The following is a 70,331-nucleotide window of genomic DNA, read 5'->3' as shown; positions in this document are numbered from 1 at the left end:
TTGTCCATTTTTGAATCCTTTTCATCCTGCCTGTATACACCACTTAACATGTTTAAATGCCATGTTGTTGGGTTTTTTTCAGCACAACCTCACCTATATGACCTAATACTAATTGATTTTTTATTCTGACTTACTGATCAACATTTTGAACCAAAAAGAAACAAAGAAAAACCAACATAAATGTGATCTTGTTATTGTGTGTGATCCTGTCATCCAACTCTGTAATACATTTTGGTCATTTTGTGTCTTTGTAAGTCATTTTGTGTCTTTTTTGGTCATTTTGTGGGGTTTTTTTTTAGTCATTTTGTGTCTTTTTTTGGTCATTTTGTGTATTTTTTTAGTCATTTTGTGTCTTTGTAAGTCATTTTGTGTCTTGTTTGGTCATTTTGTGTCTTTTTTTAGTCATTTTGTGTCTTTTTTTTGGTAATTTTGTGTCTTTTTTTGGTCATTTTGTGTCTTTTTTTAGTCATTTTGTGTCTTTGTAAGTCATTTTGTGTCTGTTTTGGTCATTTTGTGTCTTTTTTTAGTCATTTTGTGTCTTTTTTTGGTCATTTTGTGTCTTTTTTGGTCATGTTGTGTCTTTTGTTGTGTCTTTTTTGGTCATTTTGTGTCTTTTGTTGTGTCTTTTTTAGTCGTTTTGTGTCCAACATAAAATGTGATTTTGAAACTTTTTTTTTAACTTTCAAAACATTATCATGCTCAAAAAAGAATTCGAAATGTTGCAAATGTGAACAAAGGTTGCAAATACAACAAATAAGATGGTTACATCCAGTTCTATAATTTTATACAAAATATATTTGACCTTGTCTACAGTTTCACTTGGTATATCATCATGATTTCTAGTCTGGATGTGATGAAGAAGTCTGGATTTGGAGCTTTTGGAGACTCCAGAGGGTTAAAAAGTCCCACTATATTGTGACATTATAAAATAGAAGAGGCTGCATCACCATAACAACCTGTGTAGAATGATTATTAATTAACATAAACATGTATATGCCAATATGATGTGGGCGTACTGTTCTGCAGAGAACATTTTAGACCTATCAACTGGCTCCAACTGCTTTCTGCAGTCAGAAAGACACCACAACATTGAAAACATGCAATCAACTCGAAAATATAAAAAGGAAAAGCTTTCTTGGTTCAGCAAAAGTATAAAGCAAGCTGACCTAACATTAGCAAAGAGAAATGCCTCCACAAGTTGGCAACAGTCACACAGTTCAGGTTTTGTAGTCCCGTTTCTGCTCAGAAAGCCTCAATACTTCAAAACAAGATAACGTTTATTTTTGGCCCGGTTCCATTTCCGCCACACTAAACCACATCATAATTACGTTTTTATCAAAACATGAATTAAACGGTTGTGTCATAGATTGTAAATCATAATTTAATTTCTAATTTGCTCCGGAAAACACTGATTTTCACTGATTGGCTGATACGAGAGCTTGTCAAATCAAGTTCCTTGTGGGCGGGACTACTGTCACATTATAGTCGTACTAATATTTTTGATTACTGCAACAGAAATAATTTAGAACAATTAGGGTGTGAAAGAGTTTGTGCCTTATGTGTTTCATTGAGCACAAGTTTGTGACATTACTATAGAAGTTACTATTATTATCATACATTTTTTATACTAGTTAAGTAGACCTTTATTTGTCATTTGCAGCAGTAAAAAAAAAAAAAACAGTAACACAATTCTACTACAATTCTACAAAAGAGCTATGAAACTCCTGACTCTGAGTAGAAACTAAACAAAGAAAAGTCGCTCCAAAGGAGGAAAAACACTCAGAACTGTAGAATCTATCTACACTAAAAACTAAATATATAAATCCTAATCTAAACACCACCTCACAAAAACAATGTGCGAAAACGACGTACAAATGAGACTTAATACAACACAAGTAAGGATGAAGTCAAGAAAAACATAGCAACAGTGAGAGCCGTGGGTTCAAAGGTCAATTAAATACATCCATCCATTTTCACCCGCTTATCTGGGGCCGGGTCGCGGGAGCAGCTGGCTAAGCAAAGTATTCCAGGCATCCCAAATACAACCTGGTCTCACAGAAATCCGTGGAATAGCCACGGATTTCACTTAACTCAAAATCCGTGGAATAGCCACGGAATCGCTCAAATTTCCGTGAAACTGACACGGATTTGGCTACAATGCAAGTTAATGACAGTCATATCCCGTGGCTATTCAAACATACAAAGTGATTATGTACATTCACTGAGTGAAGATTTAGAAAATAAAACAAATATTTCTCGCTAGAAATGTGATCAAAATCCATTTTTATGCAGAAACTAAGTCAAAATATTGATTTTTCACTTAAAATGAGAGAACTGTCCGCCATGTTTTTTGTTCTGACCGCTGGGACCTTGAAAGTCACGTGACTTGGAACAAACCAATAGGAACAAATATCCATGGAATAGCCACGGGATATGACTGTCATTAACTTGCATTGTAGCCAAATCCGTGTCAGTTTCACGGAAATTTGAGTGATTCCGTGGCTATTCCACGGATTTCTGTGAGACCAGGTTGCCCAAATATGCAAAATAATAAAAGAGTAAAAACCTTGGGTGCATAAAATAAATACATTTAATCTGGTGCATTTGTCCTGCAGTATATTCTTGTGATAAAAATCAATACTGGTGATGGCCTTAACAGCTATGACCTCACCATGGCCTTGGATACCTTTTTCACAGCACACATTTTAACATGTCAGAGCATCAATAACATCAATACCAGCTGCATTCCTTTTAGATCAGCCCCTCCCCTCAGGGCTCTGCTATTGTGCATGCTGGTGCACTGGCTTACTGGTGAACTTAAAGGAACACTCCACCGTTTTTTCATATTAAAACATGTTATTCGGGTAAGTAAGACGAGTTGATACAGACCTCTTGCGTCTCAATGCGTGCACTCAATCGCCCTGGCGCGCGGAGCTACTTGGCTAGCACTTAGCTTAGCCCAGTTCATTCATTACGGTCCAAACAGATGGACAGTTAGAAGCGACCAAACTCCTCCACGTTTTCCCTATTTAAATACAGCTACACGAGTAGTTAAACGACCAAGTATGGCGACACAAAATAAAACGTGACGCTTTTCTAAGCGGATAAAAAGGAGAACTATAATGTATGGCGGAATAGCACTTGGGAGCACTTCGACTCGGCGCAGTAATATCATCACTCCTGAAAAATCTTCTCCCCCTCCCTCACGTTTTATTTTGTGTCGCCATACTTGGTCGTTTAACTACTCGTGTAGCTGTATTTAAATAGGGAAAACGTGGAGGAGTTTGGTCGCTTCTAACTGTCCATCTGTTTGGGTCCTAATGAATGAACTGGGCTAAGCTAAGTGCTAGCCAAGTAGCTCCGCGCGCCAGGGCGATTGAGTGCACGCATTGAGACGCAAGAGGTCTGTATCAACTCGTCTTATTTACCCGAATAACATGTTTTAATATGAAAAAACGGTGGAGTGTTCCTTTAATGGAACTGAGCCATGGTTACTGTTGTTAGCCACACAGGTGTGGGTGCATGCAATTACAAGTTTTTGGGGCCCTTAAATTGGCTCCTCTTCCAACTTTACTTACACTATGTATCTTAAATGAAATCTACTTCACTCTCTGGATCCATAATTTTTAATTAGTTTTCGTTTAAGATAGCACTACAATTTCAGACAAGAATGAACAAAGTACCAATGAAGGATTAGGTTTCACAGTTCTAAAAGACCCACATCTATTCGCAAAAAAAAAAAAAAAAACCTTCAAAATAAAAGCCATCAGACTGGGTATCCATCATTTATGAATGATGACCCTTCTTGCCTCCATTATAGCATATATGTAGATTTTTTTTAAATGGTACTGCAAAGGAATATTACATCAATGCCTGACATTTTGAAACGGAAACATAAGTTTTTATAGCAGTAGTCAGTTTGGATTCACAACATTTCACACTGGTTTGTAAAGCTGACCCAGTTTTCTGGTGTAAAAAAAGTCAGAATGTCCACACAAACTTCTCAAACTTCTCCAGTAGCATAATCCACTCCTGTCTGTCCTGTCATCACCCAACCACTCATTTATTATAGATTCTTTTTTGTTTTTCATCTTATTTATGGTTCTCAAAATAGTTATGTCAATGTCAACAGCATTATTCATAAGAGAAATATACCGTGCTGAGATTTTTTAATAAAAAACCCTCCTAAACATAGCACACAAATAGGTCTAAATAAATAAATATCCTCCTTTTTTTTTCTTTATTTTGTATGAGCTGTTTACATCTTTGTTTTTGTCAGGAAAATAAATGCTTTCTGTTCTTTGTGGTTTCAGATCTTAGAGGAAATATCATACATATTCACAGACCCACAACAACGCACACATACACACACACACACACACACACACAGCAGAGAGCCAGGCTGATTGGATGGTGGACGGCTGGAGTTGTTATTACAGAGCATCCAGCAGAGTCTGGTTTGCAGGATAAGGACGTCCTTACAGGGCATTTCTCAGTGTGAATGATGAGGAAACAGCCCAGTGTGTGTGTGTGTGTGTGTGTGTGTGTGTGTGCATGTGCTGGCATGTGTGTATATAAGAGAGAGAGAGAGAGAGAGAGAGAGAGAGAGAGACTGATAGAGACCCCAGAGAGAAAGTTTGAAAGAGAGAAATAGAGAGAATGTGGACAGATGCATCTGTCTGCCTACATATTTTGGCCATCAAATAGAAATCTTGGCAATGCTTGCAAAAAGTGACTTTCCCCATCGGACTTGCCGGTGCCAAGGGTTTGTCTGCAGAGAAAAAGACTGGAGAATAAGAAAGGAACTCACAGGGCTTTACAATCTGATACAGAAAAGCCAATAAACTTTCCTTCCTGTAAAGACATCTCCATCTTTGGCGTCCATGAACAAGAGGAAAGTGAAGGCATAGACGAGTAAATAAAGCCAGGACATGCACGGTTGGTTTTCATACATCTGGGGCTTTGTTAATGGGCTCTCTTGGTGCCTATTAGTAACTCATTAGGGCTTAATCTAATTCTCACCATTATACAGACCACTGACAACAGCGACATGGAAACAACTTGTTAATGTGAATGCCACCAACACAATAACAGACAAATGGGACTCAAGTAAATTGGCCCAAGTCTCAAGAAAGTCCCAAGTTATTTTTCCTTGGGCGAGTCAAGTCCTTAGTCACAATATAAAACATCATTATTCATAACGACAATTGAATATGACATTAGATGACGCATGAACATATTATAGCAGGGGTGTCAAACTCAAATACACAATGGGCCAAAATGTAAAACTTGAATAAAATCGCGGGCCAACATTGAACAAATAAACCTTTTAATATATACCAAACATGTTTTGCTTTAACATTAAATCTGGAACCAGCAACGCTTATAAACATACAATATATAACTAAATAGTGCAGACATGCAAAATCAAATTTCAAATAAAAAACATATCAATGTCATTAATTTATTGAATAAAAAATAAATAAAAATCGTATGCCTCTTTTCTATTTGCATCCTTCTGCAAACTTTTTCAACAGGTTAATAAATTCTGCCTTTCTTTTCTCCATTTTTGGGAAGGGGTAGCTGGGAGACAGCTCTAGCTTGAGGTTGCTATGACGACTGTCACAGAGGAGTGTTTCTGGGTCCTGTCCTGATTGACGCGCCAAAACAACAGCAGGGCATTGTGGGATTTGTAGTATTAGCTGTAAATGCGCCGTATAATACCGGCGGGTCAGCTTTTATAGTACAGTAATTATATAATAATTTGGTATTGCCTCGCGGGCCAAATAAAATTACACTGCGGGCCAAATTTGGCCCGCGGGCCAGAGTTAGACACCCCTGTATTATAGGGAACCAATAGCAATGCTTTAATTTGTCACATGACCTCCAGGAGGCCATGTTGAAACCCTATTTTGCAGACTTTTCCAAAGGAAACAGCTTTAGCATTTTGCTCAAAACGTCATTTCCTGGCCCTTTTCCATCTGGAAAAAAATATATTCCTACTGATAGGTGAGTAAACTTCATTTTTTTTGATAGTTTCATACACTTAGACTGAAGACATTCATTTCAATGGGTCGTTGGTTCAATGGTACAATGTTTCCTACAGGCAACATTCAGACAAGAAACCAGTTAAAAAGTTTCTTTTATAATGTTTTTAAATTTAAAATGTTATATATTGTACCCTTTTGAAGCTACTGAGTCTTTTACACATGTTTATTAAATAAATGATGTTCAAATTAATTTGAAAAACTTTCTTTTTCACTTGTGCACCGTTATGGTACAATGTTGCCTACGGGCAACAAACCGCAAAAAAAAAAAAAAAAAAAAATTATAAAATGTTTTCAGATTACCGTATTTCCTCAATTTAAAGCCGGGCCCCTATTAATGACCGGCCTCATTTAGTAACCGGGTGTAAAAACAATTTTTAGTAAATAAAAGCCTCTTCTATAAGCCGGGTGTCTTACCGGTGTTATGTCAAACTCTCCCGCTGTCCTAGTCATTCTCTGTAAAGTCGAGCCGTTTATGCAGGTTCTTCTGGGCTTTTTAGTAGTTTAGACATTTTAAATCCTGTTTAAAATGATCATTCAGCGAGCTGTTCATTGTTTGTTTACATCCGGGTAACTGGCTACAATGCGCTGTGTAAAACACTCTAAAAAGTGCCGGTCAGACCTTTTTTTCCCACTTTTTTCTTGTAAATCTGTGACTTTTTTCCACGCAGATTTGCCACTTTAAATCACTTAAATCTGCAAATTTTTTCCTTGTAGATTTGCCACTTTAATCTAGTAAATTTGCAACTTGTTTCTCAAAATATTTTTATTTTTTATTTTGGATACCAAATATGGTTCTTCGCCCGATAAAGGACATTTTCACTATAATTTAATAGTTTTTTTTTTAAAAACTCTCATTTTTATTTTCATTTCAGTTAAAGAAAATGTTTTTTCGATTCTAGTTTTTGTTATTTTGTTAGTTTTCATTAACTATAATAACCTTGGTGAACTATACAACTAAAACTTTGTTGACACAGAGGAATCGATGCATGGAAACAGTTACACACCTCAAAAGTCTTCTCAGGGACGGGTTTTAGCACACAACCCTGAACTTTTTTAGTCTTCCATCTCAGTCATGCTATTCTCTCTGTTTCCACAAAGATCCAGGGATCAACTGTTGCAGCGGGGGGATGAGAGGGCCCAGCAGTCGCCTCGAACATCCAGGATCAGAAACTCCAAACAGGGATAACACCCTCTCAGCATTCAATGTTTTCAATCAAGGGATCAGCTACTGTGACTGGAAACAAAATGTCCCAGACAGCTATCACGCAGGAGTTGCCGGCAGGCAAAAGCTGGCACGACTAATATGGCTTGTCAGAGTGAAAATAGCCTGGTATTGTTCTCACCTTCCGGAAAGGTACAGGCATAACGCTTTTGTCTTGTTCATCTCTCAGGAGTCATGCTCTAATAGCTTTTCAGGCTCATATTGCTTTGGTAAGAGGGATTTAAAGTTGCTGTTTCACTACCCACAGAGTGAAGTGATGGAGGTAGAGCTATTCATTTACACATAATTCAGCATGAATCAAATTTATGCCGTCATAAATGTGATAAATTTCTGTCTTTAGATTAAATGGCATTTGACGCATGGATTTGAGAATTATCAAACTGCCTGGTTAGGGATTTATTAAAAATAACTCAAGGTACATGGACTGTGCCTTCTACAGCTCAAGTGTTTTCATGAGTTGCCAAGACTGCAGTGGTACAAAAATATATTGGACAGATAAACAGAAATACTAAATAGTGTGACAAATCTGTCAAGCACCGGTTGTTAGGTGGCGGCAAAGAACTGTGGGAGATTAAGGGCATATGAGATGTGTTGAGACGCAATACATTTAGCGACTTTCAGTCCCAAACTTGTAGTGACAGAAAGACAGACATCTCTTTAGCTCATGCAAACAATCGCATTCATTGCATAAATGCTTGCATAAACTCTCAGTGCAGAATTCAAAACATCCCACTCACAATTATATGCAGACACCTGCTTTTTCTGGCAGACAAAATGGTAATTTTAATGTATTCAAGTCTCAAGCTTCTGAATTACTTTCAGTGGTTTCTCTCCCTTGCACAAATCCTTCGGGTGGTTTTAATAGACAAATACTTGTTACAAAGGTCCTCAGCATCTACAGTAAGCCCTGCACAAAATCCACCCCGCAGTAAAATGTTGCCACCTAAGCCTGTGTAAAACCTAGGGGGGAAAAAAAAAAAATCTGGATGGAGACCAGCAGATAGAGGCTCAGTGTGGAAGCATAAAGAAGGGTTTGATCTCATTTATGCCCTCACTGTTCTGGAGGTGATGAAATGAGGCCGGTCTTGAGCTGGGCGAGGTCACTCCTCTCCTCTCCTCTCTCTTTTACCATCTCTCCTCCTTCCCTCTTTACCCATTAATCACGTCTGTACACATGAAAATGAGCTTAACCCTTTTTCCCTCGCAGTGCTCCACTTCCACTCAAGGACACCTTGCAACAGCAGGTTTAAGTCTCTATGCATATTTGGTAACACTTTCTATGAAGACTACATCTATGGTGAATTATGAGCACATTCATAGTGAATTATAATGCTCATTATAATCAGTCATAATGCATTATGACTGCATTCATAAACACATATAAAGCTTCATGATGCACTATATCAACAGTTATAAATATAGCTTCTAATGACTTATAAATCCAAGTGTCTTATGAGTGCTCTTGACTGGTTATAAACTACAGGCTGACTGATGAGGCTTATAATACATTACAACTACTCATAACCCTCTATACACACACCTCAACAATCAATTGTTATAAGGACTCATAGGATGACATAAGTATAAATAAATGATCAATGTATGCTTTAAGTAAAGTGAGGTTCATATACTTATACTTATGGCATCCTATGAGTCCTTATAACAATTGATTGTTGAGGTGTGTGTATAGAGGGGTATGAGTAGTTGTAATGTATTATAAGCCTCATCAGTCAGCCTGTAGTTTATAACCAGTCAAGAGCACTCATAAGACACTTGGATTTATAAGTCATTATAAGCTATATTTATAACTGTTGATATAGTGCATCATGAAGCTTTATATGTGTTTATGAGTGCAGTCATAATGCATTATGATTGATTATAATGAGCATTATAATTCACTATGAATGCGCTCATAATGCACTATAGATGTAGTCTTCATAGAAAGTGTTACCGCATATTTTCCTCCGGCATGTCCAACTAATGGACACCCTTCAGTCCTGATGCAGCTTGACTTAGTGATGCTTTATCCTCTCTTGTTAAGGCTGTCACTCTTCCTTGTGTTGCCTCATAACAATTAACACTTCCGTAAACCCTTTGTCGGTTGCTTAATAGGAAAAAAATTGAAGGACTTATCCATACCCCCTCGAGTCAAACATAATTTCACTGGCGGCTAAAGTGTGAAAGACGCCTGGTGTATATTCTACTGTATATGCTGGTGGAAAAGAGGACGGAGAGAAAAAGCAAGGAGATAGTGAGGAAGAAGATAAAGTCGCAGGGGGAGGGGAAGAAAAAGAAGTAGGTAGAGAAAGAGTAAGGAAGAGAGAGGACGAGGAAAAGAAAATGAGCTTGGTTCCCCGTGTGGCACAGTGCTTCACCACTTAATCATCCCCTAGTCTATAAATAGGCCTTCACAGCCATGGAATATTGTGAGATTAATGGAAGAGAATGGGACGCCATAATGCTCTGAAGCTTCAACTCTTCTGTTGCACTTCAGTTCAGTGCAGATTTCATTTTACTTCCTCGGTTTTATCATAAAAAGTTAAGCGGGGAAGTTCTCCAGATTGCATCCAGTTCCTCTTTTCCTCAGTCAGACATGGACAGCTTTTCAATCCATGTGTTTAAAATATGTATTTCAGTATTGTTTAACCCTCTGGAGTCCACACTGTAAAAAAAAAAATCTGTTTAATTTACGGTAAAATACCGGCAGCTGTGGTTGCCAGAACATCACTGTAAAAAATACAGTGAGCGTATGTAAATGTAAATATCAGCAAAAATTGTAATTTATACTGAATAATCCCATTACTTTTAGGATAATTGTGTCATCGTGGTATTTCTCCATTCATTTTACATCAAAATTAGATATTTTTACACTAAAACTGTGTGTTTTCTGCAGTTTATGGCAGTTGAATTTAAAGTTTTATGATATTCTTTGATTTACAGTAATTAAAAGTATTCACTACGGTGATGTACAATGTTTAATTTGACAACCTATTTCTGATGCAATTTGACAGTGTTTTATTGTAATTTCTACAAAGGTTTTTTACAGTGCACGAAAGCGACTTCTTCATGACATCACAACGTTAAAAACGAAGCATCATGGAGCTCTGCTGTCAGCTTTTCTCTAAAGTTTTGGCTTTTCCAGAAGTTTCCATGTTCAATTTAATGCATCAACCCTTTTTTAGCAAAGGTTAAAAAACACAGTGTATTAACATGATTTTACTTTTTTTGCAGATATTTTTCTAATTTAGTTTTGTGAATTTAGCATTTGTAATGCAATCTTTTGTGTTTACTGTTAACTTTACTTGTTTTTTGTAATTTCTTTGTGTTTTTATCTGTTTTTTTGTAATTTCTTTGTGTTTTTATCTGTGTTTTTTGTAATTTCTTTGTGTTTTTTATGTGTGTTTTTTGTAATTTCTTTGTGTTTTTATATGTGTTTTTTGTAATTTCTTTGTGTTTTTATGTGTGTTTTTTGTAATTTTTCAGTTTTTTGTATTTTTATTATGTTTTTGGTGTGTTTTAAGTGTGTTTGTACGTGTTTTTTTGTAATTTTTTTGTTGTGTGTGTTTTTGGTTTGTTTTTCATGTTTTATGTGTTTTATGTGTGTTTTTTGTCATTTTTTTTTGTGTTTTTGTGTGTTTTTTTTGTTCAAAAATGTTGATCCAGTAAGTCAAAATGAAAAAATAATCAGGTCATATAGGTGAGGTTGTGCTGAAAACAATGATACCAACACATCATGGTAAAGATTTTTAAGTAATTTATACAGTCAGAATGAAAAGGAGTCCAAAACCAACAAAATAGCCCAAAACTCTAATGGGTTAAGTAATGTGAATGCTTAGACTTCTAAGGATTAATTTGTATTTTCCCTGGACAGAAAAAACAATTTGGAATAAAAGGCTGCAGACAGACGCCGAGGCTGTCGGGGCAGTGAGTAATACTATCTGGCTTGCTGTGCCTTGTGTTGTTGCACTTGCTTGATGTTTGGCTGTGTAGGCAATGCAGCCAAAATTAGTCCTAGTTTTCTATCTTCTATCTTTGCTATCTTGCATTTCACAGTCGGGGCAGACTGTGCTGTGAAGAATCCAGGAAGACACTGATGTAATGCACATTAACATGGACTTTTTATTCCTCCTCCGTGGCAGCGAACACATCACACTGCCCTTCAGTGACTGTTATGCTGCAACCTGAGCTTACCCCGACACTTTATGGCTGAATAAAGTAACTTAACCACCTCTAATAGCATGCACTTTCCTGTGGCTGCGGCACTGTGTGGGTACTTCTCACTCACACTGATCCAAGAGAGAGACACTCACTTCCTATAGCAAACCTGCTCGACGACTAAAATGTGATAATATCGGTTTGTATAGAGTTTTAGAATTATCTCATACCACTATATAGCATTAATGTATTTGTCATTTGTAGCAAGATGTTTTTTGATGCACAGTAGTGTTCAAACTAATAGCAGTCCAATGTGACTAACCAGATTAATCCAGGTTTTTAGAAAAAAAATGACAAACTTTTTTTTTTTTACCTTTTAAGGCAACTCATGACCAAACTATTGTCATTATTATTGGTCAATTTTAGTCAAATATACAAAATTAGGCCTCATTTCAAGAGAAAAAAAGTAATAAAACCTGATTTTTTTCCCATAGTTATAGTGAAATAGCTTTTAGTGAAACTTATGTTTTGAAAGCATTGTTCATTTTTGAATGTCAGCAAGAATAAGAAAAAAAAGTATAACACTCACCCATTCTCCTCGGGGGTCAAAAAAGACAAAAGTAGAAAAAAATAATTTCCATCTTTTTTTCACCTTTTGAGGCAACTCATGACCAAAAAATTGTCATTATTATTGGTCAGTTTTAGTCAAATATACAAAATTAGGCCTCATTTCAAGAGAAAAAAAGTTATTAAACCTGATTTTTTTTTCAATAGTTATAGTGAAATAGCTTTTAGTGAATATAGAATTAATGTATTTGTCATTTGTAGCAAGATGTTTTTTGATGTACAGTAGTGTTCAAAATAATAGCATTCTAATGTGACTAACCAGTCTAATCCAGGTTTTTAGTATATTTTTTATTGCTACATGGCAAACAAGGTACCAGTAGGTGCAGTAGATTCTCAGAAAACCAACAAGAGCCAGCATTTGTGATATGCACGCTCTTAAGGCTGTGCAATTGGGCAATTAGTTGAAAGGGCTGTGTTCAATCATGCATATCACAAATGCTGGGTCTTGTTGGTTTTCTGAGAATCTACTGCACCTACTGGTACCTTGTTTGCATTGTAGCAATAAAAAATATAGGTAACACTTTCTATGAAGACTACATCTATGGTGCATTATGAGCGCATTCATAGTGAATTATAATGCTCATTATAATCAATCATAATGCATTATGACTGCACTCATAAACACATATAAAGCTTCATGATGCACTATATCAACAGTTATAAATATAGCTTATAATGACTTATAAATCCAAGTGTCTTATGAGTGCTCTTGACTGGTTATAAACTACAGGCTGACTGATGAGGCTTATAATACATTACAACTACTCATACCCCTCTATACACACACCTCAACAATCAATTGTTATAAGGACTCATAGGATGCCATAAGTGTAATTCTCTATATTTGGTATCTGACGAAATGACTTATGATGCAGCATAGCTTCTTTTAAATGCATGAAAATGTGTTACACTTTACTTAACGCCAACAATGAAACATCATGATTAGCTATACTGCATTATAGATGCGTCTATATGAACCTCACTTTACTTAAAGCATACATTGATCATTTATTTATACTTATGGCATCCTATGAGTCCTTATAACAATTGATTGTTGAGGTGTGTGTATAGAGGGGTATGAGTAGTTGTAATGTATTATAAGCCTCATCAGTCAGCCTGTAGTTTATAACCAGTCAAGAGCACTCATAAGACACTTGGATTTATAAGTCATTATAAGCTATATTTATAACTGTTGATATAGTGCATCATGAAGCTTTATATGTGTTTATGAGTGCAGTCATAATGCATTATGATTGATTATAATGAGCATTATAATTCACTATGAATGCGCTCATAATGCACTATAGATGTAGTCTTCATAGAAAGTGTTACCAAAATATACTAAAAACCTGGATTAAACTGGTTAGTCACATTGGAATGCTATTACTTTGAACACTACTATATATATATGTATATATATATATATATATATATAAGGGCAGAATTATTAATGCCGTGCAAGAATGCAAGCATTAGCAAAACACCCAAAGAACACAGCAGACAGTGGAAAAGTTTTCTCCCCTCATTTTACATTCTGTATGATTCACTGCAAGAGTTTCTTTTCAGCACCTATCACAAGTGCTTATCTCCTGAGGAAATGTTGACGGTGTTGAAGTAGCAGGAATCACCTTGTATCTCCCTGCTCCCCTCACTGCCTGTGTGTGTGTGTGTGTGTGTGTGTGTGTCTGTGTGTGTGTGTGTGTGGTGCATTGTGTGTGTACATTCAAGGGAACTTTTGTGGGTGGAGGCTCACATCAGGAGCATTTGACTTTGAGGGGAACATGACAGAAGGTGTGATTTAGTTCGGGCAGGAAAGAAAAAGGTTGTGAGGACAGTAAAGCTGCAGTAAAACACAAACTATAGACCACAGCTTAACCCTTGTGTACTCATAAAAAAGTATAACACCCATGGTCCTCAGGGGTCAAAAAGGACCCCATGACATTAGACTGGTTTTAGGACATGTAGAAAAAAAATGACAAACTTTTTCTTTACCTTTTAACCCTTTGATGCACAACATATTGACACCCCTTCTAATGAACATGGGTCAAAAATGACCCGCATTAATTCCCCATGTTATTTAATGCTTGCTGTGTGTTTCTGTGCTCTATCTTTAGATTTCAACTTATTTTCTGAAATTCCAAGTATTCTTTAAATATCTTGTTTTTGATAACAACAGATCATTATTTCCATTTTGCCTCTCATACTTTATGAAGAAAAAAAGGTTTTGTACAATTACATAGCTAACTTCGTGGCTAAGTAGCTTGCTAAGCTAACTACTTAGCCAAGAAGTTAGCTAAGTAGTTAGCTTAGCAAGCTACTTAGCCACGAAGTTAGCTATGTAATTAGCTTAACAAGCTAGAAAGCTAAAAATGCATATGGATAATTTCTGACCCATGTTGTGCATTCAAAGAGTAGTGACACAAAAAGGGATTTTATTAAAAAATGAATAAAGGAAAACATAAAATTAGGATGTATGATGATCAAAAACAAACTAATTGAGGAAAACCTGGAATACTGAATGATGAAAATAATTTATTGCAAAGATATAGAACATAAAAACTCTGTCGGGTCACTTTAGACCCATGTTGTGCATCAAAAGGTTAAGGCAACTCATGACCAAACTATTGTCATTATTATTGGTCAATTTTAGTCAAATATACAAAATTAAGCCTCATTTCAAGAGAAAAAAAGTTATTAAACCTGATTTTTTTTCCATAGTTATAGTGAAATAGCTTTTAGTGAAACGTATGTTTTGAAAGCATTGTTCATTTTTGAATGTCTGCAAAAATAAGAAAAAAACTGTAACACCCACCCATTCTCCTCAGGGGTCAAAAAAGACAAAAGTAGAAAAAAATAATTTCCACCTTTTTTTTTTTTCACCTTTTATGGCAACTCATGACCAAAAAAAATTGTCATTATTATTGGTCAATTTTAGTCAAATATACAAAATTAGGCCTCATTTCAAGAGAAAAGAAGTAATAAAACCTGATTTTTCCCCCCCCCATAGTTATAGTGAAATAACTTATGTTTTGAAAGCATTGTTCATTTTTGAATGTCAGCAAAAATAAAAATAAAAATAAAACACCCACCCATGCTCCTCAGGGGTCAAAAAGGGCCCATGACATTAGACTGGTTTTAGGACACGTAGAAAAAAATTATTACCATCTTTTTTTTTCACCTTTTGAGGCAACTCATGACCAAAAAATTGTCATTATTATTGGTCAATTTTAGTCAAATATACAAAATTAGGCCTGATTTCAGGAGAAAAAAAGTAATAAAACCTGTTTTTTTTTCAATAGTTATAGTGAAATAATAATTTCTTGATGGGAATGCACAGAGTAGGTTATGTCAAGTTTTAGTGAAACTTATGTTTTGAAAGCATTGTTTATTTCTGGATGTCAGCAAAAATAAAAAAAGTATAACACCCATCCTCCTCAGGGGTCAAAAAGACCCCATGACATTAGACTGGTTTTAGGACATGTAGAAAAAAAATATTACCAACTTTTTTTCACCTTTAAAGGTAACTCATGACCAACAAATTGATGTATAATTTTCATATTTTTTTCATTATTATGGGTCAATTTAATTTATATATTCAAGCAATTCTATGAAAGTGAACCTATATTAATCCTATGTTGAAAATGATTTGGACCCCAAGAGTACAGGAGGGTTAAGAAAGAAAAAGATTGATTAAATCCACTGTGTTTACATAACATTTCTAGATTGACTGACATACTTCTCCACATTCCCACGTTGCTGTTTAATTGATACTAACACCTCCTACAATCTATATATCATATCAGTCTGCACCATCTGTTAAAAACACATGTTAGCATCAGTCTGGTAAGCATCATGATGAAGTATGATCCTAATAAGCTGTGGAGAGTCGTCATGAGTGAAATATAATGACAACAGGGATGTGCTGTTTATGAGCATTTTTATTGCCGTTTATTGTTGATTCATTTCCTACAGTAGAAGATAATGATTTCATGATCACTAGAAAGAAAAGATAGACTGATAAAGCACATAATAGGCCCTTTTTCCACACATTTTAGCATGACAAAATGCACAGCCGTAAACAATTACTTATGGCTGAATTCCATTAAGCTGCATAGGCTTCGTTCCTCGCGTCACACATGCTGAATCACTGAATATAACAGAGCCACCATTATTGCCACTGGTAACACCTCTATGTCAAAATGTCTGCTGTGAAAAAGGGCTGGTATAATTCCTCCTTTCCCCACACTAAGGGAAGAAAAATCAGACAAAAATTTAGGTAATAAAAATATGAACAGTGTTCTCTTCTCAGTCGTTGCTCTGGAACCGGAGCTAATCGCAGCACGGGCATCCAAACCGAACTCGGTAGTCGCGACACTTGCCAGACTTCTGGTCAATCATGCGGCAAACAAGTCCTTCAGTTGGATTTAAGCTAAAAAAAACAACATTAAAAGCAATAAGAGAATGATTCTGAATGATATTTAAAGCAGGGAGATGATTTCAAAAAGCAAACAAGAATTTAGAAATAGAGATAGAAATAGAGATATAGAGATACAAAGATATAGATAGAAATAGAGTTATAATAGACGTAGAGATATAAATGAAAATAGAGATATAGAGATACAGAAATATAGAAAGAAATAGAGTTATAGAGATACAGAAATATAGATAGAAATAGACTTATGGTAATAGAGCTATAGATAGAAATAGAGATATAGAGATACACACACACACACAAACACACACACACACATATATATATAGAGAGAGAGTTATAGACATAAAGATATAGATAGAAATAGAGTTATAGACATAGAGTTATAGATAGAAATAGAGATATAGAGATACAGAGATATAGATAGCGATGGATGGATGGATGGATGGATGGATGGATGGATGGATGGATGGATGGATGGATGGATAGATGGATGGATGGATGGATAGATAGATAGACTTTATTTATCCCAAGCTGGGAAATTACAGTGTAGCAGCAGCATTACACACAGAGACAATAACAACACAGTTAAATAAAAAGAACAACCTAGGCATACTTCAAGCAGTAAAATATAATAAAAAATAAAGTGTCTAAAGAAGGAGTATGTATTAAGGAGTAGAATAGAATTACAGTGCAGAATAAATATGAATATACAGTATAAACATGTTGGTGCTATGAAACAAATAAGGTGCAATGAACAGTGTGCATAAAAAACACATAAAGCGCATAGACAGTATGTAATGAACCAGGCTATTATTTGTTATTGTACAGTGTGATGGCATGTGGAAGGAAAGATTTTTTATATCTATCCCTTTGACAGCGGATGACTATTTAACTGTGATGAAAACATGATCCAGTTTATAAAAAATACTGTTGCTAGGTCAAATAAAAATTCAATCTGGTGTTGAATATCTCAGACATTAAGATTCCCTTATTAGTCCCACAATGGGGAATTTCATATTGGCTTAAATTTGTCTCAATACCTGTAAATGCACAGAGGGTGATCTACAAATAGTCCTTGATTTGCACACATGTTTTACTATCCACAAAAGGAATATTTGTATGCAACAACACAGGTTGAGAAGGGCGGCCATTTGCCAATCACGAGCTATTTGTTTGTGAATCTGTGTGTGCATCTGTGTGTGTGTGTGTGTGTGTGTGTGTGTGTGTGTGTGTGTGTGTGTGTGAGATTGATGATTCACAAATGCAGAGTCACACTTTACAAACAGAATTTTCAATTTTACAAAATATCTTTTTTGTTTTTACAAATGGAAAATTGTGTATTTAGTAATACACAATATATTTACAAATTCACACATATTTGTAAAAAACAAAATTCAAGTTACAAATTAGAAATTTGTATTTGTGGATAGCAAAACATCTGTGCAAATCAAGGATTATTTGTAGATCACCCTCTCTGTGTTTACCGGTATTAATGAGAAACATTTAAGCCCATAAATTCAAAGTCTGCATTTAACTCAGACCAGTGAACACACCATGCTTCGGAGCAGTGGGCTGCACAATCCTGCACGGGGAGCTGTGTGGGGGGTTAGGTGCCTTGCTCAAGGGCACTTCAGACCTTGACCTGTCAGTCCTTGGATTTTAACTGGCAACCCTCCGGTTACAAGGCCTACTCCTAACCTCTGGGTCACAGACTGCCCATATCCATTGAAATAAAAGAAAAATAATCATTAAAAAAAAAAACGAAAAACATTAAATTCCTGTTTCTTTCTCTTTAGACCACAGAGACTTTTCCCGAATAAAGCTGTTAGCAAAAGAATAAAGTAAAGCTCAGCTTTAACTTCCTGACATTATGTGCCTATTACCCAGTTTCCTCATGGGGCTCATTAAAATTTCATCTAATCTAATGTAAATGTGCATCCACAAAGTTCCTGTTCGCTGTTTAAGCAGTAGCTGCAGGCAAAACATTGTTGTGATATGAAAACTTTGCAAAAGAGGTTTTAATGTTGAGAAGGATTGATTTATTGTTGGGTGGTTGGTGGTAAAATTAATGAATGTAAAGCTGTAAATGATATCCCTACGAGGCAACTTACGTATGGAAGACGTCCCCTGTGGAGAGGGCCGGGGTCAGTGTGTCAGTGGTGGTAGCCTCGATGTACAGAGGGTTGTCACAGATTTGTCCTGGGTTTTCCTTCCTCAGGTGAGTCAAAAGCTCCCAGTCCCCTGATCCACTGGGATCGTCCCGGTCGTACCACTTGGTCCAGCAAACTGCGAGGAGCAAAAGAAGAGACACCTGGATGACTGTTGGGAAAAACTGTGGCCCCATTCCAACATGGTCTCACAGAAATTCAGAGATTCACAGATTCACAGATTTCGCTACAATGCAAGTTAATGACTCCATGGACTCCATTCCATGGATATTTGTTCCTATTGGTTTGTTCCAAGTCACGTGACTTTCAAGGTTCCGGCGGTCAGAACAAAAAACATGGCGGACAGTTCTCTCATTTTTAGTAAAAAAAAAATCAATATTTTGACTTAGTTTCTGCATAAAAATGGATTTTGATCACATTTCTAGCGAGAAATATATGTTTTATTTTCTAAATATTCACTCAGTGAATGTACATAATCACTTTGTATGTTGGAATATCCACGGGATATGACTGATCCCCAAACAGAAGAGTTTTGTGCGGTGCAATTTTGATTAAACAAAGCACAAAAAAAAAAAAGATGAGAAACTGTATTTTTCTGTTTCTTCATGTTGCATGCAGCTGGAAAATTAAGCGTGGTTATTCCAACATACAAAGTGATTATGTACATTCACTGAGTGAATATTTAGAAAATAAAACATATATTTCTCGCTAGAAATGTGATCAAAATCCATTTTTATGCAGAAACTAAGTCAAAATATTGATTTTTTTCACTAAAAATGAGAGAACTGTCCGCCATGTTTTTTGTCTTGAAAGTCACGTGACTTGGAACAAACCAATAGGAACAAATATCCATGGAATAGCCACGGGATATGACTGTCATTAACTTGCATTGTAGCAAAATCCGTGTCAGTTTCACGGAAATTTGAGCGATTCCGTGGCTATTCCACGGATTTTGAGTTAAGCGAAATCTGTGGCTATTTCACGGATTTCTGTGAGACCAGGTTGCCTCATTCTGAATCAGAGAATAATGACCGAGGTTGGGAAATCTGCTTTCTAACTGCAACTTAACAATGAATGTGCTTATACAGTACCGCCGAGGCCACAGAAAGGAGGGTGGCAGCTGAAACGGACACGATAGTCACTGCACATCTTCTTATCTTTTTGATCTTGGTTTTTGCAGATGAATCCTGTTGATGTGTCACTTCTAAAAAAAAATAAAAACAGAGTGGTGCTTACTAAAAATCAATAAAAGTCTCTTTTTTTTAAAGACATGCAAATAGAAATTGCCCTCAATGTTTTCTTGATTGCTCTACTGATTATACCGATAACGTCTGTCCAGGTCTAATTGATCACAATCATTGGATTTTTATATTTTTTATTTCTCATGATTATCTTCTAATAGATTTTAACATTTATTACATGAATATAATGTAACTACGCAGACAGCTTCGCTATATTCTGGCTACCAAACCGACCCAGTATATGTACAATGTAACTTCTTTTTGCAACCAGTAGAGTCGCCCCCTGCTGGCCATTGGAAAGAATGCAGCTTTAAGGCACTTTAGACCCAGAGGTTGCAGATTGTTCTCCAACCTAAACGGCAGAAGAGGTCGTGTGTCAGTACCACCCATTACGACACGTGGCTACGTAAAAAGGCTTCGGTTTTTGTGGATTTATGTTGTAAAACCACTCACCTAGATTTGGGGCAAAAAACTTCCTGGTAAAGCATTATAAAAAACAGTTTAAACAGTAAATAAATGTATGTACGTGCCGGAAGTGAAGTAGCTACAAGGGTCACGTGATTACCGCTAAGTTTAAAAACAAAAAAAGTTACGTTGAAAAATGTGATTCACGTAACTTACATAAACAACGTAACTTAAGGTAAAAATGGTTTTCTTTTGGACGCGCAAATTTGGGACAGGAATATTGACATTTTTTATTAATTATACCGTTTAAATTAGCATGTTACTGTTTTTTTGTCCAGCGGAACAAGCTTTAAATTCAACACTGATATATTATCACCAGGCGGCAACCTCCTGGTCTGAGCATGGAGGCAAACCAGGAAGTGCCTTAAGCTGCATTCTACCGAAAATTCCAGCAGGGGGCGCTAAGTTTGGCTTCAAAAACACTATAGTCTCAATTGCTAGTAAAAAATCTTCTTCAAGACAATTTGGTGTTAATAGTTCAAATAATGGCCCCATTTAGAAGAAAATAGAAGATAAAGAATCATATGATTTGGGGCGTGGCTACCTTTGATTGACAGGTCACTAACAAGGCGAGCCGTCATCAGGAGAGAAGCAGAACAGTGCGTATCCACGGCAACGTGTCAATAAAATTATATATAACGTTATATATATGTTATTTTCACTTAATGACAGTTTATTTGAACGTTTTGTTCAGTAAAAATTGTCTTGTTCAGCGTTTGGTTGGACTAACAGCTGATTTTTCTTAGGTAAGTAACAGACATTTTGCTTTTTGCTAGTCAAAACTAACATCCCAGTTAATGCTCCAGTAAATCCTAACATGAATTAGCAGCGACTTCTCTCAGTCAGGTCGCTCCTCCACAGTCCAGATATGGTCTGCTCCCCGTATCGGAAACAAGATGGCGACGCAAGATGGCGACGAGTGTAATGCTGAGCTCGATGCTTCTAACGGGCCACAAACCAATGGGTGACGTTGTCGTAGAATTAATTTGAAGATGTATTAAAAATATCTGACATATAGCACTTTAAATATGCATCAAATATGTTTTGATAAACACACAGAAATCTGACCAAAAGTCACAGTCTCTTTACAGGAAACTTCTGCTTGATTGAGATATGAACAGCTCGGATTTGGGAAATCCCAAGTGTGCTCTTATATCAAGGGTACGGTCGAATAGTCAAAAAAATCAGCTCCTAAGTCCTTTCCTAACCACTTTTCCTTAACCTCAATGGAAAACGTCACGAGGTCAAGGAAAGATGAGAAGGAGAATTCATGAGGAGTTAGGAGAAGACGATGGCGGTGTTTAGAGAATCCGACTGCACTTACACTCAGTCTACGTCATCACGCCACGGCCAATGTTGATGACGTCGAATGTCGTGGTGAAACTACAATTTTCCGAAGATGGACTACAAAAATCAGCGTTCTCACGAATATTAGGCAATTACCATGATTGGAAATGAAATGTAACAAAAAAGAATAATAGACCACGCCAGTCACAAAAGTGAAACAAAATGGTGATCACATTGAGAAAGGTTGATCATGCACCTGTCCATTCATATTTATAGACAAAATACCAATAGGTATGATTGAATGAAAACTGATAAATCATGGCACATTTCGGTGTTGAGTGCTACAAAGCCACTACTGTACATGTTATTATTATGCTTTTAAAGCATACCTTTATTCTTATGTGTCAGATCTGCGGGATTTGTCAGTCATTTTGTTCGTTTCTTCTCGTGACCGGTCGGCCTTATATGCTGCTACCGCAAGGAATTGTGGGACGGCATTACCTCCTTTCCTTTCGTAAAGGATGGTCCGGTGTATCCTATGCTAAAGGAGATACTAAAGGAAGCATTGAAGCTCCTTTCCTTAACAGTTAGAGAATTCGAACAGCTCTTATCATGGCGGCTACGATAATACTTCCGGGTCATTTCACTCAGTTAGGAAGGTTCCTAAGCAAATTTGACTATTCGACCGCAGCCCAAGTGTTTTTCTTAACAGGAAATTACAGGACGTTGACCCTTAGTTACACAGAACCAATGACACGCCAACCTGCAAAGTAAAAAGAGAGAAACTGGGTGTTGTCTCTCAGAGTTGTTCTGACCGTTGGATGCATTGTATCATCTGTTTTTAATGTCTTGCTAAATAAATCCCGCACAAGTCTATCTGTTCGTCAAGTGTTTTCTTTAAAGATTTTCTACAACATAGTGGCGAGCCAGATCGGTAACTACACCCATTACTTATATACAGTCTATGATGATAACCTAACAAAGTTTAGGGGTCAAGGAAATGACACCAAGAGAGCTGTGAGAGTGAACCAAAACAGTAAACCCGCCAGCCGTAAAACCAAAGAAAAGCTGCTTATTGGTCCCAAGAACACGACTGAACAACAGAACAGAATAAAATGTGTTTGGCCTCACCAGCTACACAAACACATACAGCAGCAACATCAATGCAGCACATTTAGTAAAATATAATATGAATCATTGCATAAAATGCATGGAGATTATTCATACTCATTCAGCACTTACTTGTAAATCACATCCCCTGCTGCAGCTGGAGTGAGTCCAGATAGAGTTCTGGCCTCAATATCTACTGGGTTAGGGCAGATCTTTCCTGGGTTCTGGGCTCGAAGAAGGGAGAGTAATTCCCAGTCTCCAGATCCAGTGGGGTCATCCCTGTCAAACCAGTCTGTCCAGCATTCTGCACCAAGGTATTCATATCATAATGAATTAAAAACAAGACACTTGAATTTATCTGTAGTTACAATGGTGTGATTGTCAAATGTCAAAGAATATTTAAAGACTAGGGCCGGGACTCGATAAAAAAAAAAAAAATCTAAATAATTAGAGGCTTTATAATGAATTAATCGAAATTAATCGCATTTTAATCGCATATAAATATTTGACCTGAGAACAGTGAGAAGTAATTTTTTTCACATGGATTTTTAGTATACCATTGAATAATGACTGAATACATAAGCTTAAGCAAGAAAAATATTGTTTATTTTGGTTCAAGTCCAACAGACCAGTGCAATTTTTGCCATTAAGTGTAGCAATAGCATATTTATAAATATAGTGCATTTGATAAATGCAGGTAGCCTATAGGTAGGTAGACCTTCTGTAAACTAGAATACTTTGGTTTTTTAAGTAAAACACAATCCACGCTAGCTAGCACACTAGCCGCTAGCTGCTATATGTTTAGCATTGAGGTGATACTTGAGGCTGGATGTGCTGCGGTGATATGTGAATTCCTTGTTGCCTAGCAACACAACCATGCTCTTATCGATCAGTGTTGTGTCTTTTTTTGGTTATTTTGTGTCTTTTTTAAGTCATTTTGTGTCTTTTTTGGTCATTTTGTTTCTTTTTTTGGTCATTTTGTGTCTTTTTTGGTCATTTTATGTATTTTTTTTAGTCATTTTGTGTCTTTTTTTTGTTATTTTTTTGTGTCTTTTTTGAGTCATTTTGTGTCTTTTTTAGTCATTTTGTGTCTTTTTTAGTTATTTTGTGCCCTTTTTGGGTCTTTTGGGGTCTTTTTAGCAATTTTGTGTCTTTTTGTGTCTTTTTTTTAGTTATTTTGTGTCTTTTTTTTGGTAATTTCCATCCCAACCCATGGTTTTTAGTAACTAAATGTCCCATCATCCACGGGGCCAACCAAAGGTCTCATCAGCTTCTTCCTTCATGTTCACTGTGGTTTGTTGTTGTCTCAACTCATCAACGCTAGTTGGTGCTCCAGTATAATCGGTCCGCCTGAAACTCATCCAGTGAGAAACGTTCCGCGGTGCAAAAATAAGTGCGATTAAAATGCGTCAATTTTTTGTGTGTTTTTTGTGTAATTAATTTATCTTAATTAACGCGTTAAAGTCCCGGCCCTAATAAAGACACATCAAATGTGAATGTAAAAACAAATCTGCTTACGGATATGGGTGGGATAGTAGCAGGGCTTAAATAGGCTGAATCCTAAATAAAAAAGAAACAAGGTGTGATCTTGGTTTATTGAACGGTTTAGGTTTACTTTAAATGTCAGGGTTGCCACTGAAAAGACTCTCACCTGGTAGCTTAGGTGGCGCAAACTGCTGATTGCTTACTGGTAAAGGTAATAACAAAAATGTTATACACTGCAACTGTTCATATTTCTGATTATAGAATAGTCAAAAATGTATATATGATCATGCAGTTATTGAGATGAACCCACCAAAGAGCAATCCTGCAAAAACACTTAACTATTGGAGACAGTAGAAAATAAAACAGTTAAAGCATCCATGTACATGATTTGTAAATCTATATATATATTAAAAAAAAGGAATAAAAGTCATACTTTACCAGCAAGAACATTTTTGCAGATAATGAGAAAGCTGTGAGGGAATTTGTTTGCATTTAGGAATATGAATACAATACAATTAAATTCTTCAGGGCAGCATTATAAATATGAACATTCAGACAGATGTACGAGTAGAATTAGCAAAAAAAAAAAAAAAAACTCAACACATCTCAATTTTGAATACATTGTACTCTAAAACATAAATTCATATTAAGACACTTTATAATAATGAATAGCTAAAAGCCATAATTACTAATAATATCGGTAACACTTTACAATAACCAACTAAATAATGTTTATAGATGGTTTATAAACCAATAATTAACATTTACAAAGTGCTATACATATTTAATCTTAAAAAAATGTTCAACCAATTTTTCAAAGGCATACAAATCATTTAAAAAAATCATTAACATACTTAATCGTTTGTTAATGGTAAAGTAACTATAAACTTACATTAATATTCTATCTATTTGCCATTTATAAATGATTTAGTTAGTTAAACATTAATAAATGATGTATTTACCATTCTAAATGGCCTATATACGGTTTATAAATGATGATTAAACATTAATAAACTATCTGTTTACCATTTATAAATGATGGTTATTGTAAAGTGTTACCATAATATCTTAATTAAGAAGACTTAAAATAAATAAATAAATAAAAAGAGAGACTCTTACCTCTCAGTTGGACAGGTTGACTGATCCTCTGGTGGTCTACTGGTTTTCTCTCCTGTCTCTCCACTTATATACAGTTCTGGAAGATATTTTGATACGGACACAGTTCCTAGAATTCTTTCGACCTCACCCAAAGAAAACAATGGCCCCATACAAAACATAGAACAAGATATGTTCACGTCATAATTCTCATATTCTAAAGGGTTGAATGAGCAAATGCTCCTCCATTCTTCTGTGGTCACCTTCTCTCTCAAATGCAAACAAAAGGGATGCATGTATGAAAGTAGACAATAGTCCAGGGATTATGTCCCACTCCTGTATTGAATGTAAAGGGTAAAACCTCAGTTTGGTTTTATGTTACGTGTTTTTCATATGACCTTGTTTCATATGTTAGTTTCGACATTGTTTACTGAGTTCACCTGAAAACTTATAGGAATTGGTCTGATTACTGTAAGGGAATTCCGTATAAACCAACCTGGTCTCACAGAAATCCGTGAAATAGCCACGGATTTCGCTTAACTCAAAAGCGAAAATTCAAAAGTTAAACTAAGTGATTTTCTACTACATTTCTTCCTGCAAAAACTTTGTCACAGCAATAAGACATGATGTCTTTGAATCAGGAAGAAGCACAAGTATTTTTAGGGTTAGTGCATGCAGATTATGGATGATGCATAGTCAACAGTTATTGACTGCTTTGGTGTGAAGGACGTATAATGCTTTAAAAATGGTCCATGGATTAGCTAGAGTAATGTCAGGCATCTTGAGGATGTGTGAGAATGAACCAAATCAGTAAAGTGGCCATCTGTAAAACCAAATCAATGATGCTAAAAGATATTAAGATAAGATCCGATCAGACTTTATTTATCCCGCAGTGGGGAAATGTAGTTGTCACAGCAGCTCAAGATACAGATACATAGATATAGCAAACAGAAGAATATAAAAAATAAGACATATACATACATTTTATATACATTATATATAAGACCATTTTTAAAATGTGAATTTTCTTTCTACAATGAAAACTAATACTATTTTTAATTTACATGCAAAAAAACTGTTTTGTTATTGTGTTATTAATTATTTTTTCTGCTGTTTTTGTGTGTATTAATTGTTTAAAAAATGCTACATTTCCATAGACACTTTAGTTTGTATTTTCGGTTCCTGGCAGCTTTATACTTGAAACCTGAAAAAAATGAAAAATCTGACTGATAGCCAAGTTTGTGTGGAGAGAAAGGAGCCATGCATGTGATATACACTGTAAAAAATGTCTGTAGATTTTACGGTGAAAAACTGCAAAACCATGACAGTAAAAGACCATAAAATGATAAATGGGTTAATTCAGTTTCAGTAACAATTAAACACTGTAAATGTATATATCAGCCAGAACAGTATTTTTACAGGTTTTAAATAAAAAAAAAAACAACAACATTACTCTATTACTGTAAAATACACTGGCACCGTGTTTGTAACAAAAAGCATCACTGTAATTTTTGCATTTATTTTTTGTAAAAATACTTTTTCTTACTGTTAAATGTACTAAACACCATATCTCTAACAGAAATATACTGTAATATTTTATGGTAAAATCTTTAATTTATGCGGCATTTATAAAGTATTTTCTTGTCAATTATATGTCAAATCTTTTGATGGAAAAACCTTTTATTTTTACGGTAAAAAATGGAATAAATGCAATCTTAAACGTGAAATCATATCTTTTTACCGTAATATTAGAAAAAAGTTGCACCGTATTTATTACGGTAACATTCTGGCAACCACAGCTGCCAGTTTTTTACCGTAAAAACTGGCAGCTTTTTTTACAGTGTAAGGACAGACTGAAAGATGCTAAACAGAGACAGAAATGAATGCATAGGAAGTTGACAAATTTGAACCAAAATCTCCTGGACTTGAGAGGTTTAAACAGTCTGACTGCAGCCAGTATGAACGACCTATGGAGGCGTTCTCTTCTGTTTAAAAGCTCTGTGGTGCTGAGGGAACCTGTCATGTGATAATTCTCTGTGGGTTTCTAACAATGAGTGACCCCTTTAAACCTAAACGTGAGGAGCAGATTCAAAAGGTTCAGAAACATATCCTGTTTCAAATTTATCTGATTGCAGCATTCCAGCCTCGCCTGTAAAACGAGCCCAGGAACACAAGACACGAAAAACATGCTGTGAAGAATCACACTCTCATAGATAGATATAAGGCGGACAGACTTTGGCTGTACCGGCCTAACTGAAACTCTGGCGATGATTAGCGTTTACGACTGGAGCAGTTACCTTCTTGTCCTTTACAGCAGCTATTCTCAACCTTGGGGTCGGGACCCCAAATGGGGTCGCAAGATGATTTCTGGGGGTCGCTAAAATCATTTTGGAAGTCAGCTCTGTCTCCACTGTGTTAAAGTGTTCATGTGTTTTAGTCTTTTTGGTCATTTAATGTCCTTTTTTTGGTAATTTTGTGTCTTTTTTTGATAATTTTGTGTCTTTTTTGTGTCTTTTTTTGATAATTTTGTGTCTTTTTTAGTCATTTTGTTTCTTTTTGGGTAATTTTGTGTGTGTTTTTCACAAAATTATCTTTTTTTGATCATTTTGTGGTCATTTTGTGTCTTTTTTAGTCATTGTTTCTTTTTTGGTAATTTTGTTTCTTTTTTTGGTCATTTTGTGTCTTTTTTGGTCATTTTGTGTGTGTTTTTTTGTCATTTTATGGGGCCTGTTTCAAAACAGGAAACAGACAAATGAAAAACTAAAGCCTGGCAGAAGTTGTGACAATTTTGTGTGTTTTTTGGTCATTTTGTGTCTTTTTTGTGTCTTTTTTGTGTCTTTTTTTGATCATTTTGTGGTCATTTTGTGTCTTTTTTAGTCATTTTGTTTCTTTTTTGGTAATTTTGTTTCTTTTTTTGGTCATTTTGTGTCTTTTTTGGTCATTTTGTGTGTGTTTTTCACAAAATGATCTTTTTTTGATCATTTTGTGGTCATTTTGTGTCTTTTTTAGTCATTTTGTTTCTTTTTTGGTAATTTTGTTTCTTTTTTTGGTCATTTTGTGTGTGTCTTTTTTGGTCATTTTGTGTCTTTTTTTGTGTCTTTTTTTGATCATTTTGTGGTCAATTTGTGTCTTTTTGGGTCATTTTGTTTCCTTTTATTGGTAATTTTGTTTCTTTTTTTGGTCATTTTGTGTGTGTCTTTTTTGGTCATTTTGTGTCTTATTTGTGTCTTTTTTTGATCATTTTGTGGTCAATTTGTGTCTTTTTGGGTCATTTTGTTTCCTTTTATTGGTCATTTTGTGTCTTTTTTTCGTCATTTTGTTTCTTTTTTGGTAATTTTGTTTCTTTTTTTGGTCATTTTGTGTCTTTTCTGGTCATTTTGTGTCTTTTTTGGTCATTATGTTTCTTTTTTGTATGATCTGAACTGTGTGTGTGAGATTCTGTTCAGTGAGACAACATGCATGTTGAATTGTGGGTCGCGACTCAAAAAGGTTGAGAACTACTGCTTTACAGAACGATGTTTGACAGCTGAAACTGCACAGCTGCTGCAGCAAATGCCATAATCCAGACAGAAATTTGGCTGCCTCTTGCAGTTAAAGGCAGCTGTCATGCCATCTCTGCAATTATAAAGGGATGATTCAGGTGCAAGAGGCTGATAGGAATTAGTGCACAGCACCTGTACCAGTATTGCGGTTATTTTAGAAAATGTTTAGGTGTTGTGGTTATATAAGGTGCATCATTTGTCTAATAGTAATAGAACATCTTGACGCCCGGGGTCTCACTTTTTATTCACCACTTTTTTTTATTCCTTGGAACTATCCTTCCCTACAAAGTCTAACTGCAGTAAAGGATAAAACTGAGAAAAACTGCTTTAAAGTTTAACGTTTTTTAACTGGCCAGCCAAATGAGTTATACACTGAAAAAAGAACCAACTTAATTGAATTGTTTCATTTGGTAACACCTAAATTAATTAAGTTCTTTCAAATTAATTTAAAACCAATTGTGTTAATCTAACTTATGAAATTAATTCATTTAGGTGCTAACAAATGAAACAATTCAATTAAGTTGGTTCAACTATTTTCTTTTTTCAGTGTTGGTAGGTAAGTTATATGACATTTATTTCTACATGTATTGATGATGTCATTTTTATGTTAAAAAATCGTGATGATTTATTTGACCTTTAACCCAAAAAATGTAGTAGTAGTAATGCAGAAACAGAGTGCAGTAACCACAATGTTATTTTCTTTCAGCTTTTACATTTTGTTTTCAGTGTATAAATATTCTAATTAATTTTCTTATAAGTGTATTTAAGTGTTTAACAACTCTATTCAAATATTTGTGTATTGTAGACTCGATAATATAATGTAATGTTATATTTTCGTGTTAATATAATTATATATTACTTTTTTAATTTAATCACTATCTAGATAATAATTTCCCTGTCAAATAAACTCATAATTTATATTATTATTGTCTTCACTATTCAACACAATGAATAAATACAAGGCTATACTGTATCAGACAGTCTGCTTTGGTTTTATGTTTAAATTCGTATATATATATTCAAATCAGACTGTGATAAGTGAACTTATTGCGGTCTGCTTTGGTTTTGAGTTGGATTTTGTAGTTACTGCACATTTTAATGTCATTATTTCTTTGTAATAAAGCAAAACTGAAACCTTAAACTTCACAAGATAAAACAAGGAGTTCATTTTTAGTTATAAGTCAATTTAAACCAAAATTGTAGTTACTGCAGTTAGGCTTTGTAGGGCAGTATACTGTATAAAGAATGGACAACTTCCTCCCACTGCACTGTAAAAAAAGGTTTGTAGAAATAACAGTAAAACTCTGTCAAATACATCAGAAATAGGGCATAAAATGAAAAATTGTATATCCCTGTATTAGACACTTTTAATTACCGTAAATCAAAGAATAGCGCAAAACTTTTTTTTCTGTCATAAACTGGAAGAAACACACAGTTTTGCTGTAAAATATAACATTTTCATGCAAAATTTATGGAGAAATACCATGATGTGTGAATGAATGACATAATTACCCTAAAAATAACGGGATTATTCAGACTAAATTACAGTTTTTGCTGATATTTACATTTAAATTTAGAATAGAAAATCCTCTCACTGTAATTTTTACGGTGAAGTTCTGGCAACCAGAGCTGCCGGTATTTTACCGTAAATTAAACAGATTATTTTTTACAGTGTGTACAAAAGTGAAGGCAAATTATCCTGTGTCCAGCTGCTGCCATCTTGCTCCGGTGATGTCATTGGACATCATTAGACTGTAGTGACAAGAGTGGAGCTGCAGTATCAAGTTCCCATCCAAAACAGCCAGCCAGAGTGTAACATAGTTAATCAGGTCATTAGTAATGTGATTCCACTTGCCATCTCTAAATAACCATGGGTATTGAACGCAGCACCCCTGGGGTTTAGTGTCGTGCACCCCGGGGGCAGCTGCATTCTGACCTTGTGGCTTAATGGTAAGGTTACGGGCTATGAGCTCCGTCTTTTTTTATATATTAATTAATTTAATTTCACTTTATTTTAGTAGAAAGTTGACAGTGTCTTTTAATTTTATATTTTTCAGAGGGATGCACCTAATGTTATTGTCTATTACCAGGTATGATTTTTGCAACCTGGTCTCACAGAAATCCGTGAAATAGCCACGGATTTCGCTTAACTCAAAATCCGTGGAATAGCCACGGAATCGCTCAAATTTCTGTGAAACTGACACGGATTTCGCTACAATGCAAGTTAATGACAGTCATATCCCGTGGCTATTGGTTTGTTCCAAGTCACGTGACTTTCACGGTCCCAGCGGTCAGAACAAAAAACATGGCGGACAGTTCTCTCATTTTTAGTGAAAAATCAATATTTTGACTTAGTTTCTGCATAAAAATTGATTTTGATCACATTTCTAGCGAGAAATATATGTTTTATTTTCTAAATATTCACTCAGTGAATGTACATAATCACTTTGTATGTTGGAATAGCCACGGGATATGACTATGTCATTAACTTGCATTGTAGCGAAATCCGTGTCAGTTTCACGGAAATTTGAGCGATTCCGTGGCTATTCCACGGATTTTGAGTTAAGCGAAATCCGTGGCTATTTCATGGATTTCTGTGAGATCATGTTGGATTTTTGTATTTTGTGTTGATTGTAATTAGCAATTGCAGCATTCAGACCTTGTGGCTTAATGAGGGATGCACCTAATTTTATTGTCTGTAACCAGAATAAATGGCTGGATGCCGATCAAATGTCCTCGTTTCAACTGTAAATGACACAACGCACGAGAGAGAGAGAGTACTAAGCCGCTACAAGAGCACAATATGTGCTGTCAGTCATGACCGAACACACCAAATAATCACTTTAAACCACCCTAAAGAGTACTTGAGCAGGCTCTACATACCAAAAATGACAAAAAAACATTATTTGATGTATACTTTGATTCTCTAGTTTGGCTGATGTCCCATCCACTAACATGGAGAGGGAAAGGTTATGACCTATACTCGTTTTAGGATTGATTTTAGGATTTAACTGATCACTTTTAAAGCTCGTCTAAGTCTGGCTCCTAACTATTTATCAGAATTATTCATTTCTTACGAGCCGACCATTTTTACCATCCATTTTCCAAAGTCAAAACTGAAATCCAAAGGTGACCGGGCTTTTGCCGTTAGAGCACGACGACTTCGGAACGAGCTGCCTGAGGAGATAAGGTGCGCTGAGTCACTAACTTCTTTTTAATCACTTTTTAAAACCCACTTTTATATACTTGCTTTTATGTAATGTTTTCCATCTTACTACCCTTTTTATCCAATTCTATTCTAATGCATTTCTATGTAGTCTTCCTTTCACCTTCTAATTATGTTCTCATTACTTTATCAGGATACTTGGTATCTGAGAATGTCTTGTGATTGATTGATACACTGTCTTTTATCATCTTTGTTTTTTTTAAAGTAAGAATAGTTTTTTGGCCTCATGGCACCATTCTCCTTTTTGATTAATTTCTCTCTGTCAGAGCACTTTGTAAGCTACTGTTTTTAAAAGGTGCTATATAAATTAAATTTCTTTATATAGCACCAGGCGGTGATTGATATGGGGAACTCAAGCGGAAACCTTTAGGTCTGAGCAGGGAGGCAAACCAGGAAGTGCCTTAAGCTGGAGGCGCTGAAGACGGCTGCAGATGTATTTCGGTCAATTAATTTCAATACAAAATGAGAAAACTTCTCACTTGATTTTTTTTACCTCAGAATTTTTTTTAGGACAACACTATGGTCTCAATCGCTAGTAAAAAATCTTTGTCAAGACAATCTGATGGTAATAGTGTAAATAATGGACCCATTTAGAAGAAAATAGATGATAAAGAATCATATGATATGCTTGTCACTAACAAGGTGAGCAGTCATCAGGAGAGAAGAAAAGCAATGCGCATCCACGGCAACGTGTTAATAAAGTTATTTAGATATAAAAAAAGGACGTTTACCGTATTGGTCTCATAACTTTGACCCTTTCACTGTATTTTCACTTTATGACAGTTTATTTTGTGTGCTTGCTTGCAAAAGCACACTAATTGTTATTCCGTGGGTTTATGTCTTATTCTTCCGTTTCTTCCGTGATGTTTTTTCGGCCGACTACTCCTCCCAGAGTTTTGGTAGCACATACACAAAAAAGGTATCAAATCAACCGGCTCGCCCATGACATGACTTTTCTAAGGGTTTCGATAAACGGTTTGCAAATTATTGGGCAAAAACACGTCAAAAAATCCCCCCAATGTAACCCTATGGAGAGTCTAGAGTGGTGATGTCATCAAACAGAGTGTAGAGGGAGAGAACGAATTGTCAAAAAATAAATTTGAAAACTGCGCTCCAGGCCGCAAATTTCACTCTACAGAAATAATTTATACATAGAAACGTAGGAAAATTTGTCTTCTCCCTCACAATCCTCTGGTAAAGCTGTCAGAGTTATAGTTTTGGCGCAGGACGCACAGATGCACAAACAAAACGCACCAACTGCCTCATTGGCTCCCATATTGAAAATGCAGGAAGATTTATCCAAAAAAAAAAATTTAACATTTTTTTTAGATCGCTCTAACAAAGCTATTTTTTCATCTTTCTTAAAAAAAACATATGTAGATGTTCAGGAAGAACTCAGGACGCTCAAAGTGAAGTCGGATCAATGATAGGTATTATGGTTTTGTCAAAAATGCTTTCTGTTCAAGGCCAGAAATTTCAGTTTTTCCACCTCTGGCCACTCTTCCGGAACATTCCGTTGATTGCTCTGCTCTGATTGGTCGACCCCACCTGGCCACCGGGTTGCTTAGCTACCAAAGCCCCCTCCCTCCTCCAACACAGACATTCTAACTGATAACTGTCAGTTGTGAACCGTTTGGCCTACAGACTTGGATGAGGTGTCTGTGAACTCAGGACAGAGTCCCTGTTTAACTGTTCATTTGAGCCACGAGGATGACGGTCCAGAGGCAAGCACACAATCAAAATTTCTTTAGAAATTTTCTAGTTTGAACATGTTGTTGATTTAAAATGTTTTGTTTGGCATTTGGCTGTACTAATATACACTCCAAGGAGTCGCTGTTCATTTTTCTGAGGTAAGTAAAATAAGTTTTGTTTTTATTTTTTACTAGCCAAAATGAACATCCCAGTTAATGCTCCAGTTATTGCTAACATGAATTGACCGTTTGCAAAAGCTCCGCCCCCTTAGTTACTGTTGCTATGCCCGGCAAGCTTCCAGGACGGTCAGTGGACCATCACTGTTTTAATGTGTTTTTGGTGTAATGCATCCGCAAGGTAGGCTGCCCATTCATAAAATGCTAAAAAGATTAAAATAGGTTCATTATGGTCTGTTGGGACGTTATGTTCATCACACAGTACAGTGCTGTACATTAACTTGTTTCGGTTATAGCACTGGTGCAACAGAGGTTGATAGTTTTGTAGCACAATGCACAAATTCTCTAACATTGGTATGTAAATATAGTTACAAACACCTCAGCTGTAGGCTACAGAAAACATGTAAATAAGATTTTACTGGTGCCCAGATGGTAAATCATCCATAGCACAGACTAATGTAGCATGTGCTATAGGCTACATCTGTATTTTTACTGTACTGTGACTTATTGTGAAGGACTGAATACAAACCGGACCGGGTGTGTTGGTAATGATGGTTGATAACGATGACATTTCGCCCCAAAAAATCAGCAGCCCCCCAAGTGACCGAACCATGAAAGCGATAGCGCTAGGTTATTTCACAAGCGTTAGCGTCCCTTTTCCCACTCCGGTAAACCCGGGGCTAACGTACACGGTTAAAACGATAAAACGTTGCGGTTTGAAGATAAGAAGTTAGACTCTAGTTTCACACCAATTAATTGGAAACACAATATGATCATTTATATTAGTAGTTAATGTGAAATTTTGATAGAATTTAGCCAATACCCGGCCGATACAGTGTGATACAGTGATGCTAGCTATTAGCACTGCACAGCCCTGTATTATGTTAAGCTCATAATAGCATTGCTAGCGAGCTTGGTGTGCTAATTTTACACACACTGTCATTAACATTAGTTTGTTGGGTTAGTTATGCACTAGTAGTGGTAAAAATACTAGTTGACAGGAACCATAGCTGTTAAATCCAGTTTGGGTTAACTTATCTATCAGCTAGACAATTGTTAGTTAGCTCATGTTAGCTAGCTAGCAGCTTAACTTGGATCACACATTTGTGTGTTTGTTGATCTTTGTGATATTAATTTGGGAGTGGGCTCTCCCACATTGTTTAATCCACAGCCAGCAATGCTCCCCTTGTTTTTTGAGTTTTGGAAAAGGGGAAAAAATGACTCCTCCTGCTAAACTCTGAGGGTACCTGGTGTCCGATTTACAAATCCTGTTTGCACACCGTATCTTGCTGCTCAGAGCTCAAAGCATGATGAACCTTTGACAGAGTTTTGCCATGACGTCACGGGACTGTCAGGACGTGCATCTTTGTATAAGGTCTTTGGTTCTAACTTTTTTAATTAATTAATTTGGGACAGAAATATAAACATTTTTATCAATTATACTGTTTAAATTAGCATGTTATTGGTTTTTTTGTCCAGTGGAACAAGAGTCAGCAGAACAAGCTTTAAATGCGACATTGACATATTATCACCTAACAAAGTTGAGAGGTCAAGGAAATGACACCAAGAGAGCTGTGAGAGTGAACCAAAACAGTAAAGCTGTAAAACAATAATTCTAAAGACGCTGAAAGTTTCCATGTAGCTGAGAGAAACTGCAGTCAGTATCACTATGAGTGACCTGTTTCACATTAAATGTCATTATTTGATCTTTTGCACATATAAGAATGATGATTAGAGCAGCTTTAAAAAAAAAATGCTGCTCTTGAAAATCAAATATCAAATGACCTACAAATGTTAATGTAGTAAAAGCCAATTTTCCTTAATCTAATTATACATGTGTGTGTGTGTGTGTGTGTGTGTGTAGGGAACTTGTGTGGGCAGAGGATCACATTGGAAGCATTTGAGTTTGAGGGAAACATGACAGAGTTGTAAACAGTTGCGAGGACATTAAAGCTGCATTGAAAACACAAATTATTACTTTTTGTAGAGAGTAAGTTATAGGTTAAGAAAGAAAAAGACAAAATAAAAACCAATTCCTGTTTGCTTGATAGTGCTTTCATTTATTTTAGTGTGAAATTCGGATTCAGACATATTATTTTATTACACTCCCACATTGCTGTTTAAATGCTACACAACACCTCTTATTGTCAATATACCAGATCACACATCACCACATCATCTGAGCATATGAGCTAATTTATTAGTTGATTCATTTCCTGCATCACAATATAATAATTGCATAATCATTACAGAAAGAAGAAAATGGAAACTATAGACTGATTAAGGACATAATAGGCTCTTAATAGGACAATTATAGTCTTCCCCTTTCACCAGGCACTGTTAGAATTAAAATAAAACAGGAAAAGAGATTTAAAAAATCTTGATGTGTCATCTTATCCTTGCCATAGTTTGCCATGGAGTCAGGCCTTCATCTTGCACGGGCACCCAAACCGGACTTTGTAGTCACGGCACTTGCGAGATTTCTGGTCGATTTTGCGACAAGCAAATCCCTGAGATGGATTGTTTCTGAAAATGTATTCCAAGCAGTGACAGGACCAGTAAGATATCTCAAGCAAAAATACCAAGGTGCTAGAATGAATTAAAGTTATTTATGATAAAAATCTGATCTATTTTGTAAAAGTCAAATAAGAATGACAACTAATTATCACCATATCGATTCTAATTTTGTTCTTGATATCATATGTAACTTCTTTTCAAGTGTGAAAACTGTCAAATATCCAATAAAAACAAAAGAAAATACTCTATGAATACCTATGGATTGGGTTATTAAAGACTATTTTCTAAAAGAAAAGTGTTGGCATAAGAATAAAATATATTTCAGCCATATTTTTATGATTTTTTTTGGGAGGTCAGTAGTAAAATTGGTTATGTTTTCACTCATTTTCATACAGGGCTACTTACATACGAAAGATCTCGCCTGTGGACGTAGCCGGGGTCAGTGTGTCAGTAGTAACAACATCCATCTGCAGAGGGTTGTCACAGATTTGTCCTGGGTTTTCCTTCCTCAGGTGAGTCAAGAGCTCCCAGTCCCCCGTTCCACTGGGATTGTCCCGGTCATACCACCTTGTCCAGCAAACTGAGAGAAGCAGACTGATCAGATGACTGGTGGAAAACTGCTTTGCCAAAGCACCATGTGGAATGGTAACGGACACAAACAATGAATGAGATTAGGAAATCCATATTGCATTAGCAGCTAAACATGGCGCATGATCATGCTCTTACAGTACCTTTATCACAGAAAGAGGGGGGGCAGCTGAATCGGACACGATAATCATTGCACCACTTCTTCTTGGGTTGGTCCTTATTTCTGCAGACAAATCCTGAAGTAGTGTCACTCCTGAAAAATGAAACAGAGTGAAACCTGTACTCCTGTCCAGATATGGCTGGGCCACCTCCCTCCAGTCCTAATTCAGTACGTCCACCATCTTGTCCTGATGCAGCTTGACCCTCCACCCTAGTTGGCCATGCCAGCTAAGACACTACTATACCCCTTGTCGGCTGTGACTGCTGACACAAGGCCTGAATCGCACTGAAAATATCTGTAATCGTTCAGTACTCACTTAAAAATCACATCCCCTGCTGCAGCTGCAGTGAGTCCAGATAGAGTTTTGGCCTCAACACCTATTGGCTGAGTGCAGATCTTTCCTGGATTCGCTTTAAGAAGACTGGACAGTGTTTCCCAGTCTCCAGTTCCACTGGGATTGTCTCTGTCAAACCACTGAGTCCAGCATCCTGGATCAAGTCATGAATTTAAAACAAATTACCAATAAGCTATTTGAAATAGTTGTGTGAATGCACATGTTTTGGTTTGTAACACACAAAGAAAAGTTACAGAAACAGATGAAATGTGAACGTGAAGACAAAATTTGTAAACTGCTTAACACTGCACATGATCATGCTCTGAGAGTACCTGGATTACAGAAAGAGGGGGGGCAGTTGAAACGAACACGATAATCACTGCACCATTTCTTCTTGGGTTGGTCCTTATTTCTGCAGACGAATCCTGAAGTAGTGTCACTCCTGAAAAATGAAACACAGAGTAAAACCTGTCCTCCTGTCCAGATATGGCTGGGCCACCTCCCTCCAGTCCCAATTCAGTACGTCCACCATCTTGTCCTGATGCAGCTTGACCCTCCACCCTAGTTGGCCATGCCAGTCAACACCATACCATACCCCCTGTCTGCTGACACAAGGCCTGATTTGCACTGAAAATATTTGTAATCGTTCAGTACTCACTTAAAAATCACATCCCCTGCTGCAGCTGCAGTGAGTCCAGATAGAGTTTTGGCCTCAACACCTATTGGCTGAGTGCAGATCTTTCCTGGATTCGCTTTAAGAAGACTGGACAGTGTTTCCCAGTCTCCAGTTCCACTGGGATTGTCTCTGTCAAACCACTGAGTCCAGCATCCTGGATCAAGTCATGAATTTAAGACAAATTACCAATAAGCTATTTGAAATAGTTGTGTAAATGCACATGTTTTGGTTTGTAGCACACGAAGAAAAGTTACAGAAACAGATGAAATGTGAACGTAAAGACAAAATTTGTAAACTGCTTAACACTGTACATGATCATGCTCTGAGAGTACCTGGATTACAGAAAGAGGGGGGGCAGCTGAAACGAACACGATAATCATTGCACCACTTCTTCTTGGGTTGGTCCTTATTTCTGCAGATGAATCCTGAAGTAGTGTCACTCCTGAAAAATGAAACAGAGTGAAACCTGTACTCCTGTCCAGATATGGCTGGGCCATCTCCCTCCAGTTCTAATTCAGTACGTCCACCATCTTGTCCTGATGCAGCTTTACCGTCCACCCTAGTTGGCCATGCCAGCTAAGACACTACTATACCCCTTGTCGGCTGTGACTGCTGACACAAGGCCTGAATCGCACTGAAAATATTTGTAATCGTTCAGTACTCACTTAAAAATCACATCCCCTGCTGCAGCTGCAGTGAGTCCAGATAGAGTTTTGGCCTCAACACCTATTGGCTGAGTGCAGATCTTTCCTGGATTCGCTTTAAGAAGACTGGACAGTGTTTCCCAGTCTCCAGTTCCACTGGGATTGTCTCTGTCAAACCACTGAGTCCAGCATCCTGGATCAAGTCATGAATTTAAGACAAATTACCAATAAGCTATTTGAAATAGTTGTGTAAATGCACATGTTTTGGTTTGTAGCACACGAAGAAAAGTTACAGAAACAGATGAAATGTGAACGTAAAGACAAAATTTGTAAACTGCTTAACACTGTACATGATCATGCTCTGAGAGTACCTGGATTACAGAAAGAGGGGGGGCAGCTGAAACGAACATGATAATCATTGCACCACTTCTTCTTGGTTTGGTCCTTATTTCTGCAGATGAATCCTGAAGTAGTGTCACTCCTGAAAAATGAAACAGAGTGAAACCTGTACTCCTGTCCAGATATGGCTGGGCCATCTCCCTCCAGTCCTAATTCAGTACGTCCACCATCTTGTCCTGATGCAGCTTTACCCTCCACCCTAGTTGGCCATGCCAGCTAAGACACTACTATACCCCTTGTCGGCTGTGACTGCTGACACAAGGTCTGAATCGCACTGAAAATATCTGTAATCGTTCAGTACTCACTTAAAAATCACATCCCCTGCTGCAGCTGCAGTGAGTCCAGATAGAGTTTTGGCCTCAACACCTATTGGCTGAGTGCAGATCTTTCCTGGATTCGCTTTAAGAAGACTGGACAGTGTTTCCCAGTCTCCAGTTCCACTGGGATTGTCTCTGTCAAACCACTGAGTCCAGCATCCTGGATCAAGTCATGAATTTAAAACAAATTACCAATAAGCTATTTGAAATAGTTGTGTGAATGTACATGTTTTGGTTTGTAACACACAAAGAAAAGTTACAGAAACAGATGAAATGTGAACGTGAAGACAAAATTTGTAAACTGCTTAACACTGCACATGATCATGCTCTGAGAGTACCTGGATTACAGAAAGAGGGGGGGCAGTTGAAACGAACACGATAATCATTGCACCATTTCTTCTTGGGTTGGTCCTTATTTCTGCAGACGAATCCTGAAGTAGTGTCACTCCTGAAAAATGAAACACAGAGTAAAACCTGTCCTCCTGTCCAGATATGGCTGGGCCACCTCCCTCCAGTCCCAATTCAGTATGTCCACCATCGTGTCCTGATGCAGCTTGACCCTCCACCCTAGTTGGCCATGCCAGTCAACACCATACCATACCCCCTGTCTGCTGACACAAGGCCTGAATTGCACTGAAAATATTTGTAATCGTTCAGTACTCACTTAAAAATCACATCCCCTGCTGCAGCTGCAGTGAGTCCAGATAGAGTTTTGGCCTCAACACCTATTGGCTGAGTGCAGATCTTTCCTGGATTCGCTTTAAGAAGACTGGACAGTGTTTCCCAGTCTCCAGTTCCACTGGGATTGTCTCTGTCAAACCACTGAGTCCAGCATCCTGGATCAAGTCATGAATTTAAAACAAATTACCAATAAGCTATTTGAAATAGTTGTGTAAATGCACATGTTTTGGTTTGTAGCACACGAAGAAAAGTTACAAAAACAGATGAAATGTGAACGTAAAGACAAAATTTGTAAACTGCTTAACACTGTACATGATCATGCTCTGAGAGTACCTGGATTACAGAAAGAGGGGGGGCAGCTGAAACGAACACGATAATCATTGCACCACTTCTTCTTGGGTTGGTCCTTATTTCTGCAGATGAATCCTGAAGTAGTGTCACTCCTGAAAAATGAAACAGAGTGAAACCTGTACTCCTGTCCAGATATGGCTGGACCACCTCCCTCCAGTCCTAATTCAGTACGTCCACCATCTTGTCCTGATGCAGCTTTACCGTCCACCCTAGTTGGCCATGCCAGCTAAGACACTACTATACCCCTTGTCGGCTGTGACTGCTGACACAAGGCCTGAATCGCACTGAAAATATCTGTAATCGTTCAGTACTCACTTAAAAATCACATCCCCTGCTGCAGCTGCAGTGAGTCCAGATAGAGTTTTGGCCTCAACACCTATTGGCTGAGTGCAGATCTTTCCTGGATTCGCTTTAAGAAGACTGGACAGTGTTTCCCAGTCTCCAGTTCCACTGGGATTGTCTCTGTCAAACCACTGAGTCCAGCATCCTGGATCAAGTCATGAATTTAAAACAAATTACCAATAAGCTATTTGAAATAGTTGTGTAAATGCACATGTTTTGGTTTGTAGCACACAAAGAAAAGTTACAAAAACAGATGAAATGTGAACGTAAAGACAAAATTTGTAAACTGCTTAACACTGTACATGATCATGCTCTGAGAGTACCTGGATTACAGAAAGAGGGGGGGCAGCTGAAACGAACACGATAATCATTGCACCACTTCTTCTTGGGTTGGTCCTTATTTCTGCAGATGAATCCTGAAGTAGTGTCACTCCTGAAAAATGAAACAGAGTGAAACCTGTACTCCTGTCCAGATATGGCTGGGCCACCTCCCTCCAGTCCTAATTCAGTACGTCCACCATCTTGTCCTGATGCAGCTTTACCGTCCACCCTAGTTGGCCATGCCAGCTAAGATACTACTATACCCCTTGTCGGCTGTGACTGCTGACACAAGGCCTGAATCGCACTGAAAATATCTGTAATCGTTCAGTACTCACTTAAAAATCACATCCCCTGCTGCAGCTGCAGTGAGTCCAGATAGAGTTTTGGCCTCAACACCTATTGGCTGAGTGCAGATCTTTCCTGGATTCGCTTTAAGAAGACTGGACAGTGTTTCCCAGTCTCCAGTTCCACTGGGATTGTCTCTGTCAAACCACTGAGTCCAGCATCCTGGATCAAGTCATGAATTTAAAACAAATTACCAATAAGCTATTTGAAATAGTTGTGTGAATGCACATGTTTTGGTTTGTAACACACAAAGAAAAGTTACAGAAACAGATGAAATGTGAACGTGAAGACAAAATTTGTAAACTGCTTAACACTGCACATGATCATGCTCTGAGAGTACCTGGATTACAGAAAGAGGGGGGGCAGTTGAAACGAACACGATAATCATTGCACCATTTCTTCTTGGGTTGGTCCTTATTTCTGCAGACGAATCCTGAAGTAGTGTCACTCCTGAAAAATGAAACACAGAGTAAAACCTGTCCTCCTGTCCAGATATGGCTGGGCCACCTCCCTCCAGTCCCAATTCAGTATGTCCACCATCTTGTCCTGATGCAGCTTGACCCTCCACCCTAGTTGGCCATGCCAGTCAACACCATACCATACCCCCTGTCTGCTGACACAAGGCCTGAATTGCACTGAAAATATTTGTAATCGTTCAGTACTCACTTAAAAATCACATCCCCTGCTGCAGCTGCAGTGAGTCCAGATAGAGTTTTGGCCTCAACACCTATTGGCTGAGTGCAGATCTTTCCTGGATTCGCTTTAAGAAGACTGGACAGTGTTTCCCAGTCTCCAGTTCCACTGGGATTGTCTCTGTCAAACCACTGAGTCCAGCATCCTGGATCAAGTCATGCATTTAAAACAATTTACCAATAAGCTATTTGAAATAGTTGTGTGAATGCACATGTTTTGGTTTGTAACACACGAAGAAAAGTTACAGAAACAGATGAAATGTGAACGTGAAGACAAAATTTGTAAACTGCTTAACACTGCACATGATCATGCTCTGAGAGTACCTGGATTACAGAAAGAGGGGGGGCAGCTGAAACGAACACGATAATCATTGCACCACTTCTTCTTGGGTTGGTCCTTATTTCTGCAGATGAATCCTGATGTAGTGTCACTCCTGAAAAATGAAATACAAAGTGACTTCTGTACTCCTGTCCAGATATGGCTGGACCACCTCCCTCCAGTTCTAATTCAATGTGTCCACCATCTTGTCCTGATGTAGCTAGACCCTCCACCCTAGTTGGCCATGCCAGCCAAGACCATACCATACCCCCTGTCAGCTGTGACTGCTGACACAAGGCCTGAATTGCACTGGTATAATTTGTAATCGTTCAGTACTCACTTAAAAATCACATCCCCTGCTGCAGCTGCAGTGAGTCCAGATAGAGTTTTGGCCTCAACACCTATTGGCTGAGTGCAGATCTTTCCTGGATTCGCTTTAAGAAGACTGGACAGTGTTTCCCAGTCTCCAGTTCCACTGGGATTGTCTCTGTCAAACCACTGAGTCCAGCATCCTGGATCAAGTCATGAATTTAAAACAAATTACCAATAAGCTATTTGAAATAGTTGTGTGAATGCACATGTTTTGGTTTGTAGCACACAAAGAAAAGTTACAGAAACAGATGAAATGTGAACGTGAAGACAAAATTTGTAAACTGCTTAACACTGCACATGATCATGCTCTGAGAGTACCTGGATTACAGAAAGAGGGGGGGCAGTTGAAACGAACACGATAATCATTGCACCATTTCTTCTTGGGTTGGTCCTTATTTCTGCAGACGAATCCTGAAGTAGTGTCACTCCTGAAAAATGAAACACAGAGTAAAACCTGTCCTCCTGTCCAGATATGGCTGGGCCACCTCCCTCCAGTCCCAATTCAGTATGTCCACCATCGTGTCCTGATGCAGCTTGACACTCCACCCTAGTTGGCCATGCCAGTCAACACCATACCATACCCCCTGTCTGCTGACACAAGGCCTGAATTGCACTGAAAATATCTGTAATCGTTCAGTACTCACTTAAAAATCACATCCCCTGCTGCAGCTGCAGTGAGTCCAGATAGAGTTTTGGCCTCAACACCTATTGGCTGAGTGCAGATCTTTCCTGGATTCGCTTTAAGAAGACTGGACAGTGTTTCCCAGTCTCCAGTTCCACTGGGATTGTCTCTGTCAAACCACTGAGTCCAGCATCCTGGATCAAGTCATGAATTTAAAACAAATTACCAATAAGCTATTTGAAATAGTTGTGTGAATGCACATGTTTTGGTTTGTAGTACACAAAGAAAAGTTACAGAAACAGATGAAATGTGAACGTGAAGACAAAATTTGTAAACTGCTTAACACTGCACATGATCATGCTCTGAGAGTACCTGGATTACAGAAAGAGGGGGGGCAGTTGAAACGAACACGATAATCATTGCACCATTTCTTCTTGGGTTGGTCCTTATTTCTGCAGACGAATCCTGAAGTAGTGTCACTCCTGAAAAATGAAACACAGAGTAAAACCTGTCCTCCTGTCCAGATATGGCTGGGCCACCTCCCTCCAGTCCCAATTCAGTATGTCCACCATCGTGTCCTGATGCAGCTTGACCCTCCACCCTAGTTGGCCATGCCAGTCAACACCATACCATACCCCCTGTCTGCTGACACAAGGCCTGAATTGCACTGAAAATATCTGTAATCGTTCAGTACTCACTTAAAAATCACATCCCCTGCTGCAGCTGCAGTGAGTCCAGATAGAGTTTTGGCCTCAACACCTATTGGCTGAGTGCAGATCTTTCCTGGATTCGCTTTAAGAAGGCTGGACAGTGTTTCCCAGTCTCCAGTTCCACTGGGATTGTCTCTGTCAAACCACTGAGTCCAGCATCCTGGATCAAGTCATGAATTTAAAACAAATTACCAATAAGCTATTTGAAATAGTTGTGTAAATGCAATTGTTTTGGTTTGTAGCACACGAAGAAAAGTTACAAAAACAGATGAAATGTGAACGTAAAGACAAAATTTGTAAACTGCTTAACACTGTACATGATCATGCTCTGAGAGTACCTGGATTACAGAAAGAGGGGGGGCAGCTGAAACGAACACGATAATCATTGCACCACTTCTTCTTGGGTTGGTCCTTATTTCTGCAGATGAATCCTGATGTAGTGTCACTCCTGAAAAATGAAATACAAAGTGACTTCTGTACTCCTGTCCAGATATGGCTGGACCACCTCCCTCCAGTTCTAATTCAATGTGTCCACCATCTTGTCCTGATGTAGCTAGACCCTCCACCCTAGTTGGCCATGCCAGCCAAGACCATACCATACCCCCTGTCAGCTGTGACTGCTGACACAAGGCCTGAATTGCACTGGTATAATTTGTAATCGTTCAGTACTCACTTAAAAATCACATCCCCTGCTGCAGCTGCAGTGAGTCCAGATAGAGTTTTGGCCTCAACACCTATTGGCTGAGTGCAGATCTTTCCTGGATTCGCTTTAAGAAGACTGGACAGTGTTTCCCAGTCTCCAGTTCCACTGGGATTGTCTCTGTCAAACCACTGAGTCCAGCATCCTGGATCAAGTCATGAATTTAAAACAAATTACCAATAAGCTATTTGAAATAGTTGTGTAAATGCACATGTTTTGGTTTGTAGCACACGAAGAAAAGTTACAAAAACAGATGAAATGTGAACGTAAAGACAAAATTTGTAAACTGCTTAACACTGTACATGATCATGCTCTGAGAGTACCTGGATTACAGAAAGAGGGGGGGCAGCTGAAACGAACACGATAATCATTGCACCACTTCTTCTTGGGTTGGTCCTTATTTCTGCAGATGAATCCTGAAGTAGTGTCACTCCTGAAAAATGAAACAGAGTGAAACCTGTACTCCTGTCCAGATATGGCTGGGCCACCTCCCTCCAGTCCCAATTCAGTACGTCCACCATCTTGTCCTGATGCAGCTTGACCCTCCACCCTAGTTGGCCATGCCAGCCAAGACCATACCATACCCCCTGTCAGCTGTGACTGCTGACACAAGGCCTGAATTGCACTGGTATAATTTGTAATCGTTCAGTACTCACTTAAAAATCACATCCCCTGCTGCAGCTGCAGTGAGTCCAGATAGAGTTTTGGCCTCAACACCTATTGGCTGAGTGCAGATCTTTCCTGGATTTGCTTTGAGAAGACTGGACAGTGTTTCCCAGTCTCCAGTTCCACTGGGATTGTCTCTGTCAAACCACTGAGTCCAGCATCCTGGATCAAGTCATGAATTTAAAACAAATTACCAACAAGCTATTTGAAATAGTTGTGTAAATGCACATGTTTTGGTTTGTAGCACACGAAGAAAAGTTACAAAAGCAGATGAAATGTGAACGTGAAGACAAAATTTGTAAACTGCTTAACACTGCACATGATCATGCTCTGAGAGTACCTGGATTACAGAAAGAGGGGGGGCAGTTGAAACGAACACGATAATCACTGCACCATTTCTTCTTGGGTTGGTCCTTATTTCTGCAGACGAATCCTGAAGTAGTGTCACTCCTGAAAAATGTAACACAGAGTAAAACCTGTCCTCCTGTCCAGATATGGCTGGGCCACCTCCCTCCAGTCCCAATTCAGTATGTCCATGATCTTGTCCTGATGCAGCTTGACCCTCCACCCTAGTTGGCCATGCCAGTCAACACCATACCATACCCCCTGTCTGCTGACACAAGGCCTGAATTGCACTGAAAATATTTGTAATCGTTCAGTACTCACTTAAAAATCACATCCCCTGCTGCAGCTGCAGTGAGTCCAGATAGAGTTTTGGCCTCAACACCTATTGGCTGAGTGCAGATCTTTCCTGGATTCGCTTTAAGAAGACTGGACAGTGTTTCCCAGTCTCCAGTTCCACTGGGATTGTCTCTGTCAAACCACTGAGTCCAGCATCCTGGATCAAGTCATGAATTTAAAAAAAAATACCAATAAGCTATTTGAAATAGTTGTGTAAATGCACATGTTTTGGTTTGTAGCACATGAAGAAAAGTTACAAAAACAGATGAAATGTGAACGTAAAGACAAAATTTGTAAACTGCTTAACACTGTACATGATCATGCTCTGAGAGTACCTGGATTACAGAAAGAGGGGGGGCAGCTGAAACGAACACGATAATCATTGCACCACTTCTTCTTGGGTTGGTCCTTATTTCTGCAGATGAATCCTGAAGTAGTGTCACTCCTGAAAAATGAAATACAAAGTGATTTCTGTACTCCTGTCCAGATATGGCTGGACCACCTCCCTCCAGTTCTAATTCAATGTGTCCACCATCTTGTCCTGATGTAGCTAGACCCTCCACCCTAGTTGGCCATGCCAGCCAAGACCATACCATACCCCCTGTCAGCTGTGACTGCTGACACAAGGCCTGAATTGCACTGGAATTATTTGAAATTGTTCAGTGCTCACCTATAAATCACATCCCCTGGAACACCTCGCTCCAGTTCTAATTTGGTAAGTCCGCTGTCTTCTCCTGATGCAGCTAGTCCCTCCACCCCAGTTGGCCATGCCAGCCAACACCCTACCATATCCCTGCCAGCCAACACCCAACCATATCCCTGCCAACCAACACCCTACCATGTCCCTGTCAGCTGGGACTGCTGACACAAGGCCTGAATTGCACTGGAATTATTTGAAATCGTTCAGTACTCACCTATAAATCACATCCCCTGCTGCAGCTGCAGTGAGTCCAGATAGAGTTTTGGCCTCAACACCTATTGGCTGAGTGCAGATCTTTCCTGGATTCGCTTTAAGAAGACTGGACAGTGTTTCCCAGTCTCCAGTTCCACTGGGATTGTCTCTGTCAAACCACTGAGTCCAGCATCCTGGATCAAGTCATGCATTTAAAACAAATTACCAATAACTCATTCGAAATTTTCTGATTTCAATTGTCAGAAAGCTATACAGGGAAAGAGTAAAAAAAGTTTATATCTGAAACTAGACATTGTGTGAAGGGTCTTACTGTTTTCATTAGATTGTCCCAATAACAGATGCTGCTGGTTGCTTTCTGCTGTAGGTCATCAGAAAAATGTTATTGTGACTGTGCTATGATTTCTGATCATAGAGTAAAATTGTTTTAAAATGATCCTTCAGTTTTTGAGATGAACCTACCAAAGAATAATCCTGCAACAATTGCAAAACTTAACTTTGAGAGAAAATAGAAAATGATTAGGTTACAATCACAGACAATGGCAAACTGCTTGTACATAAATATTATATTCAAAAAAATATAATTACCAGTTTCATCATAATTGCAGATACAAAGGAAGCTTTAAATCTGTGGGGGAAGTTACAGGAAGTTGTAAATTCATTTAGATGTACAATGTCTAAATGATTAACTGTGTTTTTCATTTAACACATCTGGGTTTTAATTTAAATCATAGGTTCACAAAAATACCACATCATTATCATCAATTGTTAAGTAAGAGTATCCATGAAATCTTTAAAATGAAATTCAGAAAAGAATATATTACCTTTCTCTGCAAAAAACAAAGTGTCAACCACAGAAGCTCTCCGTTGAGAGCCTCTCTCATCTCCACTCATACACAATCCTGGAAGATATTTAAATACTGACATACGTACACAGTCTACTGATTAGGGTCATTATTTTTCTGACCTCACCCAAAGACAATATTTGCAGCGATAAAATGTTTGGAAATAAGGTGTGCATCTCCACCATTCTTTTGGTTCTTTGTGGCATATGTAGCCTCGGCCACCAGTATGAATGTGTGTGTGAACTGGTGAATGAGTGAAGTCTGTAGTGTAAAGCACCACTTTGGATTAAAGCGCTATACAAGTGTATTCTATTTACCATTTACTTGATTACTTTTACAGACTTATATTTTAAATAAATGGTAAATGGTGGCCGGAGCTAGGGCACACTGGTGCCACCCGCCATCATTGGGAATTCATTTACACACCAATGAACGCAGCATCTGGAGCAATTTTGGGTTCAGTATCTTGCTCAAGGATACTTCGACATGTAGGCTGCCATGTTCGGGGATCGAACCACCAACCTTCCATCAGAAGACGACCTCTCTACCAACTGAGCCACAGCCGCGCCATTACTATTTTTTATTTACTGTTCACTTCACCCCAGTGACTTCGTAACTTTTCAAACGAAGAATTAACATATATAACATACAGTATTATCAGTTTATAACATAAGATAAATTGATACTGATACTGGAAATTAAAGTATATGACAACATTACGGTGCTGCCTACACATTTATTGTAAAGGTGCAACAATTTAAAAGTGAAACACAGAGTATTCACCTGCGTGAGTACTTTCACTTTTGATATTTTTGCACTTCTGTTATCCTCAAACCCTCAACACATTGAGGTCAGTTTGACCTTAGTTTGACCCGGCATTTGACCCCGCTTACACACACACACACACACCCACACACACACACACACACACACACACACAGCGAAACCAACCTCAACAAAATGTGCATAAAATGTGACCAAATCACTTTGGTTTTATGTAACTTTTTTGGATGTGTGTCTCTGTATAAGTGTGTGTGTGTGTGTTATGATATACTCCCCATAGTATCTACCGGGAAATTATGTAATCGCTCCTAATACAAACAGACAGTGAAATTTACACAAGGCGTGTTTTAATTAAAGCAAGATGACAATCATGTATTTGTTTGGTTACTTCCAAATGTAACAAAGGAGAATCCACAGCAACATCACTAGTAGGAAGATTTCAAAGAAAATAATGTGGACATTATTGTTGTCAGATTGAGAGCAGAAATTACAAGGTGTTGCGTAAAGTTGCCTTTCACACTTCCAGCAGACACATTATTATTCATTTGGAGCCATGTTTTGTCCACCTGACGAATACCAGTCAGGCAGGTCGTGCACAGCGTGTTTTAGAGCTTCTTTGCTAAAAACCAGCTGGCTGCTGCTGCAGGAAACAGCACCATGAGAGCTGTGAGAGTGAACCAAATCAGCAAAGTTGCCAGCTGTAAAACTAAATCAATGATGCTAAAAGATGGTAAAAGGCTCTCTAAAGCTGAGGGACACCCCGGAGTGAGACGAATTTATCATGACGAGTGGCCCCTTTCACACTAAATGTGATCATTTGATCCATTGCACGTATTCGAATATTGATTAGAGCAGCTTTAAAAAGAAAACAAAGGGCCCACAAATATTTTAACAGTTACTGCAACTGCAGTAAACTCTATATAGTTGAATAATCTGAATACACTGAAGAGCAGCCACATATCCATTTGTTTGATTGCAGCTCCTTTAAACCTCTGAAGTCCAGCAGATTTTGGTTCAAATTTGTCAACTTCCTATGCATTCATTTCTTTCTCTGTTTACCATCTTTCAGTCTGTCCTTACATCACATGCATGGCTCATTTTTCTTGACACAAACTTGGCTATCAGTCAGATTTTTCATTTTATTTTAATTAAAGCGTAAAGCTGCCAGGAACCAAAAATACAAACAAAAGACACAGGTGTCTTTGGAAATATACCATTTTTTTTTACCATTTATACACACAAAAACAGCAGAAAAAAATAATAAATAATAAAACTACAAAACGGTCTATTTGCATGTAATTTAAAAATAGTAATAGTTTTCATTGTAGAAAGAAAATTTACTATGAAAGCTCCTATGATTGCACTTTCAACTGGCTTTCTCAGCTTGTCTACATATCATATATAAATAAAGTCATTACTGTAAATTAATTAAATTTTATAATATACATGGTAATTGTATTTATGTTTATAATATTTATATATATATAGTAATTTACAATATACATGTATAGGTATTCACAATGTAATATAAATTGCTAATAGTATATGTATATATATAATTATTTATAATATTTGTATGTGACTATATTGATTATTCATATATGTATGTATATTCTGATACGTTAAGGGGTAGGACTAGATACGTTTTTTTAACTTCTTCCTACCCCCTTTCGAGCTTGCAGAAAGTGTCTGTTTTTTCAATTTTTTTTGCTTTTTTGTTTTGTTTTTTATTTATTCATCTATTCATATTTAAACTTGTTTTTTTTTTTATTGCTTGCATGTTCGAAATAAAGACAATCAATCAATCAATCAATCGAATTAAACGTGTATTTTCAATAAATAGATGGACTCCAGAGGGTTAACTGAAAAAAAGAGCTTAAAAAAAAGCTCAAAAAAACTAAATATGGTATGGGGTCGACCAGATCATATCCCCAAACCGTACAGTGGAGGTTGAGATTCACAAAAGCTACTGTAGAGCGTCTGTGAGCAGGATCACTGGACAAACAGACACGAGCAAAAACATAAAAAGGGCTTCTGACTGCTTAACTAAACTATGATGATAATGAACATTTCCAACTGGAGCAGTTACCTTCTTGTCCTTTGCAGAACGATGTTTGACAGCTGAAACTGCACAGCTGCTGCAGCAAATGCCATAATCCAGACAGAAATTTGGCTGCCTCTTGCAGTTAAAGGCAGCTGTCATGCCATCTCTGCAATTATAAAGGGATGATTCAGGTGCAAGAGGCTGATAGGAATTAGTGCACAGCACCTGTACCAGCACTTACACTTATTTTAGAAAGCGTTAAGGTTTTGTGGTTATATAAGGTGGATAATTGGTCTCTTAGTGACAGAACACCTTGACGCCTGGGTACATCAGCACTTATTCTGCTTGAGAGGTTAATCTAAACTGGTATTGAGCTGTTTGAAGAAGGATAATGAACATACATTGAGACAATTTGAGAAATAAATAAAATAATTTAAACTAATTATATTACTTGAACCCCCATGGCTAAAAAGAGAAAGTGAAGTGCCTGAAAAAAGGCAATTACTTGACTGGCCACTTGAGGCTGGCTCCAAAACAGGTCAGCCCCCATAGACTCCTATGTTAAAATTCCCAGCTTTACAGCAGAAATAAACATGTTTTCAACCTGGTATACAGAAAATTATCACCTGGCTGCAGTTTCTCTCAGCTGTATGGAGATATTTATTATGCTTGATATGATATGTTTCGGTGTTACGGCCAACAAATTTATTGTTTCTTTTTCACTCTCTGAGTTAGCACTCATTGTTTGCTGGTCTGCGTCTGAAATCTGTCAGGTGATAATATTTCAGTGTTGTGTTTACAACCTATTTCGCCCGCACCCTGTTTAAAATATGGTCCTTCTTACATTGTAAATATGAAATATTGATTAGAGCATATTTAATGCTCTGCTCACAAAACAAATATGAAATGACTACAAATTATCGTAGCACTTACTGCAAATGTAGTTAACACCCATTTCTTTCATCTAAAAAAGTTATACACATAAAAAACACTGTATAAATGCAATAACGTTAAGCAAAAATGTTAAGAGATTTTTTTTCTGCGGGAGACTATTCTCTAAACGAGTGACTTGTTAAGAGAAAAAGAAAATTGAGGTAACTGTTCTAAATATTTCACAATAGCTTCTGGGGAAAAAAGACATTTAAAATGACAACCTATACTTATGTAAATGACAGAATGCAATATTTCACCTCTAAGTGTTTTCACAGAGGCAGAACCTCTCTTAGTTCCCTCTCATTCTCAGGTGTTTCTTTTAAGTCACCAATCACTGCATTGACTTGTCTGCATTTTGTTGTTTCACACACACAACACCGGAGTCCTGCTGCCCTTTTTCAGTGTCCATCCTCTGCAGTGGTTGTGTGTACACTAATTAATTGCCCTTTGAGAAGAATAGCTACCTCCCTCTGTTCAATAGCAGCTGGGGCTCGTCTCTGTCTATTCATACATCAGCATTAAACTTTGTCATCTGAAGGGGCCAGCGTAATATTTTACACTAAATTGTGCTTTGGACTGGATGCCAAAGTACAAATGACAGCATGGTGTAGACTCATTTATCATCCCCCCTAACATACACACACCTCGCTCCTTCTCTCTCCCCCCACACACCCCCAGTCCCTCTTTCTCTCTCTTTCCCTGTCTCCATGGAAATCATTGGTGTCTCCATCCTCCTGTGGCGAAGGAGCTGACTGCAGACTTTCTGTTGACCATCAGTTTATACAGAAGGAGCATCACAAATACACACACACATTGTCTTGTTCATCCATCTTTCTGAGAGCTTTCTGCTGACCCGTTGACTGCATTTATCTCATAACATCAAAGAGGCATTCACCTAATGCCCGCCAAACTCATTATGCAACTGTGACAATTAGAGTCGGAAGCCGTATGATGGCTGCAAAGTGGAGTGATTAGTGAGTATACAGAGATCAAGTGAAGGATGAGTTTATTCTGTGGAGTAGTGTAGTGCACTGACTATAAAAAATATATGTATCTTTCTCCGTAATCGTAGCTACACTGAAATAAAAGAATCTGTTAAATTTACGGTAAATTACCGGCAGCTGTGGTTGCCAGAACTTCACCGTAAAAAATACAGTGAGGTGGTTTTCTAGTGTAAATTAAAATATCAGCAAAAACTAATTTAGACTGAATATTCTCGTTATTTTTAAGGTAATTGTGTCATTCATTCACACATCATGGCAAATCTCCATTAACTTTACATTAAAATGTTATATTTTTACAGCAAAACTGTGCGTTTCCTACAGTCAATGACAGTAAAAGTAAAAATTGTGCTATTCCTTGATTTACTGTAATTAAAAGTGTCTACTACGGTGATACCCAATTTTTAATTTTACGCCCCATTCCTGATGCAATTTGACAGTGTTTTACTGTAATTTCTACAAACATTTTTTTACAGTGTAATTGGAAGGTTACATATTCGACTGCAGATTACTGAATGCATACTGAAAAAAAATGCAAATTGTAATGTATTCCATTGTATAACTTATACTAGCTAACACATTCTAAATATTTAGAATTACTCTTGTAATACTTCAATAGTGTGCTATGAATTTTTCACACAGATTCACCCTCCCATTTCCGTCATAATTTACAAAAAGAGCACTAAAAAGGCCCATTGAAATGAATTGGAGATCGACGTGAAAAGAGCTCAGAAGCACCTTAATTTGGGGCTGTGGCAATTCGCTATACTTTAACATAGAAAAATTATTTTAAGTTTAAACAGGTTGCAAGACTTACAATATTGGGCCAAACGGGCATTTTGTTCAATTGCACGGTTTTCACAAAATTGCAGTTTAAGTTTTTTTTGTGAGAGTTTTAGAGACGACTAACTGTTAGAGTGGAGAGAGGCTGGGAAATTTTCTGAAAATCTTTCAAACAACATGTACTGGTTACCACAATTTTCACTCTTTATGAATAATTTCTAGGATCCATTGTAGAAAAGTCCATGCTCTTCGCAGACATCTTTCTCTGGAATCAATCAGATGTATGGATTTTGCTCAGTGAGCCTGAATGTGACATCAACTCCAACCAACTGTCCCATAGAGACTAATTTTAACTGGAGAAAAAGACAGTTTTCTCACTTGTGCTGCTGTCAAATGGCATGGGAACTGTGTGCACTCAAATGGTTGCACAAAAATATATGTTTATGGCAAGCGGGTTCCTCACATTAATTTAAGAGCAAATGAAACAAAAATAAAAAGTCAAATAAATTCTCATAACTACTCAAAATGAGATAGTTTTGCCGTATGTGACATAGATGTGACACAGCTAACCATTGGCTGTCAGTTACGTAACTTTAACTAACAAAGTTGATTTTTTTGTTTCACACAGAACATAAACACTGTTCTCCTGGGTCAAAGTCCGGTTGTTTGACCCGTCAACCATCCCTACCACCCACCCCGAGTGGACCTTGTCATATTTTTGGGGAGGACTGTCCTGTTAAGGAACACCGTTACTTCTATTTAACTTGTATTTTGTTACTCCATAACCATGCTAATTGACCCTTCCTTGTCAATATAGCATTTTCAACAATGTCAATGTGAGACATCCCAAAGAAAATGATAGCAAATTTCTGACAATGTCTAAGAGAAGTAGACCGAAAGGACTATAATATGAAATTTAAGAGCTGCATTCACAGTTTGTCAAAGGAGTATTGTGAATGAAGAGGGAATTAAAATCATGGTCAGTTTTGACAATTCAGGACACACATATATGGTGTGCAAGGTTTTTCTTGCTTTGAAAAAGTATGCACAGAGAACAGGATGTTTACAGACGGGTCCGTTGGAAATGTGTTTTTGACAGACAGAACAGGACAAGGGCAGGAAACTTGATCAGATGGGTTAAAATAAAAAAACAGAGTGTTTTGTTTGCTAGAGTGCCCACACAGTGTTATGTCACATGGCGTCTACTGTTACTTAGCCTACAACCTACTGAAAAAACAAATAATAAGCCATTACATGGAATTATTTGATCACACCTTATACAAACTTGGTCAAGGCAACAGAAGGTTATATTTTAATAAGCAAGATAAACAAGTGGAAGTGTCTGGTGACCGAACTAGACGCAAGGTTGGCAAAGGTAAACTGTAGAGTAAGGTGATAGTTCTGTGCAGGTTCATAAGTATGAGCAACATCTTTTACATACAAATAGTCTCATCATCCCTTTTTAATACGGAAATAGTGATTATAGATAGCCTGGCTAACACCAGACTATATCTCATTTGTGATATATTTGAGACCACCTATTCATTTTTCCATAGAGGAGGTGCACGTGGACGTGGTTTACGATCGTCCAGAGCCGTTTATTCGTTGCTACGAATGTCCATCTTAAGTGTCAGTATGTAGCTCTTAGCCAATCGTATCGATTATACCAGATGATGTATGTAGAGTGACAGAAATTCAACGGGGAAGCATCGAGGAAGAAGACGACTGGTGTTTACACGATGGCGGCGAACGATTATTGCCGTTTGTGCAAGATATATATGAAGGAAGAAGGACACTCCACATATGCACACTCTTCAGACATATATCTATTAATTATATCTGGTCCTCCATCAAGGCGATCAATGGCGAGACGACCACAACGACCGAGGTCTCGCTAAACCCCATTAGCTTAGCCACTAGCGGGGCTAGTTGGTAGATTAGCCTTTTGCCAAATCCTGTTGGAAGCAAGGCTGAAACACCATTTTTGGTGGTGATAAAGGAGTGTAAAAGCCAAACGTTGTTCTTCTTTTAACATAAACTTTGGCTCTAAACTATCTAGAACACTGTCTACAGCTAGATCCAAAGAGAACTTCGCGTCTGCTGCAGCCATGTTGGATCCGTAAGCAAACTACAAGCTTCCAATAGTGCGTGTCATCGTCTTGCCATCCCAACTCGTTCTGTGATTGGATCCCAAAGACACCATGCTAGATTATAGATGCATTAAATGTAATTTTTAAATGCTATATGTACAAAAAAAGAAATAAAGGTATAGACAGATATAATGATCTGAACTGGCTACCACTGTAAAAAAACAAAACAAAAAAGAAAAGGTCTCCTTTGGGTGAAACAAACGTTTAAGCATTATAAATACATTGTGTAACAAGATGCTTTGGATATGCACAGTATCAGAGCATGATAAACACTAATAATAGAAGTATGTGTTCTTACTTTTACTCTAAATCTAAAATTCAACTCCTAAACCTGAAATATCCCCTTACAGAAGTACAAACCCTGAAAACACGTCAAAATAAAACTATAAAAACAGGCACAGGAACAGACTTCACACCTATGTATTTACAAAATATCTCAGCTCTGTCGGCGCTAAAAGCAGCAGGAAGGTAGAAGGCCATTTGTAATGTCTCACGGCTGAAATGTTCCTCATGCACTCACGATGCATTAAGGCTACTATTCTGTGTGTGACCTTTCAGTGCTCCACACTCACCTCTAATGAAGCAGGCTGTTTAGGGGGTCATAAACTTAACCATAGCATTAGCAAAGCACTCATGCAATTGGCTGGCATTATTGCTGCTCCCAGTCACTCACTTATAGTACAAATGGTGCATCTGAGACAAGGGGGGGTATCTGTTTATTTGGACTGTTTTGTTTTCTCATTTCACTTGTAATTGTTGGTAGCAGGGGTCCTGGGTGTTAGCCAGAATCATCACGACCTAGTGACAAAAGGGGGGGAAAAGGGAACGGCATCTTGTGTTAACTTATGTTGGTTTTAGATTAATTTAAATCTGATTTGACAACTGTGTCTAAGTAGTTTTACTCAAGTACTGTACTTAAGTACACTCAAGTATCAGGATAAAATCGAATCGTGGGACCCATACGCTGATTCACACCTCTACTATATCTGTGAGGCTGTGTTTCAGGACAGTGTTGCTTAAGCTAAGTGCTAAAAATCTTTTTTACTTACTTTAATTATGATTAATATGATGTTAAAGCAACTATAAGAAACGTTGGTAACACTTTCTATGAAGACTACATCTATAGTGCATTATGAGCGCATTCATAGTGAATTATAATGCTCATTATAATCAATCATAATGCATTATGACTGCACTCATAAACACATATAAAGCTTCATGATGCACTATATCAACAGTTATAAATATAGCTTATAATGACTTATAAATCCAAGTGTCTTATGAGTGCTCTTGACTGGTTATAAACTACAGGCTGACTGATGAGGCTTATAATACAGTACAACTACTCATACCCCTCTATACACACACCTCAACAATCAATTGTTATAAGGACTCATAGGATGCCATAAGTATAAATAAATGATCAATGTATGCTTTAAGTAAAGTGAGGTTCATATAGACGCATCTATAATGCAGTATAGCTAATCATGATGTTTCATGATTCATCATGATTAGCTATACTGCATTATGCATTTTGATGCTGATACTTTTGTACTTTTACTTCAGTAAGTTTTGAATGCAGGACTTTTACTGTAGTGGAGTCATTTCACAGTTTGGTATTAGTACTTTTATTGAAGTAAAGGATCTGATCTCATGGAAATCTTCAAAATGCAGATAATATTTGTTGTTGGAAATGTGACTAAACAGGAAACAAATTACTTAGTGAGGTTTAGTAAAAGATCATAGTTTGGGTCAAAATGAAATTAAAATTATTTATTATTATTATTACATTTAATTTTATTTCCTGTATTCCTAACTCATTTGTGTTATCTGTATGTCTATAAATTGTTTATCACACTGACCACTGAATGTATGTTTCAGTATATTGTACATGTTATAATTGTCTAACTAACTTAATACTAGTAATGTTATAAAACTATATAATATACAAGGAGCACACCTACAACAAGCATTCTTTTTCAAGTATTTATTTATGCAGCAACCTATGACCTTTAACCTCAAAATGTGTGTGTGCGTGTGTGTGTGTGTGTGTGTGTGTGTGTGTGTGTGCGTGTGTGTGTGTGTGTGTGTGTGTGTGTGTGTGTGTGTGTGTGTGTGAAACGTGTATCTGGAGGAGTGGGATACTTGTTGGATAGGATCTTGTTTAAATGTCTTTAATTATATGTAAAACAATATTTTGCATGATCTAAATAACGAATAACAAAAAATAAACAAAAAAAAAACATTTACAATTGTGACTTAAATAAGTCAGTGTTGATCTACACAGTGTCCTGGGTAAAAGTCCTGCTTAATTTTTTTTTTTTCGACCCACCAATCTCCCCCCAACCCCCTCCATACTTATACCTGCAGCCTTATTATAAATATATTTGTGATACGACAAGACTGAAGGTAATCTGGGAGAAATATGTTCCCCCTCAAAACCTAATTTACAATGCAGTTTCTCTGGAGTCCAGGCTGAATTTGAATCTAAAGGTCAAAGTGCCATAATTAATGTCCTATATGTACCTGTATGGTAATTTGGTCCGACATGCTATTTATAGACACGAACTGAAGTCTATTTCCTCTGTATACGCATTATATCCTTTGAAAGTAGCGTTGTCTTCAGTATCCAGCTGTTCAAAATTCCATAAAGTAGAAAAGTGGCCTGGGTATAATTATGTAAAGTAGCGGTAAGAAGATGAAAATGTAGACAGGCTTTAATTATCACCGGAAATGAACTTCACATTTCATAAAGGCAAGACAGACATAGCACTTATGAGACACCGATTTTGATAATGTGCCTTTTAAGTGCAGCTGGCACATGTTCGGGTCGCACAAAATGTTCATTTACCGATTTATTGTTGCTGATTTATTGATATTGCCTATTAGTGTATGCAGGCAAGACGTCGGCGAGGAGCGTGAGAATGATTCGGACTGTTTCCATAAATGAAAACAATCCTGCCACAATTTCGTGAAATGGCATTCTGTGAACATTTATTGTGAAAAGGTATTATTATGTCTGCTGCACATGCAAATAAGGACTGCAGTGAATATCTGCATACATGTACATACAGTGAGTTATACATGGATTTCTACACAATTCATGCCATAAAATATGCATGTGTGTATTTCCAGGATAAGGAGTCAGAGTGGGAGGACTCATTGATATTTTTCTCAGGCCAGCAAAAATGCTTCTAGACCCCCCACCCCCCCCAGTGACCTGCTCTTTAATACATGATGTAGGCCACACACACACACACACACACACGCCTGCACATGTGCTTACACACACACACAAACCTTTTATTTCTTTTAAGTGTGCCTCTGTGTGAAGTGCGGTTGTCAGTAAGGCTCTTATACGTCATCATTCGTCTTGACTCCTGACAACCATTCAATCAAACACTGGCCTCCGGGATTGAGCCGCAACCCTTCTCCACGGGGACGGCTGTTACCATGGTAACCGAGGAGGTGTGCGACCCACCAACGAGCCGAAGAATGCAGTGTTGTCTTGTGTGTGTGTGTGTGTGTGTGGGTTTTTTTTCCTCTTCTTCCCTGAGAAACATCAACTTTGTGTTAGTTTATCTGTCTCTCCTTGTTTGCTTTCTTTCTGTTTTCTCCCCTGTGTGGAGGAGTTTATGCGCCTCTCGCTCATACTTATGTTTCGGGGGCTTGTGGGTATTCGTGATATGCCACAGGTGAGTACAAGGTTTCAGTTGGCAGCCCGTCAGCTGTCAGCAAGGAAAATCTCCACACTGGTTTCTCCAAAACAGGCTGGAGCAGCAACATGGAGCTCTGCAACATGATGATGACATTTCATTACGGGCAAAAATGCAAACTGCAGCATGAGTAATAAAACAGAGTGAATGTTCTCAAATATAGTTTATTAAATGTGAAGCATGGCTTATGCCGTGTTTCATCTAACAAGACATGACAAGAGTGTATATATTCATGTTAGTATATCTTAGAGGTGGGGGAAAATTATACAGCATAGTATCGCAATATTTTGCGTGGAAAATATTATAACGATTCATGTCTGCCAAGTATCGATATTTAGCGTTCCAGCGGCCGTCAGTATTTTCTCAGTTTTTGTTTTTCCGTAGCTGTGGCTGTTTTTCCGTGGCTCACTTTATGGAAAATGGTATCATATGAAACTAGAAGATCTAAGGATGTGTCAGGATATCGTGTCAGGAAGTTGTCGAAATAACTCTGCAAAGTTTGTGTAGGGTTAAATATATTTATTTATTTATTGATGGTCATCCTGCTACATGCAACAACTTATTTAACCTAATTAACATGCTAAAATATATTTTCTCCAATGTGCAATATCAGTAAAAATGCAAAGTACTTCCAGGAAACAATGAAACACTATATTTTTACACACATATATATATATATATACACTACCGGTCAAAAGTTTTAGAACACCCCAATTTTTCCAGTTTTTTATTGAAATTCAAGCAGTTCAAGTCAAATGAACAGCTTGAAAGGGTCCAAAGGTAAGTGGTGAACTGCCAGAGGTAAATAAAAAAAGGTAAGCTTAACCAAAACTGGAAAATAATGTACATTTCAGAATTATACAAGTAGGCCTTTTTCAGGGAACAAGAAATGGGTTAACAACTTAACTCTATGGAGTCTTGGGCTATTTTGTCCATTTTTGAATTATTTTCATGTCTTTGTAAGTCATTTTGTGTCTTTTTTTAGTCATTTTGTGTCTTTTGGTTTTCTTTTTTGTCATTTTGTGTCTTTTTTTAGTCCTTTAGTTCAACATAAAATGTGATTTTGAATCTTTTTTTTTTACTTTCAAAACACTATCATGCTCAATAAAGAATTTTAAATGTTGCAAATGTGCATTAATTTCAGAGTACACTGAGACATTAAACTGCATCATTTTAATTTTCACCATCAAGTTGGTGTGTTCTAAAACTTTTGACCAGTAGTGTAAATGTGTGTGTGTGTGTGTGTGTGTGTGTCTTGACTTTTATATTCTTTATTCTGTCTTCTATATATATATATGTGTGTCTGTATCTTGAGCTGCTGTGACAACTACATTTCCCCACTGCGGGATAAATAAAGTCATATCTTATCATCTTATCTTATCCAATGTACACATTGTTTGAGCCGCCAACTTAAATGCATTTATTGATGTAAAACCACGTCTTGCAATGTATTTCAAAATAAAAAGATTACATAACAAGCCAATTCAGAATGGGTTTTATATCCTTTGAAATTCTTCAGTTCTCTCCATCTGTTGAATGACCCAACAAGGTTGACTCATATTTCCACCCATGCTCTATCAATGTCTCTTTTAACTTATTTCTTGTTCTTCAGTCAATTCTCTTTTTTTTCTCGCCCTTCGCTGATCTTGCCCCGGTGTCAGACATAACCATAAAATATAACAATATGAAATATATTTCTCTAAAGAAAAAATTCCTCCTGCTCTCCTTCTTTCTTTCAAGTGGCTAACTTACTGCTTACTGTCGAACTTACTTACAGTTCTTACTGCCTGTGAAAAGATAAATATCCAGCTCTTCCAGTCTGTGTGCAGCAAATAATTTCATTTGATTTTACAGGGAACAGGACCCGGGGAAGAAATAAATACCTCACTGATGCTCTTGTTTTTTTATGTAGGTCATACAGAGGCATTAGAATTAAACTGAGACTGTTTTTTATTGCATTAAAAGCTCCTTGTAGTACATTTAAACATGTATAATGTTTAATTTATTCACCATTGTGGTTTAGTGTGTTAGCATGCTACACGAAACATTTGCTCATTAGCATTAAATTATTGGTCATAAACCAAAATAATGGACAAACTGAAACTTTGTCCTGATGTTGACGCTAGATAAAAAGTCAGAGGAGTTATTACAGTTTCTCCGGAGGGGGACATTAATGTGTGCAGCAAATGTCATAGCAAGGCATCCAACAGCTGCTGAGACATTTCACACAGAACGACAAATGTCAAGCTCTCGGTGGCACGAGTGGAAAAGTCACCAAAGTTATTGTGATTAATCATATGGGAACTGTGACTGTCGAGACTGCTCTCCACTCAGAAACCACCCCATAGGTTGTTGGTACAGGCATCAAAATATGATATATTCACGCTTTAGACCACCTGTATCGAAGAGTGCAACCAATTTCTTAAATGTATATGAATCATTTTAAAATCATTAACATACTTAATATGGTGGTAAAAATGTTATAATGAGTGCAACTAAAACTATTAATAAACTATTAATTATAATTTAATTGTTTGTTAATGGTAAAGTAACTATAAACTTACATTAATGTACCATCTATTTGCCATTTATAAATTATTTAATTAGTTAAACATTAATAAAAATATGTATTTACCATTCTAAATGGCCTATATACGGTTTATAAATGATGACTAAACATTAATAAACTTTCTTTTTACCATTTATAAATGATGGTTATTGTAAAGTGTTAGCAAACTACTTGTGACATGTCATATTTGTATGTGGTATAAATATACATTTTAGTAGCATTTCAGACATAGGGACAGAAGTATTTAGATCCTTAATTTAAGGAAAAGTTATAAACTAAAACTATTTATAAACTATTAATTACGATTGAAGGTAAAGTAACTATAAACTTACATTAATATACTGTCTATTTGCCATTTATAAATGATTTAATTAGTTAAACATTAATAAACTTATGTATTTACCATTCTAAATGGCCTATATATGGTTTATAAATGATGATTAAACATTAATAAACTATCTGTTTACCATTTATAAATGATGGTTATTGTAAAGTGTTAGCAAACTACTTGTGACATGTCATATTTGTATGTGGTTTATCGATATTCAGCCTAAATATATGACTTTTGGTCCATATTGCCCATAGTTGGAGACTTCAATAGTTGAAATGTTTCAGTTTGGACAAAAGTAGTAGTCTGACCAAACCACCAACTTTTTATTAATCATTTTTTTTAATTAAGAAGACATTTCTATATCATTAAAAACCTTTTCACTCCGCTACCGTAATTATTATTTCAAAGTTGCATTCAGTCCTGCGTGATGGATTGCATGTCAGGGAATCCTTCCCAGAGCTGTGGTGTGAATCTCTGCTGCCCCACAGCAGAAATCATCCAGCATGTCTTACATGGCGCCTACTTACTATTTTCACTTGACATCCTCTTTTCTCCGCTAGTAATTAAAGCCAGGGTTTGGGTACAGGCAGTGACAGGAGGTCCGCCGAGATAGCCAGTGGTCTAATTAGAACCGCATATCTCCATTCTCATCTATAAAAACACTCGTCACCCGTGCTTTTACACCAGCTGCCAGTTGAGTATCCTGCTGCAGAACGGGTGTTAAATGAGAGACTTTTTTTCCTTTTTTTTTTGTTTTAAGGGTGCTGAACAGCAAACAAAACAACACTCAGGAGAATGTTTTTTTTTCACTCCGGTGTTACATCTGAAATGATGATTAATCACCTTGGAAGAAGAGTCTTGTAGAAAACAAGCTGTGCTTCTCACAGACAGTGAGCAAGAAATGTGGAACAGCATATGGTCACCGTTCAGATGGATGCTGGTTCATCACATTTTGTGTTTTCTGGTGGATGCAGGGCGGGAATAACTGATAAAATATTAACCAGGGAGAATATTTATGCATGTGTTTTCATTCATACCCGACAGGCTTCTGTTGTCAGGGAAGTGCTGTGAACTGATTCATTACGCCGGAGGATCATGTTTACTCAGCTCGCCTCTGTATTATTTCTCATTCACAGCCCCTACGGTGCCCATGCCCGTTCACGTTGAACGGTGTTACAGCCAACTGCCAATCTGTACTGTGTTGTGCGGGGCTCGCCTGCTGACAAATGGCCTGGAGGAGAAGTCCAAGGAGAGTCCTGTCAGAGCCAGTCAGAGCTGTGCTGCTGCAGCAATCTGAGGAGATAATAGAGGGAGGGGAGTCTGAAACAGAGGAACAGAAAGATATTCATAAAATATCCCCTTAAAGGAACACTCCACCGTTTTTTCATATTAAAACATGTTATTCGGTCAAGTAAGACGAGTTGATACAGACCTCTTGCGTCTCAATGCGTGCACTCAATCGCCCTGGCGCGCGGCGCCACTTGGCTAGCACTTAGCTTAGCCCAGTTCATTCATTAGGATCCAAACAGATGGACAGTTAGAAGCGACCAAACTCCTCCACGTTTTCCCTATTTATATATATACTGTTAATATCATCACTCCTGAAAAATCTTCTCCCCTCAGGAGTGATGATATTACTGCGCCGAGTCGAAGTGCTCCCAAGTGCTATTCCGCCATACATTATAGTTATCCTTTTTATCCGCTTCGAAAAGCGCCACGTTTTATTTTGTGTCGCCATACTTGGTCGTTTAACTACTCGTGTAGCTGTATTTAAATAGGGAAAACGTGGAGGAGTTTGGTCGCTTCTAACTGTCCATCTGTTTGGATCCTAATGAATGAACTGGGCTAAGCTAAGTGCTAGCCAAGTGGCGCCGCGCGCCAGGGCGATTGAGTGCACGCATTGAGACGCAAGAGGTCTGTATCAACTCGTCTTACTTACCCGAATAACATGTTTTAATATGAAAAAACGGTGGAGTGTTCCTTTAAAAAGTTCCTGAAAAAGCTCAAACTGCATAGGTTAATTCCCTGCAACAGCTATTTAATCAATATCTGCCAAAACATTCTCTAACAAGATACTGACGCGAGCAGGAGCTCAAAGGATTTGCAAAAAAAAAAAACACAAAAAAAACCAGATAAACTCCTCCGGAATGGATGCAGCAGCAGCCAATATACTGCACTTCAATGAGAGCAAAAGATGCAGAATGCTCAGCGATGATCACAAACTCGCTGGCCTCTGTGAAAGCTATCTCTGTAGCAAATGGATCTGCCTGGGGGTTAACCAGTGCACAATTGAAAAGCCATCCACACCAGCTTGATTTACAGTTTTATTGACTGATTATTCAGGTCAAAACTGCTGAGTGCGGTTATGATCCGGGGCCGACACTGAGAGAGAGAGAGACGGAGAGCAATGGTTCAAATGGAGACTTGATGTTTGGCACAAGAAGAATAAGGGCTCTAAATATCCCATAATGCCGATGTGGGCTGTATTCCTCAGTCGGGGGCAGTATTACAAGAAGAGTAAAGGGGTAAGAGGCTGAGGATACTACTGCCAAGAGACAGCACAGCTATCACAGGCAATTTGTTTACCACCATTAATGTTTAATTTATTGACCTGATGTTGAGGCCCGAGCAACATTTAGAATGCATGACTTTTACTTGTAGAGCGAAAATAGGACAAATACTCTTTTGCATCTTTTGCTTTTTAAATATAAGCAATCAGTCACCAGCGTGTTGTTGCATCATTTTGATTGGTCAGAGATTACCGGGAGCAGAACATGCATGCTGTTTTCTGTGTACTCGTTTATTTGTTTATCTGCTTACGGTAAAAAGAAAAGGATGTGTATTATTTCTCACCGTCTGTGATCTGTAACAAGACTATGTAGGACCGGGAGGGGGTTGTTTTTGTTTTTGGAAAAAGAAAAAGTCTTTATTTCTCATTGTATGTACTTTTGCCTGTCAAATGAATAAAAACATTTGGTAACACTTTACAATAACCATCATTTATAGATGGTAAATAGACCATTTATAAATGGCAAACAATGGTTTATTAATGTTTAATAATAATTTATAAACCGTATATAGGCCATTTAGAATGGTGAATAGAAAATGTAATAATGTTGAACTATAATTTATAAATGCCAAATAGATTACTTTACCATAAACAAACATAATTATTAGTTTATTAATAGATTTACACTCATTATAACATTTTTAACACCATATTAAGTATGTAAATGATTTCAAAATTATTCTTATACCTTTAAGAAATTGCTTGAAAACATTTAAAGATTAAATATGTATAGAATTTTGTAAATGGTTCATAATAATTGGTTTATAAACCATCTATAAACATCACTTAGATGGTTATTGTAAAGTATTACCAAACATTTTTACAAAAGCATATATATATAACATAACAAGTTTTAAAGGAAACACTTAGGATAGTCTGCAGAATTTTAGGTGGTTTTCTACCAAAAAGTGTCCCAAATTACCTGAACTGACTTTTTTTTTGGCACAACTTTTCCTTAAATTAAGGATCTAAATACTTCTGTCCCTATGTCTGAAATGCTACTAAAATGTATATTTCACAAAGTTTAATAGTTGTTTGGATTTGGGTTGCAATTAATAACATTTTATTATCAATGAATCTGACGAGTATTTTCTCCATTAAATATTTGATGTAAAATAAAAATAAAAAAGTAAAAAAATGTCCAAGGTAATGTGTTAAAATGTCAAAATAAAAAATATTTGGTAACACTTTACAATAACCCTCATTTATAAATGGTAAACAGATAGTTTATTAATGGTTAATCATCATTTTTTAAACCGAGTATAGGCCATTTAGAATGGTAAATACATAATTTATTAATGTTTAACTAACTAAATGACAAATAGATGGTATATTAATGTAAGTTTATAGTTACTTTGCCTTTAATAAACAATTAAATTGTGATTAATAGTTTCTAAATAGTTTTAGTTGCACTCATTTTAACATTTTTAACACCATATTAAGTATGTTAATGATTTTGAAATGATTCATATACCTTTAAGAAATTGGTTGAAAACATTTATAAATATGTATAGCACTTTGTAAATGGTTAATAATTGGTCTATTAACCATCTATGAACATCACTTAGTTGGTTATTTTAAAGTGTTACCAAATATTTCAGTCGATATAATATAACACAGAGAAAATCAGGGGAAATAACTATAATTTCAGAGGCTGAAAACAACATTTCCTGCCATTTTTGCACCAAAATTACTTTACTGGGTGCAACAACAATTCAACAATTTATATTCCACAGAGAAGCAAGTAAACAACACCAACAGTCCTTCATCCAGTTCAAGCTGCTGCTGCTGCTGACGTGTCCTGGAGCAAGACACAGAATCCCTGCGAGACAGAGGCAAGAGCTGGAAAGTCACGCAGAAGTGAATCTGTCCTCTGGGAATTAACAGAGCCTTAGTGGAGAAAAAAAAAGAAAAAATAATAATTGTGAGGACATTTCTGCTTCATCACAGAGAGCTGAGTGAAGAGCCAGGACGTCCTACAGCAAGGACTTTAAACCCATGATGTGCTGAGTACAGTGCTTTCACCTTAATGTTGCTGCTCCACCCTGATATTGCGCATTATGAATCATTTCATTGTAAACATCCCGCAGTGGTGCTCCAAATTCCAGATTTGGTACAACAGCCTGAAGTGGTTTGTGTGTTGAAAGCTTGTGCAGCTTTACTACTGAAGCTATTCTGGTGGGAAAAAGCACATACACTGGCAGCAATATCACAGTCAATGTTTTATAATAGGAACAAGGCAGGAGAAGTAAAACATCCATAAACCTTCCCCTCTCTCCTTCAAACAAATGTGTAAGTACACAGAGTACACATGCACATAAACACACACACACACACTTGAGTATCCCTCTCGGCTTGCGTTGCAACTCTCTGATAGAAAGATGTCTCACTCCAGGGGTGCGGTATTGCATTGTCAGAGGTGTGTGACAGATATTAATGTCATGGAGGAACATGATGGATGGAATTCCTTTATGATGTTGCTTTCTATCTCCGGCTCTGTCTCCCAGAGCCTGGCATGCCGCAGACAGCCCTTTAATGAGCTCTGGAAGCATCCATATCCGCTGACAGCCCTTCCTTAGCGGCCTCTTTTGCCTAAAAACAGTCTGACGGGCACTGACTTGGAGGGAGTCTGCACCGGAGCGCTGCTACAGACGTCTGGGTGCACGACAACAGGGAGCACGGGGACTTTTCCTTTCATTATGAATGAGATTGGGGAAGCTGCAATGTTGGAAAGTCTGCAGGGAATTAAAACACACGTCAGACGTGTTATTGCAGTGGAGCTACACTGAAAATATCATTTTGATTGGTCAGAGATTACTGGCACCAGAACCTGCACACTGTAATAACCAACCTGGTCTCACAGGAATCCGTGGAATAGCCACGGAATCGCTCAAATTTCCGTGAAACTGACACGGATTTCGCTACAATGCAAGTTAATGACTTGAGATGTTGTTGGTATAGGACCGGGAGGGTTTTTTTTTTGTTTTTGGAAAAAGAAAAAGTCTTTATTTCTCATTGTATGTACTTTTGCCTGTCAAATGAATAAAAACATTTTTTAAAAAAAGCAGAAATATATATAACATAACAAGTTTTAAAGGAAACACTTAGGATAGTCTGCAGAATTTTAGGTGGTTTTCTACCAAAAAGTGTCCCAAATTACCTGAAGTGACTTTTTTTTGGCACAACTTTTCCTTAAATTAAGGATATAAATACTTCTGTCACTATTTCTGAAATGCTACTAAAATGTATATTTCACAAAGTTTAATAGTTGTTTGGATTTGGGTTGCAATTAATAACTGAAGAGTATTTTCTCCATTAAATATTTGATGTAAAATAAAAATAAAAAAGTAAAAAATGTCCAAGGTAATGTGTTAAAATGTCAAAATAAAAAATATTTGGTAACACTTTACAATAACCCTCATTTATAAATGGTAAACAGATTAATATTAATGGTTAATCATCATTTTTTAAACCGAATATAGGCCATTTAGAATGGTAAATACAGAATTTATTAATGTTTAACTAACTAGATAATTTATAAATGACAAATAGATGGTATATTAATGTAAGTTTATAGTTACTTTACCTAGTTAATAGTTTATAAATAGTTTTAGTTCATAACTTTTCCTTAAATTAAGGATCTAAATACTTCTGTCCCTGCATCTGAAATGCTACTAAAATGTATATTTCACAAAGTTTAATACTTGTTTGGATTTGGGTTGCAACTAATAACATTTTATTATCAATGAATCTGACGAATATTTTCTCCAGGGAGCATGAGGACACTTTTCCTTTCCTGCAATGCTGCAAAGTCTGCAGGGAATTAAAACACACATCAGAGGTAATGTGATGTGATATATATCATATGTCATTATTCATTATAATATCTTTGGCCGTGCTTCAAATTCCTTTGATGACAGGAACATATGAGAGTGCTCTGATGATAAATGATGACACCGCCTGTTCATTTATTAAGACACAGATAAGAATCATCATGTGTATCCTGGCTCTCTGTCTTGCTCATATCGCACCCCATAATATTGATTCTGTAATTTTCTTACAGCAGCATTTTTATTCATAATTCATGTTAATTACGCTGGAGAAGAGTGTGAAACTGCTGTGTGATAGACAGTGTTTATAATCAGTTGTTGATAAGTGTTGTCTATACTGATTACCTGTCCATTAGATTAAAAAAATGGTAATTGATTAGAAGAAATTGGAATTGTTCGGCTACTGATTGCTACCTGCGTTGCTGCTAAATATAGGTGACTACAGCTCTTAAATGTGCTTATGTAAATATGTTGATTTATAGAATTAGGTCATTGGAAAAATCCTGCACATGACTTTTTAAATCTCATTTTTTACAGAAAAATCTAACATTTTAAAGGTATTTTTTATGCATTTTGGTGAGCCAACATGACAAAGCAGATAAGAAAAATAAAATAGTTGCAAAACAGCTCATGCCAGTGCATCATTACACTGGAAATAATTAAATTCTGTGTGCTCTAAAGCAGTTATTTCATGACTTCTGCAGCTCTACAGTAACACTGAGCTGACACCTAGTGGTAGGAACAGTCACCAGCTGCTTGGCTCTTTTACCTTAAGGTACTTTATTGATCCCAGTAGGGAAGTTTCGTCGTGTTTGCCTCCCTCCAGGGTGATCAGAGGTCAGGATTAATTACAGAACAGCTTCCCTGGTCTTGTCGAAGGACACATCAGCCGGGCTCAGTGAACTCTGGTTCTGTGTTTGAAGGACGAATTCCCTGAGAAAAAAGAAAAAGAAGAAGAAAAAAAGAAGCCCCCCTGGTGCCTCAGGAATCCAGCTCTGGTTCCTGAATGTAAATTAACTGTGACTGCTTAAAGCATTTATGCTTCATTATATTCTGAACATGGTGTAATGGCACAGACCATCCTGTTTAATAAAACAGAAAATGTCTTCGTTCATGACTGGACTTCGCTTATGAACACTAGAAGGAATACAAATTGTTTTAAATTTGGCCTATGGGACTTAAGGGTTGCATGTTTTTTTTGTCTTTTGTTTGATTCATTAACAAAATAGAGTAAAGGAAGTGATATGCAATTGTCAATGTCTGCAACTTCTTGTAATGCAACTGTCAAATTCAGCCTGGACTCCAGAGAAACTGCATGGTCAAAAAAAAAAAAGAAAATAAAGCAGGACTTTTACCCAGGACACTGTGTAGATCAACACTGACTTATTAAAATCACAATTGTTATCATTTTTTTGTTTAAAGTAATTCGTTTTTTAGACAACCTGGTCTCACAG

The 70,331-nt window shown here is 37.2% G+C and overlaps 9 protein-coding genes across 9 annotated transcripts; all 9 read right to left on the bottom strand.

Annotated features, from left to right (window-relative positions):
• Positions 1–16,004: 16,004 nt before the first annotated feature.
• LOC131991449 (uncharacterized) lies at positions 16,005–30,812 on the bottom strand. Its single transcript, XM_059356904.1, has 6 exons — positions 30,773–30,812; positions 24,279–24,443; positions 22,893–23,064; positions 19,749–19,861; positions 18,601–18,775; positions 16,005–16,483 (listed from the first exon to the last, which is right to left on the bottom strand). The coding sequence occupies exons 1-6, from the start codon at positions 30,810–30,812 to the stop codon at positions 16,384–16,386; spliced, it is 765 nt and encodes a 254-aa protein (XP_059212887.1). The 3' UTR covers positions 16,005–16,383.
• Positions 30,813–36,046: 5,234 nt separating this feature from the next.
• On the bottom strand, positions 36,047–38,107 carry LOC131991448 (mucin-5AC-like). The gene is made up of 5 exons (XM_059356903.1): positions 38,044–38,107; positions 37,558–37,729; positions 37,225–37,334; positions 36,899–37,073; positions 36,047–36,502 (listed from the first exon to the last, which is right to left on the bottom strand). Exons 1-5 carry the CDS (start codon positions 38,105–38,107, stop codon positions 36,397–36,399), a joined length of 627 nt encoding a protein of 208 aa, XP_059212886.1. The 3' UTR covers positions 36,047–36,396.
• A 122-nt stretch (positions 38,108–38,229) lies between these two features.
• Positions 38,230–39,431, bottom strand: LOC131991447 (cartilage intermediate layer protein 2-like). Its single transcript, XM_059356902.1, has 4 exons — positions 39,407–39,431; positions 38,917–39,088; positions 38,584–38,693; positions 38,230–38,405 (listed from the first exon to the last, which is right to left on the bottom strand). The coding sequence occupies exons 1-4, from the start codon at positions 39,429–39,431 to the stop codon at positions 38,230–38,232; spliced, it is 483 nt and encodes a 160-aa protein (XP_059212885.1).
• Positions 39,432–39,595: 164 nt separating this feature from the next.
• LOC131991445 (cartilage intermediate layer protein 2-like) lies at positions 39,596–40,606 on the bottom strand. Its single transcript, XM_059356901.1, has 4 exons — positions 40,600–40,606; positions 40,276–40,447; positions 39,950–40,059; positions 39,596–39,771 (listed from the first exon to the last, which is right to left on the bottom strand). The coding sequence occupies exons 1-4, from the start codon at positions 40,604–40,606 to the stop codon at positions 39,596–39,598; spliced, it is 465 nt and encodes a 154-aa protein (XP_059212884.1).
• A 336-nt stretch (positions 40,607–40,942) lies between these two features.
• LOC131991443 (cartilage intermediate layer protein 2-like) lies at positions 40,943–41,823 on the bottom strand (the record flags this gene model as incomplete). Its single annotated transcript, XM_059356899.1, has 3 exons — positions 40,943–41,130; positions 41,309–41,418; positions 41,642–41,823. Coding segments are annotated over 3 exons (468 nt in total), but the record flags the coding sequence as incomplete, so codon positions are not given.
• Positions 41,824–41,974: 151 nt separating this feature from the next.
• Positions 41,975–43,552, bottom strand: LOC131991442 (cartilage intermediate layer protein 2-like). Its single transcript, XM_059356898.1, has 5 exons — positions 43,489–43,552; positions 43,003–43,174; positions 42,668–42,777; positions 42,318–42,489; positions 41,975–42,101 (listed from the first exon to the last, which is right to left on the bottom strand). Exons 1-5 carry the CDS (start codon positions 43,550–43,552, stop codon positions 41,975–41,977), a joined length of 645 nt encoding a protein of 214 aa, XP_059212881.1.
• A 122-nt stretch (positions 43,553–43,674) lies between these two features.
• On the bottom strand, positions 43,675–44,965 carry LOC131991441 (cartilage intermediate layer protein 2-like). The gene is made up of 4 exons (XM_059356897.1): positions 44,839–44,965; positions 44,355–44,526; positions 44,029–44,138; positions 43,675–43,850 (listed from the first exon to the last, which is right to left on the bottom strand). Exons 1-4 carry the CDS (start codon positions 44,963–44,965, stop codon positions 43,675–43,677), a joined length of 585 nt encoding a protein of 194 aa, XP_059212880.1.
• A 70-nt stretch (positions 44,966–45,035) lies between these two features.
• LOC131991439 (cartilage intermediate layer protein 2-like) lies at positions 45,036–46,269 on the bottom strand. Its single transcript, XM_059356896.1, has 4 exons — positions 46,209–46,269; positions 45,723–45,894; positions 45,390–45,499; positions 45,036–45,211 (listed from the first exon to the last, which is right to left on the bottom strand). The coding sequence occupies exons 1-4, from the start codon at positions 46,267–46,269 to the stop codon at positions 45,036–45,038; spliced, it is 519 nt and encodes a 172-aa protein (XP_059212879.1).
• Positions 46,270–46,394: 125 nt separating this feature from the next.
• On the bottom strand, positions 46,395–51,105 carry LOC131991438 (cartilage intermediate layer protein 2-like). The gene is made up of 5 exons (XM_059356895.1): positions 51,041–51,105; positions 49,518–49,591; positions 47,328–47,499; positions 46,749–46,858; positions 46,395–46,570 (listed from the first exon to the last, which is right to left on the bottom strand). Exons 1-5 carry the CDS (start codon positions 51,103–51,105, stop codon positions 46,395–46,397), a joined length of 597 nt encoding a protein of 198 aa, XP_059212878.1.
• Between the last annotated feature and the right edge of the window lie 19,226 nt (positions 51,106–70,331).

Source organism: Centropristis striata, chromosome 18 (genome assembly GCF_030273125.1).
Source record: "Centropristis striata isolate RG_2023a ecotype Rhode Island chromosome 18, C.striata_1.0, whole genome shotgun sequence".
NCBI lineage: Eukaryota > Metazoa > Chordata > Actinopteri > Perciformes > Serranidae > Centropristis > Centropristis striata.
The sequence above is the reverse complement of the archived record's forward strand: the minus strand, read 5'-3'. Positions and strand labels throughout refer to the sequence as shown.

Bases quoted from the DNA above. Each gene is read 5' to 3' on its own strand.
- LOC131991442 (XM_059356898.1), bottom strand. From the start codon at position 43,552: ATGGTGGACATACTGAATTGGGACTGGAGGGAGGTGGCCCAGCCATAT. The intron at 43,175-43,488 runs GTTTTACTCTGT...GACTTGATCCAG, and splicing joins ATATCTGGACAGGAGGACAG to GATGCTGGACTCAGTGGTTT. The intron at 42,102-42,317 runs GTGAGTACTGAA...TTCATTTTTCAG, and splicing joins GCAGGGGATGTGATTTTTAA to GAGTGACACTACTTCAGGAT.
- LOC131991449 (XM_059356904.1), bottom strand. From the start codon at position 30,812: ATGCAGCTGCCCCCGGGGTGCACGACACTAAACCCCAGGG. The intron at 19,862-22,892 runs GTAAGTGCTGAA...ATTTTTTTTTAG, and splicing joins GCAGGGGATGTGATTTACAA to AAGTGACACATCAACAGGAT. The intron at 16,484-18,600 runs GTAAGTTGCCTC...TGTTTTTTTTAG, and splicing joins ACAGGGGACGTCTTCCATAC to CTTAAATCCAACTGAAGGAC.
- LOC131991448 (XM_059356903.1), bottom strand. From the start codon at position 38,107: ATGGTGGACGTACTGAATTGGGACTGGAGGGAGGTGGCCCAGCCATAT. The intron at 37,730-38,043 runs GTTTTACTCTGT...GACTTGATCCAG, and splicing joins ATATCTGGACAGGAGGACAG to GATGCTGGACTCAGTGGTTT. The intron at 37,074-37,224 runs GTACTGTAAGAG...TGCTTCTCTCAG, and splicing joins CCCCTCTTTCTGTGATAAAG to TTTGCTGGACAAGGTGGTAT.
- LOC131991439 (XM_059356896.1), bottom strand. From the start codon at position 46,269: ATGGACATACTGAATTGGGACTGGAGGGAGGTGGCCCAGCCATATCTG. The intron at 45,895-46,208 runs GTTTTACTCTGT...GACTTGATCCAG, and splicing joins ATATCTGGACAGGAGGACAG to GATGCTGGACTCAGTGGTTT. The intron at 45,212-45,389 runs GTACTCTCAGAG...GACTTGATCCAG, and splicing joins CCCCTCTTTCTGTAATCCAG to GATGCTGGACTCAGTGGTTT.
- LOC131991438 (XM_059356895.1), bottom strand. From the start codon at position 51,105: ATGGCATTTGCTGCAGCAGCTGTGCAGTTTCAGCTGTCAAACATCGTT. The intron at 49,592-51,040 runs GTAACTGCTCCA...TGTTTCCTGCAG, and splicing joins GTTCTGCAAAGGACAAGAAG to CAGCAGCCAGCTGGTTTTTA. The intron at 47,500-49,517 runs GTGGACAAAACA...GACTTGATCCAG, and splicing joins GCCTGACTGGTATTCGTCAG to GATGCTGGACTCAGTGGTTT.
- LOC131991445 (XM_059356901.1), bottom strand. The intron at 40,060-40,275 runs GTGAGTACTGAA...TTCATTTTTCAG, and splicing joins GCAGGGGATGTGATTTTTAA to GAGTGACACTACTTCAGGAT. The intron at 39,772-39,949 runs GTACTCTCAGAG...GACTTGATCCAG, and splicing joins CCCCTCTTTCTGTAATCCAG to GATGCTGGACTCAGTGGTTT.
- LOC131991441 (XM_059356897.1), bottom strand. From the start codon at position 44,965: ATGGTATGGTCTTGGCTGGCATGGCCAACTAGGGTGGAGGGTCTAGCT. The intron at 44,527-44,838 runs GTCACTTTGTAT...GACTTGATCCAG, and splicing joins ATCTGGACAGGAGTACAGAA to GATGCTGGACTCAGTGGTTT. The intron at 44,139-44,354 runs GTGAGTACTGAA...TTCATTTTTCAG, and splicing joins GCAGGGGATGTGATTTTTAA to GAGTGACACTACTTCAGGAT.
- LOC131991447 (XM_059356902.1), bottom strand. From the start codon at position 39,431: ATGGCCCAGCCATATCTGGACAGGA. The intron at 39,089-39,406 runs GTACAGGTTTCA...GACTTGATCCAG, and splicing joins CCAGCCATATCTGGACAGGA to GATGCTGGACTCAGTGGTTT. The intron at 38,694-38,916 runs GTGAGTACTGAA...TTCATTTTTCAG, and splicing joins GCAGGGGATGTGATTTTTAA to GAGTGACACTACTTCAGGAT.